General features: G+C 42.4%; 1 protein-coding gene across 1 annotated transcript; it reads right to left on the bottom strand.

Annotated features, from left to right (window-relative positions):
- Window positions 1-43,470: 43,470 nt before the first annotated feature.
- fbxo7 (F-box protein 7) lies at window positions 43,471-57,588 on the bottom strand. Its single transcript, XM_080022431.1, has 10 exons — window positions 57,483-57,588; window positions 53,535-53,660; window positions 53,140-53,350; window positions 52,497-52,733; window positions 51,248-51,392; window positions 49,403-49,486; window positions 49,191-49,286; window positions 46,931-47,107; window positions 46,122-46,162; window positions 43,471-45,502 (listed from the first exon to the last, which is right to left on the bottom strand). The coding sequence occupies exons 2-10, from the start codon at window positions 53,654-53,656 to the stop codon at window positions 45,218-45,220; spliced, it is 1,398 nt and encodes a 465-aa protein (XP_079878557.1). The 5' UTR covers window positions 53,657-53,660; window positions 57,483-57,588; the 3' UTR covers window positions 43,471-45,217.
- Between the last annotated feature and the right edge of the window lie 14,501 nt (window positions 57,589-72,089).

Raw genomic sequence — 72,089 nt, 5'->3', positions numbered from 1 at the left:
TTGGCAGACAAAGGACACAAGGCCTCTCAGAAGAAGCTGCAGTATTGTCAAGAAAAAGTAGTTTATTTGGGTCAAACAATAACCCATGGACACAGAAGCATCTCTGAGAGTCATTTGGAAGCCATTCGAACGACACCAAAGCCCAGAACAGTCAGAGGGATGATGACAATTCTTGGTATTGCGGGATATTCTTCAGCCTGGGTAGAAGATTATGCCTGCCTAATAGGGCCTTTGAGAGCCATGATAAAAGATACTGGGAATGCTGAACTCCATTGTAACCTAAACTGGATGCAGCAAGGTCTTATGGCATTTGAGACGATCAAACAGAGGTAAGAAGAAGCTCCAGCGCAAGCATTGCCAGACTATTCTCAGAACTTTTTGCTGTATGTGGCTATGTCCACTGGGGGTAAATATGCATGTGCAGTTCTTTGTCGGCCCACAGGTACAGGGACAAGTCCTCAACCTGTTTCGTATTATTCTACTGCCTATTCAGAAGTAGAATTGGGGCTACCACTGTGCTACAGAGCAATGGTGGGAGTTTATATAATGTATGATAAAGCATCATCAGTAACTATGGGTTACCCAGTGGCAATTTTTACCCATCATAGTCTCAGAAATCTTTTGAATTTTTGTAAATGTACATTGACTATGTCTAGGCTAAGAGACTATCATAGGCTCTTAGAGCAGGAAGATGTCACCTTAGTAAGGTGCGTCACGGTAAATCCAGCTGAGAATTTGCCAACTCCAGGAGGATGGGGAGCCACACGATTGTGCTCAGGAAGTAGAGAGATATGCAAAGCTCAGATCAGACTTGCAAACATTCCCACTGCATGTTTCAGATGTGGAGTATTGGATTGATGGGTCCTGCTATCGAATAGGAGATACATTGAGTGCTGGAATTGCAGTAGTCAAATCCCAGGGGAACTGAATTCTTTGTTGAGAAAGCAGAAGTAATACCACAACCTGCTTCTGCACAGCTTGCTGAGCTTGTGGGCCTGACAGAAGCTTGTCTATTGGTCGAAGGCAAGCGAGTGACAATATATACAGATTCTGCATATGCACATAATGTGTGTCATTTATTTGGATCAGTGTAAGAAAATCGAGGATTTAAGAAAACCGATGGTTCTCCGATACAGCATCATGCTCAGGTAATGAAATTGTTGCATGCAATGATGAAACCAAAGGAAATAGCTGTAGCTAAGTGTGCAGCACACAAAATGGACACGTCAAGGGTCACACAAGGTAACAAAGCGGCTGATAAGGCTGCAAAAGCAGTTACAGGAGAAAACAAAGCAGGCAAGGTTCTTCTGGTCACCCATGAAGTGGACTTGGAAGATAAAATCACGCTCAGATATTTGGTCTGGATGCAAGAAGCTGCGTCAGCCATAGATAAACAATTATGGTTGGACCGAGGGGCGACTAAAGATTTTACTGGTCTGTGGAGAAATCATGAAGGACTGATGGTACCACCCCCCAACCTACTAGGTGTGATGATTCAGGAAGCACATGGATTAGCCCATGTTGCAAGGGGGGGAGAAAGGAGGAAAATCACGAAAGAGTATGGTTTTTGGGCACCGTACTTGCTTGAGCAAATTCATTATGTCATAGGCAGATGTACAATCTGTCTTAAAAACAATGTTTGGAGGGGTGTGAAGGGTCTACCCGGTCACATTCTAACTCCGACAGGTCCTATGCGTGAGTTGGTTGTGGATTTTGTTGACATGATAAGACTAGTAGGAGGTAAAATACACATGTTCGTCATCGTGGATAGTGGCCTGAGGCATGTCCAACCAAGCGTAAAGATGCTCAGTTGCCAAGTTTTTGTGTCGTGAGGTCATAAGCAGGTGGGGACCTCCAGATCGCATAATGGGAAAGTGTTTGTGGATAGAACACTAAAATTAATTCTGCAAAAATTGGTAATTAAACGTTTGTTTGTTGTTAAAATTGTTAAAATCTGTCAGCACACGGGTCTGAATTGGGTAGAGGCGCTTCCGTTGGCATTAATGGTGAGTCGTTCAAGTGGGCTCCGTGATTTGCGCATGACACTCCATGAGTTGGCTACAGGTAGATGGATGCCAACACCTTGTTTGTGCACAAGTGGAAAGGGTCCAAGTTTTGCCCTTTTAGAAGATGAAATGCGAGTGTATGTTAACTATATGGCTTCACTGCATAAGAAAATACACAGATATGTCTCTGACAGGCAAAAACAAGAGGAGGTGCTAAAGAGACTTGATTAGCAAAAGAGGAACGCAGTTCAACCTGGAGACAATGTGTTCGTGAAGGTGTTTCGGAGGAAGTGGTTTAACGAACGCAGTGAAGGACCATTCAAAGTTGTTTGCAGTATAGGAACTGCGGTCCAGGTTAAAGGTTCTCCTACATGGTATCATTTATCACATTGTGTTAGGGCGCCAAAAGAAGAGGCGCCACGATCACAGAGCAGAGATGTTGAAAGCTCAAGAGAGCCAACAGAAGCTGCAGACACAGCGGAGGTTCATGAGGACCACAAAGGTCAAGATCCAGAAGAAGGGATTGATGATGATGTGGGTGTGCATTTACATTTACATTTAGTCATTTGGCAGACGCTTTTATCCAAAGCGACTTACAAGGGAGAATAACATTCAGCTACATTGCGACAGAGATTAGTGTAACAACAACATTGGTGTAACAATAAATACTGCAAGGTGGTGCAAAGTAATTGTAGATTAGGACAGGAGGTACTCACTGAAGAGCTGGGTCTTCAGGTGCTTCTTAAAGACAGAGAGGGAGGTCCCTGCTCTGGTCATTTTTGGCAGCTCGTTCCACCAACGTGGAACTACAAATGAGAATAGCCTGGATTGCCGTGGCTGTATGGCCGGCAGAGCCAGGCGACGCTCATTTGACGAGCGCAGCATCCGGGGGGCAACATGTGCTCTTACAAGAGCATTTAAGTAGGCGGGAGCATTCCCAACAATCACTCTGTAGGCCAGCATAAGAGACTTGAACTTGATGCGGGCGGCTACAGGTAACCAGTGGAGCTCGATGAGCAGCGGAGTGACATGTGCCCTCTTTGGCTGGTTGAACACCAGTCGCGCCGTCGCATTCTGTATCATCTGAAGTGGCTTCACCGCACAGGCCGGCAAGCCTGTTAAGAGGGCATTGCAGTAGTCGAGACGGGACATCACCAAGGTTTGTACCAGCAGTTGAGTTGCATATTGGGTCAGGTACGGCCTGACTTTTCGGATGTTGAGTAGTGCGAAGCGGCAGGACCGGGAGACTGCGGCAACATGGTCCGAGAATGTCAGTTGGTCATCAATAATGACACCAAGATTCCTTGCAGCCTTGGTAGGAACAAGAGATAGAGAGTCGATTTTAATATCAATGTTGTGATAAATACCTTGTTTGGCCGGGAATACCAGCAGTTCCGTTTTCGCCAGATTTAGTTGAAGATGATAATCCTTCATCCATGTGGATATGTCAGCGAGACAATCCGAGATCCGCGTCGAGATAGTAGGGTCGTCTGGCGGGAAGGACAGATAGAGTTGAGTATCATCCGCATAGCAGTGATATGAAAAGCCATGTGAGCGGATGATCGGGCCCAGTGAGGTGGTGTATATGGCAAAGAGGAGGGGTCCTAGCACCGAGCCTTGGGGCACCCCTGTGGTGAGGTTGTGAGGCACAGACAGCTGGCCTTGCCATGTCACACTGAACGAGCACCCAGTAAGGTAAGATTTGAACCAGGAAAGTGCACTGCCCGTAATGCCCATACTTGAGAGTATGGACAGGAGTATGCAATGATTGACAGTGTCAAAAGCAGCTGATAAGTCTAGCAGAATGAGGACCGAGGATTTGGCAGCAGCTCTAGCAGTTTTTAAGGCCTCTGTCACAGACAACAGGGCTGTTTCAGTGGAGTGACCACTTTTGAAGCCAGATTGAAGTGTATCAAGAAGGTTGTTTCTTGACAGGTACTCTGTAACCTGTCTAGAGACCGCCCTCTCTAAGGTTTTGGAAAGGAATGGGAGGAGAGAGACCGGCCGATAGTTTCCTACTTGATTGGGATCGAGTGCATGATGATGTTGAGCACACTTTTGATGATCCCAGGGATGAATTGTCAGTCCCTAAGCAAGAAAGACACTTTGGTGACATTGATTTACAACATGTCCCAGAAACAACAGAATCTAATTCCAGAGACTATGAGTCGTCAAAGACTCCAGAGGGCTGTGATACCTCTCCAGGAAAATACACAGACCCAGTTGGACCAAGGAGTCCAAGGCCAACCCGAAAAAGGGTTAGACCAAAGCGATACGAGGACTAGGGTTGAAGTGACTTTGGGAAAGTCAGTTCAGCTGCCATGTCAGTGTACAAAAGAAAATTATGAAAAAGGGGAATTCCGAGTCCAGTGGAAAGATAACCATGGTAAGGTAATTGACTTGTCGGGAAAATCATCACTAAGTATGTGCTGCTAAATGATCGAAGAAGGCTGAAGATTGAGGATGACTGTAGTCTTTATCTACGTAGATCCCAGGTTGAAGATAAAGCTGACTACAAGTGTTCTTATTATGATCCAAAATGAGTGAATGTGAGAGAGTATTGAGTGCAAACAAGGCCAGACTACGGATACAAAATTTTGACTCTTGTGGTACTAAATGAAAGTAAAATTGTAGAGCCCGCGGTTGTTAAAGAAGTAGGAAAATTGACAACTGAAGTATCAACTCTCCCACCAACTGAAAAAATCAAGCAGAGATCCACCTCTTTAGTTCTGAAAGTCACTAATGTTGCAGAGGTATTGCGGTTAACTACAGCTGCGCCTCAGATGATTTCTACAACTCCAAATTCTGCGAACACTGTGATTAGAACTAAATTAGGAAATGCAGCTTACCTTCCATGTAAATGTAGTAAATGGAATACTGGTGGAAATATTTCCCGTAAAATGGAAAAATGCGCGTGGTGAAGACATAGTGCTTACAGGACCTGATGTTAGCAGTGTGCCTCGCGATCAACGAAAGTATATGTTGTCTAATGACAGGAGATGGTTTAAAGTTCAAGATGACTTTTCGCTTGTCGTAGGTAATGTCATATGGGAAGATCAAGGAGAATATACAGTACATGCACATATTTGGATCCAGAGTTTAAACATATCTCAAATCAAAATTATTGGGAAGCGGTATAGAACTCAAAAGATAATGCTTGTAGTAAAATGTCTGGTTACTAACGAAATAAGTACAATTGCTCAAGAAATTCAACACCAACTAGTCAAACCAAGGGTGACTGTTGGACCGCTGACATCTATTACCTTAGCTCGGGGAATAACTAGTAGTATTAACATATCATCGTCAGTTACTACTCTAGCTACAACATTGGCAGAAAAGGATGCTACAACAACGATGATGACAATTACTACTTCTGTACCTCCTGGTAATCATATAAGTGAGGTTGTGAGGAGGAGATCCACTACCAATAAAACAATGACGACTTTTTCGGTGTCTACAAAGTCTGTAGATAAGACGCTGACACCTATCACTACATCCCCATCATTTAAGAAGTTAGTAAATATAACTCAGAAGCCTATGGTGAAGTTGGAAATTAATTTGAACAATAGCAAGGAGAGCTCTGTTATTAGAGAGCCAATTGCTGAGGAGATCGATAGGGATTCAGGTGAAATAGTTATGATGACTATGTCAGATGTGGTCAATGATTTTCTTGATACTGAGCGGACATCAGAAGACATGACTGAACATCTTTATGCATTACAGAAGCGAGAAACCCAGTGGGCAGCGTATGGGTTTGATTTCTCGGTGCTGCAAATAGCAGACCCGTGGGCAAATAGAGATCTGTGGTTCCAACAGATAACTCACTCTGTTAGAATGGCTACTAATTTGAATTGTCCGTGTGTGGTGAGAGTTCCAACTCCATCCACATGGCCTTCAATTCTAGAGACGGTACCGGAACCTTTGACATCTGAATGTCAAAATTGTGCGTTATCGTGGCTGCTATTCAAACAACAAGCAGCGAATGATCCATGGATGGCTGTGTCGGTCCATCTATTTAGACCTCTACGTAATTGTTCCTGGTTGATAGAATTATCATATGTATATCTTCTTGATAAGTATGAAGATATAAGAACAGCAATACCTGATGCTATGGAAGTGACACCTGCGAAAGTTAGATCTTGTTTTTGTTCAAATGATACTCATGGTGGAGATGGTATGTTTATAGGGATATCAGAATGTGATAGCTACATGATGGAATTTGGACAAAGTGAACAAAGGATAGTTGATGACACATATACAGTGACCTTTCATGCACTACATCGTCGGCAAAGTAAAACTTTAAGCGTAAAGAATATAACTTACTGGGTAATGTGACCATAGGAACATTTAAAGATATTTGGTGGGTATGTAGTGATAAAGCATACTTATTTCTGCCTTATGGGTGGATTGGATGTTGCTATATGTCACAGTTGAAACTTCCTTATGATGTTTTTGTTATCTGGAAGGGACAAGAGCCAGATGAGGGTAACTCGAAGAAAAGAGACTTGGACAGTTTCTTATCATTGGAGGATATCTTTAGGAGAAAAATTGGGTATAGGATTGTTTCCATGGTATGGGGTCACATTCTTAGCTGATCATATTGATAATATCACATATACCCTACAAGGTTTTGCAAATGAGACCATAAGAGGTTTTGAATATTTGTCAAACACCCAGAGGAGTCATCAACTGACATTGCTGAAACACAACATGGCTATTAATTATATTTTGGCCAAACAAGGTAGCCTCTGCGAGGCTTTAAATCTAACCGGAGATGCCTGTTATACGTTGATCCCTGATGTCGCCGATTACAATTTTGGTGTCATACATGCCTTGAAACTTATAAGGGATGTGTTTAGGCCATCAGAAGGAGCTGGGTGGTTAGTTAATGCTTGGTTGCAAGATAAATTAGGACCACTAGGAGCTATAGTAGTTCAGGTTCTGGGGGCTACTCTTCTTTCACTGTGTGTGATGTTTTGTTTTTGTACGATGTTGTTGACCTTTGCAAAGGCCATGATATTGAGATGAGTAGGAGTTGTAATGCCGGGAGGAAATGAAAACGTTAATCATATATTGAAATAATGTTAAATAATAATAATAATGTGTAAAGTATAATGCAAAAGTGAAATGATTATACTGAATTTTATGTTTTTTCAAGATACTGGCTGGTGATTTTTTCTTTCAGGACCAGTCTGAGGGTGGCTGTGTCCAGAGATTCTAACAGCCTAATGGACTTGAACACTCAAACACTCAAAACTGGAGGATGAAAATGGATGGCAGATCCTGAATGAGGTCATCATGATCAGGGGTGTCGAGTGAAATGTCATTAAAAGTTGATGGTGTTAAAAAGCAACAGTTCAATACATACATATGTGTCCTGCATGTTTTTATAATATTGGAGTTTGTTTATTACAATGTACGATGCACCTCTTAATTTAAGCACTTTTCTGCTGTTTAACACCTGAGATTGTCTGACAAAATGTTTTGACAAGAGAATATCAACCAACCAACTTATCAATGAAATTCAACCCAAATTTATACATTTGTCACTTACTTTTATCCCACATACAGCGTGAGAGATTCTTCTCATGTTAATGAGGAATTTTAACAGGAATTACACTCTCTAAAAGTAAGCCAATGTTTTAACCACTACAGTTGTGTTCACTTAATTGAGGAAAATAAAGAGTCTTTCTCAGATAATAAAGGTGATACCTGTGAGTATGTCTGTAGCAATGAAATAAAAGCAGCAGGTTTTGATTTTGTGATAAACTATTAGAAAGAGAGCACAAAAGCAGGAAGGTAAACTAAAATAACAAGACATTCATTTAGCATGTCAAATACCTGATTGTGTTTTATCGCTGTCTGAAGCCATGACCTCTCTTCTCTTAGCTCTTGGGAATCCTGATGAAATTGCGTCATTAAACAGTAAATCAACGTGCTGTAAGGCTAAACTAAGACAGGTAACTAACAATTAACAAGCATGTTTTTGTAAAAAAGACCTATTTCAAGATCTTGACTGTCAGATTCAGTTTCTTTTCTTCTCTTTGGTGTTGAAGATTTTGCTAATAAAATATAAATAATCAACTCCTTGAAAAAATATTCGATAAACCAGGAAAGACTGGATAAGGTAACATGGGCTTTGTTGGTGGCATTCCAATTTGTGCAGTGACACCACTAAACTCATCGCTTGTCACCATCATTCTTTAAGAGGAACCTTTAGAAAAAAACGTAATAAATTGGACATGGCAGATCTAAATTGTCATTCAACCTTCATGATAGGCAAGCATACTCTGCTGGAGGCTAAAAACAGACTTCTCACTTTGAGAGGTGTCTGATGTTTCATTGCCATCATTTTTAGGAGAAGCTTTTTTGTTTCTTTTGTTTCCACTGTGGCACCACGCCTCTTGGATCATCATCCTCAGAAGTTTCTTGCATCGATTCTTTAGATGAGCTCTATTCCTTATTGGTGCTTGCTATACAGCTAGTAGAGGTCTCAGAGACTTTGGAGGGTGATTCCAAATATTCTACAGCGAGCTGCAAATCAAGTATTTAGTTTTAACAAAAAATATCTACAAGAAACAAACACATTTAAATCCCAGAGTGACCTGAAAACCTATTAAAACAATGGAAGCCAAATCCGGCATTCAACATTTGTAGGTTGAATGTAGAAGTATAGTAGAACAGGAATGTAGTAGAAGTCTAATAGCAGCAGTACTACTACAGAAGTGTAATAGTAGAACTGTATTGTAGTGTAGTAGTTATGTAGTAATACCAGTAGTGGTTGTAGGACAGTAGTACTTTAGTAGGAGAATATTTACTAATAGACATAGTAGTAGTAGTATAGTACTGTAGAAGTAGTAACTGTAGTCGTGCGAGTTGTATAGTACTCTAGTGGTATAGTACTGTCAAAGTAGAAGCTGAAGTCATGGGAGTACTATAAAAGTGGAGTAGTAGTAGTATAGTAGTGTAGAAGTAGTAGCTGTAGTAGTGAGAGTAGAATCGTAGTGCAGTAGTATAGTACTTTTGAGGTGGTAGCTGTAATATTGACAGTAGTATAGTAGTAGTGTAGTAGTAGCTGCATTAGTGTAGTCACAGTAGTGTCATAGTGTGAGTAGTATAGTAGTGTAGTAGTAACTATAGTAGTATGAGTAGTAAAGCAGCACACTAACAAGGTTGCTATCTACTCTCGTCAGTGATGGCAGATCCAGATCGTTTACACTTTTTGGAGCGAGAATCTCTGTGTTGTCATGTCTGTGTAGATTCTCATTGGGGAGGATGCTGTCATCCTCCTCATCAACATGGCTTAATTCCTGTGAAGGAAAAATTATGTTAGACACAGAGTAGCTGCTTCAAAACATTGGATTATTAATTACAACATGATTTTTGTATCCTACAATGATTGCAGAACAGCCTGGAATCAAAAATATGTGTATATTGAAATAAAGGTAGATATTGACAACATGTTTGGTTAGTTGGTTTGCTGGGTGGTTAGGCCATTCGGCTGTGTGTTGGAAGACTTAATTGAGGGAAATAAAGTGTATTTCTCAGATAATAAAGGTGATACCTGTGAGTATGTCTGTAGCATTTAAATAAAAGCAACAGGTTTTGATTTTGTGATGAACTATTAGAAAGAGAGCGCAAAAGCAGGAAAGTAAACAAAAATAGCAAGACGTTCATTTAGCATGTCAAATACCTGATTGTGTTTCATCGCTGTCTTAGCCGTGACCTCTCTTCTCTTAGCTATTGAGAATCCTGATCAAATTAAACACATCTTAACAGGAGAACCGATAAATACAGTCATAGAATATGGATTTGAACCACTGTTTGGACACTGATTTGAACGCAGACAATGTTGTTATCATCATTTTGAAAAAGTTCATTTGGTGAAAAAATTTGATTATCATCCCTCATATTCCAATTTAATTCAACATTTTTGTATTTAATAGCTATCTAAATCTGACACATCTTGAATGCTGTTTTTCCTTCAGACCATGGGCAAAGCAACCTTGCTTGTATGATCCGAAAAAATCAATTTTACAAATTATGTACTAGTGTAAAAATGCTTCTCATTAAAATAAAGTTAATCAAAATCTGGCAATTTGTTGTCTGCACCTAGAGATTGTAAAAATATTACATATGATATTCTTGATTAATCCAGTATTTCATTAATTTCCATGTTTCTGCTCAGAATGCAGGTATTTATTAATTATTTTGGCAATGCAATTATTGCACTGATAATTTCACATACGACAGGCACTCATTTCTTTATCATCACTATACCCTATGTAAACTTACTATTACATTACATTTAGCAGACGCTTTTATCCAAAGCGACTTACAATTGTTCAATCACCGACGGATGCAGCCATCAGGAGCAATTAGGGGTTAAGTGTCTTACTCAAGGACACTATAGCATGCTAGCAGGAGGAGACTGGGATTGAACCAGCAACCTTTAGATCACTAGAGCACCAGCTCTACCGCCTGAGCTACCTAAAGCTAGCTAAAGTGAGGACTTCTTCAATAAAAGTTTCTCAAGTCAAAAAAGATGATCCATAGAAGTCAGGAGTCAAGTAAAATATTGAGGGGGTCTGTCATGCAGGAAAATAAGTCATCAATTCACTCAACACTCACCCCAGTCTTATTGGCTACAAGCGGCTTTCATAGGTTCTGGTGGTGGACGGGTATCCCTGCCTTGATGTGGTCCTCCTGAGGCCTCAATACCAGAGATATACATCTCATATAAACACATTTACAATGAATTTCTCAGAAACATTGGGTTAACAAACCCTGATCATCCAGAAACATCCAAATTCCACAAGTTCTCTCTTTACTATAAAAGTAGATCACAATGTGTCAAAGACCCCATTAGAAAGACAGCCATGTCTTTGTTAATAGAAAACCGTACTCTTCATCATTACCTGTGTTTGTTTTTTAGTGAATGCTGTGTGATTTGTTCAGCAATTATCATGATGTCGTCTCAGGTGCTGCATGCCTCAGTCGCCCACTCTGCCTCCAGGGGGTTTAACATAAAGCATGTCATATGTAGGTATCCATGGAGGTTTTACAATTTTTTGTAGCAGTCATTTTACAATACAGTGGTACCTCAACTTACGAGTGTAATTTGTTCTATAAGAAGGGTCGTATGTTAAAACAGTCGTATGTCGAAGCAATTTTTCCCATATACACCACGCTCATATTTCCCATATACACCATCTCATTACATTAATGCCCAATCATTCTTCTTTACAAAGAATAATCCACATATTCATAATAATAAATAATAATTGGGTTATCAAAATGTGTCATTATAGACGTATTTTTTTTATATCTTAATTGTATATATTGTACAATCACATTAGCATGATGTAATAATAATTTTGGGAATGCATTATTAAAATATAAAAAAATAATTTATTTGGATGGAGTAATTTTTTGGAGAAACTTCTGCAATGCATTGAATCAACGTCTGAGAGAAACACACTGCGGTTTACCTCTGCCCATCCCACTTGCCATGACTGTAACCCCAAAATTGAAACAGCAGAAGAAGAACGGGGGAAATACATGAAAATGTTTTAGAAAGTGAACTTTTCATTTGTTACACAATTTTGCTGTCAAATGCTCGCAGGTTTTGTGTTGTAACATGATATAACACGGAAAGGTCATGCATGTGTTGAAGATTTTGCTAATAAAATATAAATGATCAACTCCTTGAAAAAATATGAGCAGAAATATGGAAATTAATGAAATATTGGATTAATCAAGAATATTATATGTAATATTTTTACAATCTATAGGTGCAGACAACAAATTGTCAGATTTTGATTAACTTTATTTTATTGAGAAGCATTTTCATACTGTTCAATGATGATAACAACATTGTCTGGGTTCAAATCAGTGTCCAAACAGTGGCTTCAATCCAGATTCTATGACTGTATTTATCGGTTCTCCTTTTAGAGGAACCTGTCAGTGGTTGATCAGTATCTATGTCTAAAATGAACGTCACTATCTGCTTGTCTGCAGAGCTGTTGGTTTTTATAAATACAAGCTCAGTCAGAAAAAGTTAAGATGTGTTTAATTTGATCAGGATTCTCAATAGCTAAGAGAAGAGAGGTCACGGCTAAGACAGCGATGAAACACAATCCGGTATTTGACATGCTAAATGAACGTCTTGCTATTTTAGTTTACTTTCCTGCTTTTGTGCTCTCTCTCTAATAGTTTATCACAAAATCAAAACCTGCTGCTTTTATTTCAATGCTACAGACATACTCACAGGTATCACCTTTATTATCTGAGAAAGACTCTTTATTTTCCTCAATTAAGTGAACACAACTGTAGTGGTTAAAACATTGGCTTACTTTTAGAGAGTGTAATTCCTGTTAAAATACTCATTAACATGAGAAGAATCTCTCACGCTGTATGTGGGATAAAAGTAAGTGACAAATGTATAAATTTGGGTTGAATTTCATTGATAAGTTGGTTGGTTGATATTCTCTTGTCAAAACATTTTGTCAGACAATCTCAGGTGTTAAAAAGGAGAAAAGTGCTTAAATTAAGAGGTGCATTGATTGCAATTTTCTTGGCCAATTCTGAACATTTATTTTACAATGTCTGACCGGCTGATACAGATTTTGGCTGATTTCGTTTCTGGAATATTTTTAAATCATCATTGACAGCATACATACATACAGCAGGCTCATGGCCGACTTGTTTGTGGGAGAAGCCTTTTTATCAGTTGAACACTGGAGGACTCATGAGAATCAGGTTGAGGCATGGTTCAGCATTGTCTTTCACTTAGGTAATGGAGCATATACATGTCTTGCACATTCTCACCTCGTGAAAATCTGAATACCATTTATTTTAATTGTGATGTGGTGCCTTTGCCAAGTTTATTTTTTTCTGCATACTCAGTTGCAGTTCATGTGTGAGGGAGTCAGCTACAAATCTAGAGTTGTCATGCAGATTTTGCTAACCCTAACCCCTTTAGCTACTGATTGGTTGAAGAGTAGGACATATTTGATCAAATAATATATATAGAATAAACATTATTAAGATCTTCTTTGGTTTTCTACAACCCTAGATCCATTTAATTTCCTCAAAATGCATTCTTTCTATGTAAACACAATTACATTATTATCTGTGTATGTGTTAATGAAAGGATTGCAATGCAGCCTTCAATTTCATTTTCTTAACATGATAACCAGTCACCAGAGTGACACCCAAATTGGTATTTCATAGCAGGACAGTATAGTTAAAATATGTTGGGGATTTTTTTTTTTATATAAATTTTGCTTTGTTTCAAAAACAGCTTACTTTAATGTGTATTTGGTGTCTTTGACTGCTATTCTCAAGGATGCTACACCATCATTCTCCATACTAGAGATTTTAATAAATAGACACTTGCTACATAAAAATTAATTTGTGATACACTGTCAGTTAATTAGTCACTATATTCATTGATTCACTCAGAATTTATTATTTTAGAAGGATTTCATTTGCCAACGAGAAAACGCACCTATCAAGTCTGTTGCTCTGAAACAGGTATTTTACAAGATAATGTTGCTTTTTCTAAAGAAGTGGAAACAGAGCAAACTGTATTTGTTCATTGATACACTCATGATTGGTTATGTTTAAAGGACCTTCTGTGCCAAAGACAAATCGGAAAACTAACATGTTACAGCAATATGTCAGGGGTGCCTCCAAAACAGGTATTTCGCAAGATAATGATACTTAATTTTATCAACAGTAAATGGCTGCAGCTAATTACTTTCTTATGCAATGGCGGCTTGCTAGCTTAATAGCTAGCAAGCCGCCATTGCACTGTAACTCACTGTAATTATGAGTGGACAATATATTTACACAGCATCTAAGTGAATACATACTATGTATTCACTTAGATGCTGTGTAAATATATTGTCCACTCATAATTACAGTCTGTGTATCTTTAAGTTATTTGATCGTACAGCAACGTCATGGACCAGCATAAAATGAGTTATTGTTATTGGTCCAGATGTCACACATGACACTAGTTTTATGAATATCATCTTTTACTGTCAAAAATTCAAACAGTCATATTATGTTTTATTTTGTATTAAAATGTTAATTTAAATTATGAAAGAAATATGTGCTCTCTGTCATTTGGGTGGGCCGGCCTGCTGAAATATAATATTTTCTGCAATCATATCTGTTATCCTCGGGCAGTGCCTGACTTGAAGGATAAACAATAACAGATAACATTTATAAAGTCACGATCATGTGGGAGATCTGGAACACTCACAACATCCCATTTTGCTGGTTCATACACATCGTTGTATGGAGGTGATTTAGCATGAGAAATGTACCACTGCATTTTGGATTCCAAAATATTTGTAACTGGTTCTAATGTTGTGGCTGATCGGTTGTCTGTTGTTGTGATTTTATTTTTTCCTATTGAAATAAGAAAATGAAAGTCAAACCTGATTTTAAATTTCACTCATCCTTTGGTCATGAAATGGAAAAATAATTTTTCAATTTTGATTTTTGTATCTTAAAGCGCAAAATTTGTTAACCATTCATACTCCATTTTTTCAATATCAAATTCTGAATTGGAAATAGAGTAACCAAAAGATACAGAGATTGAAAGACCTGGTCTACACTTCTAATTGTATTTGTCCTTTTACATTTCTATTTCTATCTTAGAAATCTCTGAGAGGAGGAGGTGGTTACCTGAGGAGGTCCATGCAGTGGAAAAGACCCTGAAGGCTTTCATTGAAAGTGGTAAAGTGCCGGGAAGGACTGAGTGTGATGCCTGTATTAGAGCTTCACCTGAAGCTCTAAACCAGCGCAGCGGTGAAGTACTATGTAAAAAATCAGATCACTGCTATCTAATGTGAAAGTGCAAGAAGAATTTGTTAATAGAGTTGTTAAAGCATTTGCTCGTTGGTTCATCTTGCTCAAAAATGTTGGTTCATTTGATGCATCTTCATTTTTGGTGATGTTTGTGTTGTTCATTGGCATCCTGAGTACCCAGGTATACACTGGAGTTCAACTAGTAGTTGATTTTATCAGGCGAAAACACTGATAATTAGTAGTTAGGTGCAGGCAAAGGCCGTAAGTCAATTCATTTGCTGATAATAACTGACTACGGTGGCCAACTGGAAAATACACTCCAACTAAAGAAAATACATGTAAATAGACAAAACACAAGCAAATTCAGAAAATGTCATTAATTTGACAACACAGGCAACAACACAATGGAAAAGTTCAAGAAGGAACAACCTTAAAACAAAAACATCAAGAAATGTTTGTGTATCATATCTGATATATTCACACACTGTGTACATCCTGTACACAGTGTGTGAATATATCAGATATTACAACATTAGAACATTACGCACTGAAATACTACTTAAATCCTGTGGTATACCCGACACCCCCCTCCCCCACCGATCATTTTGCTTGCCGCAGAAAAGACACCTGTCCCCTCGAGAGCCGGATATTTAAAGGTATATTTCAAACGATTCGTGCTCCAGGAGAACATTGACAACCTATTTTGGACACACAAGTTTTTTTCAATGTCCCGTGATTTATGTACTCAACGCTCAACATTTTACGAGACACAAGGAGGGGGTATGCCACATGAAAACCCTACTATGCAACGTGGGGCGTACCTTCCTATTCCTGTCTATTATTTGTCCACGTTTTGTTGTTAATTGTTTATATTATTGTTATTTCTCTACATTCTGCTGGTACTTGTAGAGTTAATTGACTAACCGATATGATGCTGTATAGACCAATCAATAGAAACATTTGTTTCACCTTAACAGCCAGCAGTAAGGTTTTTGGATGCCCTAAATTGCAGTACACTTGTTCTAGAAAATGATCAGCTTCTAAGTTATGGAGCCATTTCAAAATGTTATTGTCAAATTAGTGTCTTGTGCCGTCCTTATTTATCTATTGTGCCTAAACACTTTTAGAAGCCTCATGGAAAGTCAAGAGTATTAATATTGGGTTTTTTTCTGTTAATAAACAGGCTGCAGTACAGGTGATCACCAGAAAGTGCGCCTGTAGCCAATTTCCACCGTGACTGGACAAAGCCACAAGCTGGTCATTACAGCAGAATCTCCAGATAAGAAGCTATTTTTGTTTGATTATTTATGAACAATACTTGTTCTGATGAATAAGTTGTGATTTTCGTAAAAAAAAAGACTGTTGTTTCTAGTTTGTACTTCTTGTTGATGACTACAGAGCATTGTGGATGGATTTATGAAGATGACAGGGGACTGAGGTACTGAATGTTTTTTGTCTTGGAGACCTGACCCAGTTTGTGTTGTAGCCCCTACAACGACTTGATGGCCAGCAGGACCATCGACGAGGCAGCAGTAGACTTTTGCAGCCTCCTCGTCAGTGTCTGCAGTCGCTGACCAAAGGTACGCTTCATGTCTATTACATTTTTGGTAGTATTGGTACTATTAATACTTTTGCTTTGTGAGCTCTGCAGAACATATTTTACATTTTGAAAACAAATGCACTGTAATAAACACCTTTTTTGTGTGTGTGTGTTTGTATAGGTGTTTGTCCTGGACTACTGACAGGAATACCATCATCAGGCGGCATGCGTGGGAAGCATATTTTAATTTAAGTACAGTTAAATGTATAATGGAGTATATATTTTTAGACAAACCAATTAAATAAATATTTTTCTTTTGAAAAAAGATGACATATATATATGCATATTTCTATTCGTCATAATCATTGTTTTTAGGCATCAAGTACTTTTCTGCAGCCAACCACTTCCCATTGAACCACCCAGAGCTGTGAAGCAGAGATGGTATAAGTACAATTGTACAATTTGTTGTCATGTCACGTGATGGGAATTTTATTAATAACTTGCTATGTTTTGTAACCATGGCCATGTGACATTGCTGTGAAATGTTGCTTATCGCCAACTGGAGACAACAGCACCGCCAACAGCACCAAAGTCAAAGGTTTCTCCCGGCAGGTCACTTCCAACAGTCTCTCCAAAAGTGGTTGTGAAGGGAGAGCTCATCGTGCCTCATCCTTCACCCAACCCTTTTGAGTGGAGACTGGTTGGAAGGCACAGAAAGATAATGGGTTGCATACTGTTATTGTTGGGGTAAGACCCTCTGGAAACCGTGATAGTCTCTGATATTCACTCAAAGCGAACCTTTTTTTTTTTTAACAATTTTGACATGTTTGTTATGTGTGTGGTTTGCCTTTTGTCAAGACATTGTGTTAAATCGTCATTTTGCTCTATGATTTCACAGTTTGACACAACACCAGTAGCGTCGCCGGAATGGTCCATCCCGCTATCTCATTTTGGATGGAATGGATCAACTTGTTCCTTTGCATCTTTCTAGCACTGTCCAGTGTCAAGATTTTTGTATTGTTTTTATATCAACAAGTTAATCTTGCTTTGCTTACATGGGAAAGCCACGGTGGGACATTGGCAGAAAGCTAATGCCTCCAAGAGGACACTGGGAACAGAGCAGGTTTGCTTTGTTCGTTTTTTTTCTTCTTTTTTTGTGCAATATTACACTTATTTGGAATTGTTTTTTGACAGTTTGAGTAGACGTGCAGCAAAGACATTTTTGATAGTAGTACTTCATTTTAGTTTTATTTTGTCCATGCATTTCATTCTATTGCTTTTTGTTTGGGGAAGGCAGCACCAACCGTTGTGGAGGTGTCTTCAAAGCCATCACCTGCCAGTGATGTGCCAGTTCTTGTGAAGGAGAAGCAGTGCTCTCAAACATTCGTCAAAGGTCAGAGTGATGCTACTCGTTATCATCCTGATATGGAGAGTGCTACAGTGTTTTCTGATGTTGCAGCAGAGCTTGAGGGTAGCAGTTCTGTCATGGGAACAAGTGATGTCAGTTCTATCAGCTGAACAGGTGATGTCAGTTCTGTCGGTGGAACAGGTGGTGCTTTTGAGTGTCCTAGTGCTACAGATGAGGTTGTCAAAGCTTTTTCTGTCAAAGTGGCAAAATAAAGTGTTAATCTGGAAAACATTCAAGTTGTAGCTGAGCCTGAGGAGTACTTAATTATCAGCGTTGTAAACAGTGTAAGGGGATCCTTTTATCAGGGGAAAGATATTTTTACATATGCAGGTGAACAGTGCATGGCAATAGGTTTGGCAAGCCTCGCAAAACATACGCTTCAAAGTGTTTTCTAGAAGATCTGGACACAGTTCTGTTGCCAGGTGACCAGTTTATCCGTATTTGCGAGATACTGGCAAGATCAGAAGGGGACAGGTTTTGTTGTGTGTCCCTGAATTACCTAAACAACACACATTTTATGGAGAGGACTTTGAGTTTGAGTTTGGTGATGAGTACATAAATGGCGATGTCAATGTGGTTCATGGAGAATCTTTCAAGGCTTTCAGGTACATCACTTTACAACACGGATTGGAAAATATTGTGGCAAAATATGATACATGTTTGTGACGTTAAATAGTAATACACGTGCAATCATTTGTCATTATGGACGGTAATGCAGTGGTTGACTCTCATTCGTGCTATGCTGCTGATCTGCCAGATGCATGTGGCCGAAGTGTTGTTGTATATTTAGTGTCCTCATCTACAGAATGTAGGATGATGATCCTATTGTTATTGCTCTGGTTATTAGGGTTTGTTGGAGAAATTCTCCTGCATGGTTGATGAGGTTAATCTGCCCGCTACAGGAAAACAACACTGAGAGTATTGAAGATATTTATTCAGCAGAATAAAGACAAGGATTCAGTCATGCTTCAAAGCTGTGTTCTGATCAGTCTACCTCTACTTTACTTGATGAGGCTTTCATAGTCATGAGAGGTTGTGTCCCATTCTGAGACTTGCCATGTGATTCGCTGTTGTCTTCAGTAACAGCTAAGAACATGGTTTAACAAAGAAAAACGTAGAACACTTTCGGTGCCGGGAAAGCATTCGTTGAGTGTTTACACAAATGGTCCTTTTACGCTCTAGAAAAAATGAGATAAAGACTAAAACATTTGTGACAGTGATATACAGAAATATATATATCTCCTGTGAAAGAGTTGGGGGTCACCAAACAAACATGTGCCTCAGCATTTAGACATCACTTGGTGGTAGAATTATATCATTCATTAACATTGATCATCATTTTTCTCTCTCACTCCCTCCTGTTGTTTCCAGTGGAACAATACAAAAGGAAAATGCAATAATGCTCAAGTATCATATAATTGAGACAAAGGGATCAGAAAATGATGTATAAATTGAGTAGAATACAATTATACAGAGATATTGTTTTATCGTAGTTCTTTTGATGGACGGGCGAAGGAAAATGATGACCATATAACAAGATGGGTAGTGGCCAGGTGTAATCAAATGTGGCGCAGAAGTCCAGCGGTGGAGCGGACTGTGGGGAGCCAATGTTGGTGTAGAAAGCCCCTTCGATAACTGCTTCCAAAACACACATTTCTTCGGCTGTGGTAAGGGGAATGGCAGTAACCCAAGTAGCCTATGTAGGTATGGTTGAAGTGGTTCCATCCCAGTTGCAGGGTGAGCAGCGTTCGGCGTACACTCACGTTGTCTCCTCAACGAGTACCTAGAGGGGAGTAGGAACTTTCTTGCGATGAGATGCGTGTACCCATATTGGTTGTTCTACCACCTTAACTGCTGCTGCAGTGGTGCGGGTCCCTAACCCTACTGCAAAGGTCACAGGAATCTGGCAGAGTTCCAGCTTGTCCTCTGTAAGTCGCGATCACCACCCATTCACCTGGTCAGCGGCCATGTAGAGGTCCTTCAAGTGGGACGGGTAGGGCTGCTTTGACCTGGGCACATATACTTAAACACTTGGGTGAGAGACACACATCTTGACAACATTGTTTGGTATAGGTCCAAGATTGTTAAATGGGCTACGTGGAATGATTCTGTGATTTCCCAAACAGTATGTTGAATAGCCGACTACAGGCTCAGTACAAAAATGAATGGATGCACACTCGTTTAACAACAGAATAATATTATCACAATGTCTAATATGTAGGAGATAATAGGCGGCCATTTTGACACGCCCATGCATGGGACCACTAGAATATCAAATGACACACTGTGACTGACGAGTGTGCAAAGTTTTGTGATTTCCAAGTATCTATTGGAACTTTAAATTGTACGTGTTGCCACGCCCACACCGTGTGCCAAAAAAAATATATATTTTAATACGTTTTAACTGTGAAGGTGTCTTGTAGACACTCGTCAAGTTTGAAGTCGATCCAATAAATCGCCAAGGAGGAGTTTCGTGAAAGTACAAAGCCTAAATATGACTACAAGGTCAGGAAAATCAGAAATGGCCGACTTCCTGTTGGGTTTCCATCATGGCGGAAATATATATTTTTTTCAAAGTCTAGTGAGGTTACAAATGTGTACCGAATTTTGGGAGTTTACGTGGAAAAAACTGAATAGGTAAGAAAATTATTATTTTATTTTCTAGGGGGGCGTGGCAACACGTAAAATTTCATGGACCAAAAGAACCTTGGAAATTCACAAAACTTTGCACACTTGTCAGTCCCAGTGTGTCATTTGATATTCTATGGGTCCCATGCATGGGCGTTTCAAAATGGCCACCTATGCCCCCCTAGAAAATAAAATAATAATTTTCTTACCTATTCAAATTTTTTCCACAAAAACTCCCAAAATTCGGTACACATATGTAACCTCATGCAACTTTAAAAAAAATATATTTCCGCCATGACGGATGGACTTCAAACTTGAGGAGTGTCCACAAGACACCTTCACAGTTAAAAGTTATTAAAATATATATATTTTTTTGGCACACGGTGTGGGCGTGGCAACATGTAAGATTTCATGTTCCAAAAGATACTTGAAAATTCACGAAGGTTTGCGCACTCGTCAGTCCCAGTGTGGCAATTGATATTCTATGGGTTCCGTGCAGGGGCATGGCAAAATGGCCCGACACACCCTGTTGAAAATTTCAAAACATCAAACCTATTCACTTTTTACCATGAAATTCACAAAATTCGGGACACTTTTGTAACATCTTGGATTAAATGTGTAATTTTAGTCACTTTCAGATCATTTTCATGCTTTGTACTTTCGCAAACTCCTCTGAGGCCATTTATCCGGCTTCAAACTTGGCAAGTGTCTACAAGACACCTTCACGATTAAAGATATTAAAAATAATAATAATTGTCACACGATGTGGCCGTGGCAAAGCGTTGGATTTCATGTTCCAAAAAAGCTGTGTTTTCGTAATATTTTAGCCACTTTTTATGCTTTGTACTTTCGTGAACTTCTCCTGGGGGATTTTTTGGATTGAGACTCATTGAGGATTAAAAGTTATTAAAACATTTTTTTTTTCGTCACGATGCGGGTGTGGCAACGCGTTGAATTTTATGTTAAAAAAAACAGTTTACGTGACCTTTGGGGCCTTAAGAAACTCAAAAATATTGCAAAACTTTGCACACTCGTCAGCCCCAGTGTGGCATTTAATATTCTATGGGTCCCATACATGGGCATGTCAAAATGGTCAACTAGATGCAGTCATCGTGGATGAAGATGTCGGGGTCCTGATGCTGGGGAAAGGGGGCCCATACCTACAGCAACATAGGTGTCGCCACCTTCTTCCGGTCTCAATGCCATGTATGCTTGTATTTCTGGTTTTCCCAACGCAGTCATGATGAATTTTTCACTAGTGTACAAATGCATGGTATACAACAACATCCATATACAATTAACAGAGCAGCAATGATAGCAACGTTGATTAAGCATGATAAAATGAGGCCTTTTCATTTGGAAAACATAGTCGAACCAACCAGTGATGTGATCATCTATTCCTGCATTTTCTTTTAGTTCTACACTCAGTGAGTGGAGCAGCAATTCCTCCTACTGGTTCCTGTTTTTATAAGCACATCACTCCATGCCCCACAATCAATATGGGTACCTTTAACCTCGTCCAGCCACTCGTTAGTCTGGGGTTGGTGGACCACACATATTTGTCATTCCACTGGTACTGCTCCTACCCTGTGGAATCACACTTTATTATGGAACAGAAATCAACTTTGAATGCCAGGATTTGTCCTTCATAGGCCTAAATGACGAGAACTGTTTCTTTCATTCAGCCCCACTCTGCGACCTTTGTCATATACTGGTCATACGATAATTGGGGTCCCACTTGGTAAGAATATGTATACTGTGTAGGGTCCAGGACTTCTACTAGGGTAAAAAGAAAAATATTATTATTATTTTTTTTACATGGTTAATTACAGAATGCTTACGTCTTTCAGCTGGATCCTTGTTTCTGTGAGAGTTCTTGTGAGTGTGGTGGCAGGGGTGCAGTGGGAGAGGTGGTGCCAGAGAGCACCAGTTTTATTTTTGACCTTTACTGCATGTGAGGTGGCCAACACTACCTTCCAAGGTCCAGTCCACCCTGGCTCAGGCCACTTCCGTTTGCTGACCTTGATGTGGACCCAGTCTCCGGGGCTGACCACCATGGGTGTGGGGCAGTCTGGGGCAGTGTTCGTGACCTGTGAATACAAGACTCGAGATACTGCGGTTAGTGCTTTGACATATTCAGAAAAACCTTCCTGGAAATCATCAAAAGCGGGTGATTTAGCTGGTAGGTTGTGAGGACCTGGCATGGGGCGGCCTGTTAATATCTTGTGTGAGCTAAGATGAGTTTGACTATGGGGAGAGGCTTGCATGGACATTAATCCTTTGGCCATCCTTTGCATCCTTGATGAGGTAGACCAGGAGTGCGGCTGGTTCTACTGGACGCCCATCGTGGCTTCTCCATAGGCCGCTGGTGCATGTGGCTCCTTTCTTCTGCCACTGCGAGTGTTCGTTCCCTTTCGCTTCTTTCTGCACTTCTTTCAGATGTTCCTCTGACAAATTGAGGGCGTTGTCTTCAGTTAATACAATCATCATTGCTGCGCTTTCTTTTAGGTACCCTCCTGCTTCTTTTGCTGCTGTGTCGGCTGCGTTGTTGCCAGCAGTGACGTTTGAATTTCCTTTGGAGTGTCCTTTGCATTTGATGATCTGGATTTTTCGGGGGAGATGTATAGCTTCCAGGAGGGTGAGTAGGAGGTCTTTGTGTTTTACCGGGGCTCCTGCTGACGTTTGGAGTCCTCTTTTCATCCATATGGCTGTATCCACGTGAGCTGCAGCGTGTGCGTATCCTGAGTCGGTGAATATGTTTGCATTTTTGTTTTTTGCGATTTTTAATGCTTCCACCAAGGCGTGGAGTTCTGCTTTTTGTGATGATGCTGGTTGTTCTATCATGCCACTTCTTATGGTGACGTAGTGTCCATTCATTTGTTGAACGACTGCGTATGATGCTCTATTTCCCTCTTCTCCTTTGAAACAACAACCATCTATAAACAGGACAATTTCTGCATTGGGGTCAGGTGTTCCATCCAAGTCTGTGCGGCACTTTGCTTCCAGTTTCATGAGCTGTACACACTCATGGGTGCCATCTACATACTGTAGTCCGTCTGTCATGTTGATTCCATCGGCTGTGTATGAGACATTGTTCCAGGGTGTCATGCAAGCGCATCTCACATTTTGGTGTGGTTAAGTGGCGGGTGGTCCATAGCGTCCTTGCGCCATGATCCACTTTTTTCAGAGTTGGTAGGTTTAAAAAATGCCACCAGCCGGTGACTTTGTGGGCAAAAACCTAGCCCAGCAGACGAGTGTGGGGTCGGGGGTGGTTTCAGGAGTTCCACCTAAGAAGAGTATACGTTCGAGGTGAATTAGCTCTTCTTTTGGCTCAGAGAAATGAACTTCCAGACCGTTGAGGTTACATATCACAGATGCTCCTGTTCTTCGGAGAAGGTCCCTTCCCGTTAGGTTGGTGGGGCAGTTTGGTGAGTAGAGGTATTGGTGTCTGACTTCGTGAGGACCTATCTTGGTAGGGAGAGGTGCGGTGAAGGGTTAGACTTGTGTCATCCCAGAGAATCCAACAGTCCGTAGTTTCCGAGTGGTAGTGGGGGTATGTTGCCGGCCAGGTTCTTCGAGCAAGACATGGCAGCGCCAGTATCTACCAATAGCTTGACAGTGATTCATTGGATTGTACATGGCACTACTGGTTCGGCATTTAATTTTATCTTTACCACCACTTCCATGTCCCCTGGGCGCCTCTATGCTCCGTGCCATTCCTCCATTCCGTAGATGGGGAACTGGCCCTCGGGGGGCGGGGCGTCCATGCGGGGTCCTCCTCCCCCTCTCGAGGAAGCTCCTCTTCCTCTCTGAGGGGGGCGGTAGGATCCTCTGTATAATTGCTGGGGTTGTTGGTTCTGGGGGCATTCCCTCGCCCAGTGTTCACTTTGGCCACAGATGAAACATCCTGTAGTTTTTTTGGGTCCTCCCCATCCTCTAGAGGATTGGAATTGTCCTCTCCCTCTCGGTTGCTGCCATTGGGGTGGGCCTTCAGATTATGAGGGTGCAGGGGCCCCTGGATACTGCCGCTGGGGATATTCATAGGGAGTCCAGGCCTGCTGCCATTGGGGTAGGTGCTGGGCTGGTGGGTAGGCATGGGTTACAGTTAGGGGCTGTGGTCCTGTCCATTGTAGTGGTGCGGTTTGGGGCGGGGCCTGTGCTTCAGGGGTGGTTACTACTGCTTGCACAATTGCTTTCTTCTTTTTGTCCATATTGACTTTGTCTTCCAGTTTTTTCACCTGCATTTTTAGTAGTCTGGTTTGTATGGAATCTTCCTCCAGGAATTCGTCTTCTTGCTTTTTGATGTCTTTCCAGGTGATTGATGAGATAGCTCTCCCACTGTCTCTCCGTCATGTCTGACAGTCCAACTGTGTCTGCGAGCTTCAGCCTGACATCTCCTGGGAGGCCATTTTGGGCTATCTGCATGTACATGGGGAGACCCACTAGGCAGGCATCATGACGTTCTCCAGTGCTATCCCTCCAGAGCTCCTTTGCTTGTGTGCGGTAGGCGTGCGGTTCTTCCCCATTTTTTAATCTCAGGCCCGCCAGGGCCACTGTGTTGCGTCTGGTCGGCCAGGTTTCTCTCATGGCTGTCCATATGTCATTCCGCATGGGGTCAAATGGGTGCACGTCTGCCATGGTGAGGGTTTTAACTTCTCTTTCCAGGGAGGTCAGGGCGATGTTTCCTGCTGTGGCGCGGAGAATGGCTCGCACATCTCCTAGGGCTAGTTTTTCAGCCGCTGTGTGGTTTTCGAAGATGCGGATCCATGCTGCAGCTCCTTTGTCCAACGCTGGTAGGTTGCCTTTGAGGGCCTGCATGTCGCGGTGGCACCAGGGAACAAATGTTTCTCTTCCGGCTAGGCCTGCCATTAGGGGGAACATTGCTGCGGGTTCTTCATTGCTGGCATCGTCACTGGACCAGTCAGCGTCCGGGTCGTAAAATCGGGTCTACTCTCTTGGTGGCGGACTGCTGTTGTTCCTGTCTAATCTGAGCTGTCCCTGTATGTACTCATTCTTTATCCTGTCCATCCTTGTCACTCCCAATGAAAATCTCAACATCCTCAACTCTGCACCCTCCCGTTCACCACCTGCCTTTTTTGTCAGTGCCACCGCCTCTAATCCGTACAACATAGTTGGTCTCACTACCGTCCTGTGGACCTTCCCCTTCACTCCTGCTGGAACCCATCTGTCACAGATCACTCCAGACACTCTTCTCCACCCACTCCCCCCTGCCTGTACTCTCTTCTTCACCTCTCTCCCACACTCTCCTTTGCTTTGGATACAATCCATTAATAAAGTAAAATCTAAAAATGATGAATTCTAAACTGATCACTACTGGTTTACATGATGTAATTCAAATGTGGCTTTTTTCGACAGAAGACAGACCTAACCGCATTGGTCTCCCGGTCAGCGCATCATGCTGGGACAGTCCTGTCACACCTTGTGATCATCCTTGCATTCCCGTCATCACTAATGGCAGGAATGAAACTCAGTTGAGCTTACCTTAACTGGGATTCCATTAAGAAAAACATGTAAATTATCACCAAACAATATTTCAACCATGAAAAAGTCTATCATGAGGTTCCTGCATTGTTCTAAGAACAATCATTACGTTTACATATTTCTCTAACTATCCCTCCTTTTTGACAAATGATACTTACCATATGTCAAACAAGCAAAACAATGAAAAAACCAGTGGAAGAGATATGGCTGAGCACATACAGTACCAAGTGGCTCTGCCACTACAATAATTCAGTGCAGGATGCCTTTGAGTAGAGGAAAAACAAGGTTAGTGAGGAATCCTGTGCCCTCATCTGTGGAGGAGACGACCATCATTATTAGACAAGAGCACTATTGGGTACGCCAGCTTTGTTGGCTCCAGTATCTCCAACATTTCCTCTAGAGATGGGGTCAAGTACATTAATGTAAACAACACAAATAGGAAGATCAAAATGGGGCGGTTACGACACCAAAACATTAAACAGATGTTCTGTATGTCTCATCAATCAGCTACACCACACCATATCACACTTGTCTATACATATTCATGCAACCAAATAAAACAAAAGACAGTTTACCACAACTTGAAACACAAACACAACCAGTTGTACAAAGATAGACAAACACTGATTTATACAAAAAACAGATGACGGACAGACAAACCAAACAAAAACCCTCCTTGTTGTTGAACTCATGAGTTCTAATCATCGTAGTTGAACTTTTCAAGAACTTCAATAGCAAGATCTGGGCGGGGCGAAGCCACAACGGCTATCACTGTCAAGCAATCATATTAATCTCCATAAGAGGGAAGAAAATAAGTTGGAGTAAGCAAAGTGAAAGTGGCATATGTTAATGATGGAGAGGTGTTGCCTGAGAGAAAATGAGCCGGTTTGCTTTGAGCAAGACAAAGGCTACAGCATGTAATCAACCCAATAACCCCAGTACCAAGTTACCGAGCATAGTATGCAACAAAATGTATGTAATCCCATAAGATTGCAACTGCTGCTCGCTGATCCCCACCTCTCCTCTTAACCTAGCATCAGCTACCCTATCCCCTAGCTTAATGCTGTGGATGATCAACTTTATTCCCCTGTAGTTACTACAGCTCTGTACGTCTCCCTTATTCTAAAAGATGGGTACCAGTACACTTCTTCTCCACTCCTCTGGCATCCTCTCTCTTTCCAGGCTGGAGTTACGCAATCTCGTTAGGAACGCCACTGCCATCTCACCTCAACATTTCCATGCTTCCCAAGTGCCAACTGCCTTTCCACTTTTCATCTTCTTTAATGCTGTTTTCACCTCATCCTTGCTAATTTGCTGGACTTCTTGATCCACTTTCCACACATCATCCACTCTTCTCTCCCTCTCATTTTCTTCATTCATCAATTCCTCAAAGTACTCCTTCCACCTTCTCAACACACTCTACTCACTAGTTATCACCCTAACCTGCTGTACATCCTTCCCAGCTTGATCCCTTTGTCTTGCCATTCGGTAAAAGTCTTTTTCTCCTTCCTTACTATCCAACCTCTCTCACAACTCATCGTATGCCTTTTCCTTTGCCTTTGCCACTTGTGTCTTCGCCTTGCGCCGCATCAGCTTGTGCTCCTGTCTACTTTCTTCATCTCTCTGACTATCCCATTTCTTCGTCGCCAACCACTTTTTGCTCTATGCTCTCCTGTACTTCCTCATTCCACCACCAAGAGTCCTCGTCTTCCTTCCTCTTCCCACATGATACACCAAGTATCTTCTTGGCCGGCTCCCTCACCACCTCTGCAGTTGTTTCCCAGTCATCTGGTAACCGTTCATTCCCACCAAATGCCTGCATTACCTCTTCCCTAAAGTGCATGCGACACTCCTTTTTCAACTTCCACTATTTTATCTTTGGCTCCCTTTTCACTCTCTTCCTCTTCTTGACGTCCAGAGTCATCCTACAGACCGCCATCAGATGCTGCCTAGCAACACACTCCCCTACCACCACTTTGCAGTCACTAATCTCTTCCTCCACTCACCTTCCTGCACCTTCCTCCACTCTTGAATGTCACCCTGTGTTCTTCCCTCTTCTTAAAATATGTATTCACAACAGCCAATTCCATCCTTTTGGCGAAATCCACCGCCATCTGTCCTTCAACACTCCTCTCCTTGACACCATACGTACCCATCACCTTCTCTCTCACCTATGTCTCTGATCGCTTCACCAACATGCCCATTGAGATATGCTACAACGACCACTCTCTCTCTCTCTCTCTCTCTCTCTCTCTCTCTCTCTCTCTCTCTCTCTCTCTCTCTCTCTCTCTCTCTCTCTCTCTCTCTATCGAGGGGACGATCTCCACCACTACATCCAACTCATTAAAGAATTCTTCTTTCTCTTCCATCCCACACCCAACTTGGGGAGTATATGCACTGACTACATTCATTATCACCCCATCAATTTCCAGCTTCATGCTCATCACTCTGTCTGAGCACTCTTGTCACCTCCAAAACACTCTTGACATCTTCTTCCTTCAAGACTATCCCTACCCCATTTCTCCTGCCTCCATGGTAGAGTAGTTTGTACCCAGCTCCTATACTCCTAGCCTTACTCCACTTTCACCTGGTCTTGTATACATAGTACATCTACCTTCCTTCTCTCCATCATGTCAGCCAGCTCTCTCTCTCTTTACCCTTCATCGTGCCAACGTTCAAAGTTCATACTCTCAACTATACTCTTCTACCCTTCTTACTCTCCTGCTGTCTCAGGACATGCCTTCCCCCTCTTCTTCTTCTTCAACCGACTGTAGCACAATTTCCACTGCCACCCTGTTGCCTAACGGCCCGGTATGGAAATCAGATTTGTTGTCCACATGTTTGATTTGGCATGGTTTTACGCTGGATGCACTTCCTGACGCAACCCTCTCTATTCATCTGGGCTTGAGACGGGCACTGATGATACACTGGCTTGTGCACCCCCAGTAGCTAGATTTATGATTATTTATAATAATAATAATTATTATCGTTGGATTTTATTTATTTTTTAAAAGATATTCATATATCTTTTTCTAAATCACATGATAGTGTAGTCTTCATTTCCAAATCTGTGTCCCAATACACCACACTACCAACAGGAATGGACGCCAACCTGTGTCCCAATACACCGCACGACCAACAGGTGGCTTTATTTAGTATTATCAGTTTTACTTTAGTTATTAATTTATTTTATTTCATTTTTACCAGAAGTTCCTCACCTACCCTAAACGCCTCTGCGAGGAGGAAAAAAAGAGAGAGTACTATTCTGATTTCTTGACCTCAACTCTTTTGCAAGGAGGGGTCAAATGTAACTTACTTAATTTAATGTAATTTTGACAATACCAGAAGTTCCTCACCCTCATTTGCTAGGAGGAAAAAAGGGAGTACTATTCTCTCCTTGCCCTCAGCGCATTTGCTAGGAGGAAAAAAGGGAGTACTTTTCTTCTTGCTCTCAACGCTTTTGCTTGGAGGGATCAAGAATAATCTATAATAATTATGTATTCAATAATGTCGACTTATTATTAAATAACAAAAAAAATCAATAAATGAAAATAAACAAACAAAAACTGCAATTCTCTTGATCGATGCAATAATGGCCAGTTCGACGGTCTTTCAGACCGATATATCCACTGCCCTTCCGAGTCTGCGCCGCACGCAGCTGGCGACACATCTGCGGGGGGGGGGGGTTTCTGAGTTTAGCAAAGCCTCTTCAACGATCCTCTAGATCCGTACAATCTTTAAGCTTACTCAGAGCTATTTCCTTCCCAATAGCTATTTCCTTAGATCTTCCCTGATTGGTACAGTATCTAAGCTTACTCAAAGCTTTTCCTAATCGGTATAATATCTCAGTAAGTCCTCACCTTAATTTGTTCAGAATCTCGTGTTGTCTCTTCTGTGTACACAACCTGGGCATGAAGAGGTCCAACAGAGTCAAGCAGAGAGTCTCTTCCTCGTCACTAGAATGTTGGAGAAATTCTCCTGCATGGTCGGTGAGGTTAATCTGCCCGCTACAAGAAACAACAAAACTGCGAATATTAAAGATATTTATTCTGCAGAATAAAGAGAAAGATTCAGAGCTGCTCCAAAGCAGTGTTCTGATCAGTCTACCCCTACTACTGACCAAGACAGTTGTATACCAAAGAGAGGTTGTGTGCCATTGGTCAGATATCATTTACAAGACTGTGCCCCTTATTTGTCTCCCCGGATGTTACCCTCAAACCGTGATTTCACAGGTACAATCAAAACTCCAGTCACTGATGCAATCCTACGATCCCTTACAATGCTCTTTCAAGCTCCCCTGGGGTTATCCTTATCTCCATACAAGGTTGAATGAGGATGAAATGTGATCTGGTTCTTCAATATTACAATTGACATTGTAGAGAAAGAACAGTCCCATTTCATTAACTCTGGGGGCTCCTTAAAAACCCAGAGGCAATGTTTTAAACCCACAAAACATACCAAAGGATTTTATCCTCATTCAAATAGTTGATCATATGCATTTTTCTTTCACAGTAATAAGTGCAATAGTTAAGCATCAAAGAAAAACAAGATATATCACAGCAATAATTAAATTGAACTTTTAAAGCATACACAGTCAGGCCGAACCATTCTCATCACATGCAGTGACCTAAAATCTGATATCTGGTGTTTTATGTTTTCATCTAACGGCACCAAATGAAATAATCATAAATCTGACTCACTGAGACAGTGAGTCTTGATAAGTCTTGATGAGTCTTTTTTTTTTTTTTTTTTTTTTTTTGGTTATAGAGAACCACCACCTCTTTGGAGAACTATTGAATACTGCTCTTATTTTGGTTTTGCTCAAACCCAATAAGGACCCAACCCTCACCTCTAGTTAAAGACCCATAAGCCTTATTAATTGCAACCTTAAGATTATAAGTAAAACACTAACCATGTTAGGCTCACTGACTCAGACAGAGGAGAACCCAAGAGCACGACGCAGGAGAGCAGGTGAAAGTTCACAAAGCAGGGGTTTATTAGAACAACAGACCAGGGTCAGGAAAGCCAGGAAATCTGTCAGCGAGGGCAAACAAGTCAGGCAAGGAACAGGCAGAGAATCAGAATCTGTAAGACAGGCAGAGGATCAAAGACCAGGAAATCAACAAGGTATTAAAGGGATAACTAGACAGTACGCTGGAGAGCTCAGCCTAAGCAAAAACAATCTGGCACAGAACAGAGGCGGTGGACCAATATAAATACTGCAATGCTGCAACCCAGAAACTTCCTTCAACCGTCACAACAGGCAATATTAGATACCTTGGTATTGATATTTACACCAATCTGTCAGATTTATTTACCCTTAACTTCACTCCATTGTTCAAATCAATTGAAGAAGACCTAATTTGATGGAACAACCTACTCATCTCACTATTTGGTAGGATAGCAGCAGTGAAAATGAATATGCTGACAACCAGTTCAACGAACAGTACATTGATTTAATACTCTAGACTCAATAGTCAATACATTTTATTGGAAATCCAAGAAACCGAAAATTAAACTAGCAACACTACAGAAAAACAAAGACTGTGGAGGCCTAGCAGCCCCAAACTTTAGATACTACTATCTAGCAAACCATCTTCAATTTATAATTAAATGGTTACAACTAGAGCAACAATTGGCCCATGGATGGCGAGACACTGAACAAACAGAATGTCAGGAGTTATCATTATCTGATCTAGTTAACAATACACCTACTGATGCACAAAACTTGGACACATCCTCAGTGTTGTTTCCTGGATTCACTGGGTGTTTCGGGTCTTACAACAGACACCCTCCTCCAGGCGACCCGACCGGAGTGATCAAATCCCGGCCTGTGTACAAGTGGCATGCTACAACCACTGCACCCACTGCTCTCCCCTTTTCAACCAGAGCCATCTGGAGGCTTTTTCTGCTGCCTCCACGTTGTTGCCTCTAGCCTTTCTCCGGTTGAGACCTGTTATGCCTAGTGTGCTGTAGGCTTTGCTCAGGGAGTGGCTTGCGAATCCCCGACTGCCCACCTCCACTGGCATGCACCTGGTCTTCCAGCCGTTCCTCCGACAGTCCTCCACCAGCTCCTGGTACTTCTCCCTCTTTCTTCTTGAGCCTCCTCCATCCTCTCCTCCCAGGGAACCGTCAGCTCCAGCAAGAAAAGTTGTTTTGTGGCCTCTGAGACCAAGATGATGTGAGGTCTCAATCTGGACTGGGTGATGTGCGGTGGAATTTTCAGCTGCCTCTCCAGGTCAACTGTCATCACCAAGTCTCGGGCCGTGGAGAGCAAACCAGCAGAGCAGTTCTTTGGTGTCTTTTCAGGCCTTTGTCCTTCCTTGACAAAGTTAATGGCCTTGGCTCTGGCTTGGGTGTATCGGCTGCCCTTGATCCCCTTGCTGATTTCTTCAGCGATGGATTTGAGGACCTGGTCGTGCCTCCATCGATACCGACCCTCACCTTGCGCCTTGGAGCAGCTGCTCAGGATGTGTTCCACTGTCCCTGTTTTGGAACACAGGGGACATACAGGTGTTTCTATTTTGCCCCACATGCACAGGTTGGATGGGCTTGGCTCCCTTCCGCTGGCACAGTCATATCGGGTTGCTGTAAGGCTCCCAAGTCCAGCTCTGCCTTGCGCCACTGTTCCTAGGATAGCCTTGTGCTTCAGTCGTGTTTCTGCTTGCTGTACCTCCACTTCCTCCCTGTCCTCACAACAATCCCTGCTCCAGACACTTTGGCATCTCTGGATGCCAAAGTGGGAGCCTGAGCTTATTGGTGATCCCATACAGCCCAATGTTGCTCAGGCTGCGTGGCAATCCCAGCCATCTACCTAGATAACTGCTCACCTTTTGCTCAAAGCCTTCCACCACAGTCATGGGGACCTCGTAGATGAGCAAAGGCCAGAGGATTCTTTGGAGTATTCCATGCTGGTAAACCCAGGCCTTGAATCTTCCAGGGAGTCCAGACTTGTCCACTGTTCTTAACCAGCCCTCCAGGTCAGCACTGGTTGCCTTGATGGAATCTGTGTCGTTCAGGCTACAGTTGAAGACCTTTCCAAGGCTCTTCACCGGCTTCTCAGTGACTGATGGAATTGGATGTACTCCCAGCCTGGAGCGGAATTTGTCTATGACGTTCCCCTTGTTTAGAACCAAGGACCTTAACTTTGCAGGTTTGAAGCTCATATGTGCCCACGCCATGATGGGCTCCAACCCCTGGAGGATCCACCTGGCTCCTGGTACAGCTGTTGTTGTCACTGTGAGGTCATCCAGGTCATCCAGGTCATCCAGCCATAGCACAGTGGCACGGTGGCGCAGTGCATTGCACTGCTGCCTCACAGCAAGAAGGTCCTGGGTTCGATTCCCGCCTGGGGCGCTGTTGGCACCGTGCTCCGGCGGGTTATCTTCCAAAAAACAGGAGCCTTTCTGTGTGGAGTTTGCATGTTCTCCCCGTGTTCACATGGGGTTTCCTCCACCTCACGTCAGTAAGGACCCCCACCAAAAACATGCACCCATCATCGTCTGACCAGCGATGGACACTTATCACCTGGTCCCCGGGCGCGTCCACGTATGCTGCCCACTGCTCCTGGCTGTGCCCCCGGAGGAAGGACAAGCCAGGACGGGTCAAAAGCAGAGGAGCCATTTCACCGGCCACCATCAAGCATGTGTGTGTGCAAGCATGTGTTGTGGAGTGTCGTGTGATGATTAAAGACTCTTTCTTTCTTCTTCTTCTTCTTAAATCCATGAAGGCTCTGATGGGAGGTTGCCTTACTCCAGACTTGCTGAGGGGGCCGCTGCATTCTGGTTCCGCTGCCTTGACCAGCATGTTCATTGCCAGTGCGAAGAGGGTCACTGTCAGATGTTGTGTGGCCAGAGGAGACTCTCAAACTGAACCTGCTGTAGTAGTCCAGGATGAGGTGTTTCACCTTCTGGGGAACATGGTGTTTCTCCAGTGCAACCTCCACCAGCTTGTGGGGTATCGAGCCATAGGCGTTGGTGAGATCCAGCCATAGCACGGCCAGGTCCCCCCCACCTTCTCTTGCCTCCCTGATGAGCTGGGTTACCACGCCTGTGTGTTCCAGGCAGCCAGGAACTCCTGGTATTCCTCCCTTCTGCACTGATGTGTCGATGTACCTGTTGCTCAACAGGAAGTTGGAGAGTCTCTTGGCTACGATGCTGAAGAAGATTTTGCTCTCCACACTGAGCAAGGAGATGACACGAAACTGGTCAATGTTCTCAGACTTCACACTTTCGGTATGTACACTCCCTCAGCTTACCTCCATGACTGGGCAATCTTCCCTGTCCTCCAGATCACCTTCAGGACCCTCCAAAGCCGATGCCATAGCTTCGGGCAGTTCATATACACCTTATACGGCACTCCGCTTGGGCCTGGTGCTGAGCTTGATCTTGCTCTCCGCACCACTTCCTCCACTTCACTTAGGCAGGGATCCTTCAGGTTGAAGTCCACTGAAGGCTCTGGTGGTGTTGTCAGTGCTTCGCATGGACCTAGCGGTTGTTCTCTGATCGGGTCACTGTACATGGCCTTGAGGTGGTTGTTAATGATATCCTTGGAGCAGGTGAGGCGGCCAGTCCTCTTTTGACCAAGATGCTGCCTGGTCAACTTGAAGGGATTGGCCAGGAAAGCAGCCCGCTTCCTGGCTCTCTCTTTCCGCCTGTTCCTATGGAACTCTGCCCTCCGCAGGGTCAAGAGTTGCTTCCTTAGAACTGCTCTCAGGTCCGCTAGGCCAGCTCTCTCAATGTCCCCTGCTGTCTTGTACTGCCTCTTTAGCAGCTTGAGCTCTTCCCTGAGGCTCTGAATTTTCCTCGCTCTGTGGTTCGGAGCATAGGCCGATCCGTCCTGTTGGGGTGCTCAACACCCCCCCCCCTCGGGCACCTTTGGGGATGTTTTTCCTTTGTCATGTCTGTAGCTTGCTTTGGGTTCTTCCTCTCGGAAGAAGTGGCTTGGGCTGCCAACCCTCCCCACCCCGGTTTGCCGTCTCTCTGTCACAACCCTCCCCACCCCGGTTTGCCGTCTCTCTGTCACCACCCTTTTCGTGGTCGTCACCCAGTCTATTCCTGGTTGTCACTGGTACCCCAGAGGTTTCAGTAAACAATACACCTACTGATCTAGCATTCCTTACTGAATCAATAAGGAAACATAATTGCATTAAAAACCCATTCATCACAAAAACTCTGTCAGCCTGGGGGAAATTTCCCAAACTCAGTGGTCACACTCTATCTCCAAACAAATTCACGCCAATCTGGCACAACCCAGATTTTCTAGTTAAAAACAAACCAATAATCTTTAGGTCTTGGAAAAGACAAGGAATTACTCATCTGGAACACATTTTTGAAAACAACTCGCTTATATCTTTCCCAACCTTAACCCAAAGGTATATCGGTGGCCACGGCTTCCTCCAATTCCTTCAATTCGTGGCACGGTGGCGCAGTGCATTGCACTGCTGCCTCACAGCAAGAAGGTCCTGGGTTCGATTCCCGCCTGGGGCGCTGTTGGCACCGTGCTCCGGCGGGTTATCTCACAAATAGGAGCCTTTCTGTGTGGAGTTTGCATGTTCTCCCCGTGCTCACATGGGGTTTCCTCCACCTCACGTCAGTAAGGACTCCCACCAAAAACATGCACCCATCATCGTCTGACCAGCAATGGACACTTATCACCTGGTCCCCGGGCGCGTCCACGTATGCTGCCCACTGCTCCTGGCTGTGCCCCCGGAGGAAGGACAAGCCAGGATGGGTCAAAAGCAGAGGATCCATTTCACCGGCCACCATCAAAGCATGTGCATGTGTGTGTGTGTGCAAGCATGTGTTGTAGTGTGGTGTGTTGCGTGACGAATAAAGACTGTTTCTTCTTTCTTCTTCTTCTCTCCAATTACAGCAGTCTCTAAAAGTTAAAATCAAATTGACAAACAACATCCTACAACCACCTCCAATGATTGAACATCTCACTCAAATCGGTCACTTGAAAAATCCCTTTTCCAGAAGATACAAACTTTTATTAAAAACAGATGAAACGAAAGAGACTTTGGGAAGGAGACCTTGCTGTTCCCACCGATATCAACCTGTTGAAGCTTATTTGCACCTTTTCTATGACCCGCAACTCCAAAATGCAACTCATCCAATATAAGATTCTGCACAGAGCCCATATCACGGAACATAAAATCTTCAAAATGGGTTTTGTGGATGAAGACATTTGCTCCCGCTGTTCCCTTAATACCAGAGATGACTACTTTCATGCCTTCTGGCTCTGCCCGCCTATCCTAGCATTCTGGATCAACATCACCAAGTTATCAACCCTTCTGGGTCGCAGCATTCCAGTCTCCCCGTATATATGTATTCTTGGTGACCTCTCCTCAGTCAAACCACCACTTAAACACCACCAAACCATTTTGATCGCCATAACACTTACCAAGAAAACAATAATACTCAATTGGAAAAAGAGAGATAATCTCACCACATCCCAATGGTTGCAGTTATTAATAAATTACATCTCAATTGGCCCGTCGTGCCAGGGCTGGTTAGGCGTTCCGTCTGGTCTTGTCAACCGAGGTCCTGATCCTGGCTGGCTGTGCTCGGCGCGGGGCTCACCATGTGGCCTCCTTCGGTGGGGGGTGGTCTCCTGTCGTCACACTGGGCTTACCTGTCTTCTGGCGCTCTCGGCGCGCGGTGCGTGTGGTTCGTAAACAGTCGTGGTGTTTCATTTTCTGTGACGTCGGTGTGGGCGACTAATGTGGCTGGGTTGAGTGGGGAACAGTGTTGGATTGTTATGTTTGGCATGTCAAGCTTTAGCAAATGGTAACGCAAAAATCTTTGTGGGGTCTTTTGTGCTGGTTCACCAGTTTGTAGGATCAGTTCCACAGCATGTGGCACCATCAGCATGCACTGCGAGTAGCCCACATACCTTCAGCTGTTATTGCCTTTTCCGCTGCGGCCGCCGCACATAAGCACACCGGGAGTCCAGCTGCTACTGGGTCTAACTTAGAATTGCCATCGGGTGTAGTTTTGCCGATGGGGGACTCTTTTGGTGTCGTTTGGCTCCTTCCGACGACATGATGAACTTCAGCAGGGAAACTACTGGAGTACAGTGTTGGCGGTTCGAGAGACACGAACAGCAGTTTCTTTTGGATGTCCCTTCGTCCCACCTAGCGGGGTAAGCTTTCAAGGCAGCTGTTGCAACTGTGTCTTGGCAGCGGATCACAGTCAGTGACGTGCAGGTCCCCTGGGTGTGTGGCAACTGGGCGTCGGAAGTGAAAGCCTTATAGTCCCTGTAAAGCGAATTCAGTGATTTGTTTCTAAACACATTATACACATAAGAAAGTTATTTCTGAAAACATGTGAAACACAACACCGGGGCCATGCAACGTCGGTGACAGTCGACCAGGTCAGACTGTCAGAAACGGAGCATCAGTAGTGAAATAAGCTAAGCTAACAACGCTGTTTTGGGAATTAACACCTAGAGTAGAAGCCATCTTCAGGGAGACCGTGAACTCATGCCAAGCCGATCCCGTGGGTGCCTCCCCACCCCACTGGCAGATGTTGCACCCCACCCCAAACCAATGCTCACAAGCAGAAACGGTTGCAGTGGGCCCAGAAATAGATGAAAACTAATTTTCAGTCTTGTTTACTGATGAGTGCCGTGCAACCCTGGATGCTCCAGATGGATGGAGTCGTGGATGGTTGGTGGATGGCCACCATGTCCCAACAAGGCTGCAACGTCAGCAAAGAGGTGGGGAAGTCATGTTTTGGGCCGGCATCATGGGGAGAGAGCTGGTAGGCCCCTTTAGGGTCCCTGAAGGTGTGAAAATGACCGTGGCAAAGTATAGAGAGTTTTTGACTGACCACTTTCTTCCATGGTACAAAAAGAAGAACCGTGCCTTCTGTAGCAAAATCATCTTCATGCATGACAATGCATCATCTCATGCTGCAAAGAATACCTCTGTCATTGGCTGCTATGGGCATAAAAGGAGAGAAACTCATGGTGTTGCCCCTGACCTCCACCCTATTGAGAACCTTTGGAGCATCCTCAAGCAAAAGATCTATGAGGGTGGGAGGCAGTTTGCATCAAAACAGAAGCTCTGGGAGGCTATTCTGACATCCTGCAAAGAAATTCAAGCAGAAACTCTCCAAAAACTCACAAGTTCGGATGCAAGAATTGTGAAGGTGATATCAAAGAAGGGGTCCTATGTAAACATGTAGCTTGGCCTGTTAAGATCTTTTTGATTGAAATTGCTTTTGATTTCAGTAAATATGACCTCCTAATGCTGCAAATTCAACAAATGACCATTTTCAGTTCTTTACAACCTATAATATGTTTTGAAACTCTGTTGTGCTTGGAACCATGCATTTTGAGTTTTTTACTTTTGAAAAAAATACTGTTATCATTGGGAGGTTTATTCAATAATGTATTATACCTGTATAATAACGTATTATTAGAATTATACCCTAATGATTGATGACTTGAAAATTATACTGACTGTCATTTGCATTAACTTATTTAGGAAAATCAGGGAAAAATATAATTTGCATAATTATTTGGAATGCGGTGTGTGTGTGTGTGTATATACATATATATACGTATACAGTGTATTTAAAAAAAACTCTGCGCAAAACCAAAGTGGAGGACCTTGAGGATTATATTGATTATTATTATAATAATAAGTATGTGAAGTAAGAGGACCAGGACCAGAACAATCCAGCGAAAAGGAAAAAGTCAGACTCAGCAACAGACACAGATGATTAAGTCCCCAGCACTGTAGAGGTTAGTGTCTTGGAAGAGATTAACAAGAAGCTGGACATGCTTGGTCCGCTTCTCCAAGACATCACCGAGATTAAAGCCAGCCTTGATTACAGAATCAGAATCAGAATCAGAAATACTTTAATAATCCCAGGGGGAAATTACTTCAACGTAACAGGCAGCAAGCAGCTTTCGCGCATGCGCACTAATGATTACCTGCACTGCACGGTTGGGGAGATGCAAAAAGACAGTATGGATCTCAAATCCTCCGCAGAGACACTATCCTGGATGTAAAATCCAGAAGTATGCGGGACAACCTTATATTTTCTGGGATTCCAGAGAACAACACCGAGACACCAGAAAACATGGTGTGCGACTTCCTCCACACAGCCCTGAAATTCCCCACAGACACCGTGAAGCAGTTCACCAACTGGGACACCGCGTGGGGAACTGTCTACGCTCCATCATTGCTAAGTTTAAACACTTCAAGCACAAGGATCTGGTTAAAAGCAAAGGACGGGAACTGAAAGGAACTAACCCATCCTGAAGGAGAACCGGCCGAAGGATTGATTAATTAATGGTTAAAGGAATTTGAGGGAACATCAAATTAACCATAGCTAATATTTATGGTCCCAATGAGGGCCACCCAAATTTCTTTCACAATATATTTTCAAAACTCGTAGAATTCTCTGACTCAAGACTTCACACAGTACTGGATCCAGTACTGACACAATAAAACAATATATGAGTGATCTTGCTCTTGGCAATTGTTGGCGATCAAATAATCCACATAATAGAGAATAAACATATTATTCATCACCCCACCAAAGCTTCTCTCAAATCGACTTTTTCTTGTAACTCTGTAATGTCCAAAAGCTTGAATCTTGAATCACTAATCCTGAAATCCACCAGGAACCCTCCCGACAGGTGGCAGTTTAACACCTCACTTTTGACAGATAAAGAATTTAACCATTTATTTCCAGAGAATGAACTTCCTTTATTCCTGAATGACTCTCCAGAAATATCACCATCCTTACTCTGGGATAAGGCAGTTCTAAGAGTTAGTAGTATTTCATTCTCCACTCACAAGACAAAGAAAGGACAAGAATGCCAAAATAAACTCGAACAACAATTAAAAGACTTTGCCTCCCAACAAGTCCACTCACCCACTGAGCAAATCCGAAATGAGATCCGGACAATTACATCTCAACTTGATAATATCATCCATCAAAAGACAATTCCTCATGCAATGAACAGGAGGAAATTATTTTGAATTCAATGACAATTCAGGTAAATTTCTTGCCAATAAATTGAAACGCGACAGAGAAAAAACACTTATTACAGCCATCAAAGATCCACAGGGTAGGATAACAACCAAGACAAGACATCAATAACATATTTAGCTATATCACTCAGATAATGAATCAAATATATCAAACGTTAACTCATTTCTTGATGATTTCTGACCTCCCTAAACTGTCCACAGAGCAGGCTACCACATTGGATCAATCACTTACTCTCAAAGAACTCAGGAAATCTCTCTTCTCTCTGTCCAACAATAAATCCCCCAGATCAGATGGCTACCCAGTGGAATTCTATTAACACTTCTGGCCACTTACAGTATATCCCCATTATTCATCAGAATGGGTACAGAGATTAAGTCAACCTACACCGTGCCTCCACACATGAATACTGCTCTCATTTTGGTTTTGCTCAAACCACTGGTTATTAATGGGGCTTCTGTCAACAGGGTGAGCAGCTTCAAGTACCTGGGAGTCCACATAATGGAGGATTTAACATGGACTACACACATAGACACTCTGGTGAGAAAGGCAAGGCAGCGTCAACCCTTCTGGGTCACAGCATTCCAGTCTCCTCAATTGTATGTCTCCTTGGTGACCTCTCCTCAGTTGACCCACCACTTAAACACCACCAACCCATTTTGATCGCCTTAACAATTGCCAAGAAAATAATATTACTCAATTGGAAAAACAGAGATAATCTCATCACATCCCAAGGGTTACATTTATTAATAGAATACATCTCAATGGAAAAACTATTGGCAATATACTTGAGTCTTCCTAAGTCGGGGTAATGTTATGGCGTTCTGGGCATGGTTTGGGGCATGTGGGGTGGTCTCGTCGGGCCGTGCAGTTGGGTGGGTCCCTGGCGGGGACGTCCGTGGCGCTTAGTCCTGTGGTTGTGGGGGGGGGGGCGGTCCCAGGGCCCCACGGGCGTGTTGTGGGGGCCAGGTGGTGGGGGCCGACTCTTTTTCTTGGGTTGAGCTGGCTTGTCTCCGGGATCGGGGGTTTAAGGTGTGCTGCTGCGATCTGACAAGGCTGTGGAGAGCCTTCCGGGGCCCCTAGGGAGCTGCTTGCTGTTGTGGGTGTGGGTTGGGGTGCAGGGGGTGGCTGTTGGCCTTTTCTCCTGCTGCGCAGCTTCTCTGTGGCAGGTGCTTCGGGTGCCAGGGGTGGTGGAGGGCCCAAATATCTGGCGGCCTGCTGGCGTCAGCAGGGGGACTACAATCTGGGTGCCCCGCACTGAGCACACTTTGCTACGTGGATGGTTGCTCGGGGCTCATGGCTGGGCGGGGCGTGGGTGGGCATGGGGGTCCCGCCGCCTCCTCTGGGTTATGCTCCTCGGGGTCGGGCATCAGGGTTGCTCCGCGGGCTTTCAGCTTCTCTGGGGACCCCGGGGTCTTCTGTGGCTGCTCGGGGCTTTCCTGCAGCAGTGGGGTGTATATGCGGCTGCGAGGTCGGGGGGGCTTCGGGGCGCTTGGAGGCGCCACGACATAATACCAACCTTATACACCAGAACCGATTGGGATAAGTCCTGTACACTCACCGGTGAACACCTAAGACACACACACACACAAAAAAAATAATCCAGCTGGGCGTTTCGGTGTGGACTCTTTTCCACTCTATTATACTGCCTGCCTACTAGCGTAGTGGTAGTAGTGTCGTAGTAGTAGTGTAGTTACTGATGTAATAGTAGTGTGGTTGCGTCGTAGTAGTGTAGTTAGTAATGTAATAGTAGTGTGGTCATGTTGTAGTAGTGGTGTAGTTTGTAAAAACAATATAACAGATATAACAAATATAATATCTATGTTAAACCCTGATGACCAATCTCTTAATCTCTCAACAAAAATTAAATAGAATCCCTCCATAAAATTCATTAGTGAGGGTGAGTTTATATAGCCTCTTTTGCAAAACAAAACTATACATATGTGTCTCTAACAAATATATCTTTCCATACTTTATTGTGTCTTCTTTCAATGTTACAGTGTTTGTTTACAATGTTTACTATAAACAGTCGAACATTTCATTACTGAGACACCTTTTTTTTATAATTTAACACAAAAGCTGATACAAATGTTACAATCAATCATAGGAAAGAGAACAGACACCGACAACAAACAAATAAACAAAATCAAAAATTAGTCCAAAAATAAAATAATTTGGCTTCAGCCCATCCGCAATTCCTTCACCACCCTCTAAGGAGGAGGAAACAGGTTTGCTTGTCAGCGTCTGCATTGAGGGTTTTAGAAGGGTGGGGTTGATTTAATATCCATCTCACAACAAAGATTTTGAAATATCACTTCATAAAAGTTAGTTCATTCGTGAGTTGGAGTTTATTTAACCAATTTTGCAAATTAAATTGTAAGACATAGACAAACAAATAAACAACAACAAAAATCAATCCAATAAACACTTCATAATTCCCGCAGGAATTGTCTAGTTTAACATTGGAATTGCATATTGTCAGAGTTGCTGGAAGAAATAGACCAGAGATTTCACACATACAACTATCTGCTCTTTATTGACCTGCTCCAAACACACTGCCACAAAATCTGTTGACAGAGAAACCTCACATCCCCTGTCCGCTGACGTGACGCAAGTCCCATTTGGAGCAGTGTACAGTCTGCAGCCAGTTTAACGTAACCCGCCAGTCCGTGTTGGATACAACACTACACAACAGGTTGTGGTGAATTTGTCCATGTGTATGTGTAGGGACTGCTACAGACGTCCCCCCCAGAATTCACCAGAACTGGTAATGCTGACGTGGCTGGGCTCGGATAACCCGACTGGAAGCACTGGGGCGCGGCCAGGGGTTTCGCTGGAGAGTCTTAAAGGGCTTTGGAGTAGCGTGGGGGGAAGGTAGGAGGATGGCCCCACCACGGGGGCTGGGCCAGTCCCACGGGTGGGTGCGCTGGCATGAGGCGGTTCACGGAAATGTGCTCCGACTTACCTCCAACGTCTACCACAAAGGTTTTGTCCCCGGTCTCCAGGACGCGAAATGGGCCGTCATAGGGAGATTAATGCCACCCCCTATGGGCGGCCTGGCGGATGAACCCGTACCCCAGGAGTGTGGCTAGCTGTTGGGTTACGGACCAAGAGGCTGTGGCCTTGGGGACAAAATCCCGGGGGACTCACAGTGGTTTGCCGTAAACCAGCTCAATGGACAAGGACTAGAGGTCCTCCTTGGGGGCGGTCCTGAGACTGAGCATGACCCACAGGGGCCTTTTGACCCAACTGCTGTCCTTCAGGCTGACCTGGCCTTCATTGAGCAATAGAACCGCTCGCACAACCCTTGCCTTTGAGAGCCCTGGATAGGGGCCGCATGAGCTGAGCAGCTTGGGGGATAAAGTGATATGATGTGGCAAGTGCTATATTCTATGCGGTGGTGTGCTGAACAAGCTTACCGTATAAAGAAAGCTGGTTCTGTCATTGGTGTCACACTAGACTGTGGGAGCCGCTGTGCAATTTACAGGCATTAATAAAGCATCGATCTAAAAATATACAAGAAGCAAATAATATAAGAAAACCATAAAGCAATGGGCAAAAATATTTTATTTAAGTTACCAATAATCCAAGGTGCCTTTTTACCTATGTCAGGAGGTGAGGGGACTAAGGGTATGTCTTGATTCAAATTTAAAAATTAGTATTTTCACAGTCGCCTTTGAGTCAATGTACTCTTATTTTTCCATCATTGTTACTTTTAGCGCTCTAAAAGTAATCTACCTTAGTGTCAAATCTACCTTAGTGCCCTCCCTGCACGCGTGAGCTTTATATTATTAGAAACAGCAATATATTTTAGTTAACAGCTCAAAAAAAAAAACCATCTTCATAGTCCAAAGCACCTTTCATTAGCAAAAAGCAAACAAGCACCATCCTGAGCAGAGTACAAGTTAAGGATATTTGGCTTTCAGGTGAAATTTCAGGATGAACCTAAAATGCACTATAACCTTTACAGGTAAACTTTATTTGACCTTCTCTAAACTTTTGAATGCACATCCAACTGTTCAATGTTTCAGTACTTTTTGCACAACTTGCTGTTCTCTCACAAGGAGCTGAACGGCAAAATTCACAACAGGTGTTTGATCCATGAATCGACCAATACATTTCCTGGTTCAATTAGAATTGGTATTTAAACAGTCCTCTTCATCATGCTGTTCACATTTTGACATCAGGAGACCAAGACGACACCTAACAACTGATCAACAGTACCTCACCATTGCAAGGCTTCAAAGAGGATGTTCTCAGAGGGAAGTGGCCACTGAGCTTAGAGTGTCACAGAGTGTCATCAGCAGGTTGCAACAGAGGACCTCAGTGTTGTTCTCTGATGAAAGTCGATTCACGTTGAGCAGAAATGATGGCCGCCAACGATGTTGCACACGTCAAGGAGAGCGCTATGCATCAGCCACTGTTGTCACCAGACGAGCCTTTGGTGGTGGTGGTGTTACAGTGTGGGCAGGTGTGTCTAGTCAATACAGAACTGCCCTACACTTTGTGAATCGTAGTGTCAAGCCCATACTACCTGAATAACATCATTAATCCAGTCATTGTGGCCCTGCATAAACAACACAGGCCTAATTTCATCTTCATGGACGACAAGGCTCCAGCTCATCGAGGTCGCATCATTAGGGAACGGCTGCTGGAGACTGGGGCACCTCAAATGGAGTGGCCTGCACTTTCTCCAGACCTGAATCCCATAGAAAACCTATGGGATCAGCTGAGTCGCCGTGTAGAGGCTCGTAACTCTGTACGCCAGAACCTCAATGACCTGAGGGCCGCCCTTCAAGAAGAGTGGGGGTCCATGCCTCAGCAGACAATAAGTCGACTTGTGAACAGCATGAGACGTCCTTGTCAAGCTGTAATTGATCCTCAAGGGCACATGACAAGATATTGAGACATTGACATTTTTTGTTGTGGTAAACCCACCACTGTTGTTGGCTTTTGTTTCAATAAATTGTTTGAGATGAGGAAATCACCATTGCATGCTTCTACTTAAATGCCCTACTTTCATGATATAATATCACTGTAGCGTGAACTTTTTACATTTTCCATAAATTTCACCAGAAGGCCAAATATCCCTAACTTTTTGTGAGTAGTGTAGGACAATTAAGACACATTTGGCAGAGGAAGTTAACAGCAGTAATCTTTACCAATCAGTCCATAAACAGGAAACATTTATCTCATTCACATCTCAGTTTTATTGCATACCAACATCTTCTGGCAACAAGGTTGGATCAACAAGTCCTAAGATATAAAAAGTAAAACAAAGTTGGAAGTTTTATTTTCAGATAAAACCACGTCTGATGTCTGTGGCTCGCTCGTCAGATCCCCGGCGTCCGATGAGCCTCCGCACTGTAGGTTCCTGGATCTGAAAAGGACCAATAGGATCGTGGCGCGGACGAGGCACCATGCCGAAAGGGTTTGGCCTTTGGTCGTACTCTCCACCGATAATGCCCGGGAGGAGTGGCGGAAAGGGCAGAGGGTGGAAGTGGTGAGGCGGGATGCTGAGGGGGACGCGTGGGCGTGACTGTTGAACTTGCTTACGGTACTTGTACTTCCTTTTGTAAAACTCCAGAAAGACAGATTCATTGTTAGAACACTATTTTTTACTGAAGGGCCAACAACAGCAAGGAAACCAAGCTATAAAACATTTTAAAAGGATATTTTCACCATTTCTCAATCTGGCCCTTAAAACATTGGCTCCCCTCATTTATAGCTGTTCATAGCATATCATTGAATGCTTTATTGGGAAAATGACCGCTATGCTTTTCAGTGTGATTAAATGCAATCGATTGGAGCAAATGTTGAAGAATTAAATAAATAAATGTTAAATCTCCTTTGCAAAAATGCAGCTAACAATATAGAAAAACCTATTTTGGGTACATGTGCAAACATAAGAGACTAGAAACAGGAAGTTGCAGCAATTCATTGCAGCCAATCATGTTAAATGAAATGCACGTGTGACCGTTTCCAAAAAGGAGATTTAACATTTTTTTTAAGGCTTAAATGTTTGCCCCATTGGACGGTATTAAGCACAGTGAGAATCTGCAGCAGAGCGGTACATTTCTCACTATTAAAGCATTGGTTGTGCTGTACAGTCAAATGCTGGGAACAATTTCAAACACGACACATTTTGCGCCATTTTAAATAGATCTTAGTGAGAGAATTGAGTAATATTTGTTACTTACTTCCTTCCAGTCTACGTTTGGGAATCCGACAGGATCTGGACCTGGAGGACAGTGGAGTGTCTTAGGGTTAGCCCACTTCGGCTGAAACCAAACTCCATAAAGCATTCGTCCCAAAGTCAGTAGAATTCCTGAAACTGGTGTTAGTGCCGGTCAAATTCAATGCGTAAATACACTTAACTATTTTAGGAAGATATGTAAATATATTGCATTACTTTTGAATTCAATCATTTCGATGAGTACAAATTTCCTAAAACTCAATGAAGATAATGAAGAAATCCAAATCGATTTGACGACTGTGATGCCCCTTTTTCTGGCCTTCCTAAAAAGACCAATAAAAAAGACAATACTGAATAAGTTAAAAAGAAGCTTCAACATATCCAGAAGTCCATAGCTATACTTTAAAACTACCATCACTATGGTTTTAGCTACATTGCTTTGGCTCCCAGTATGAGCTTTTTAAGTCCTTACTCATGCAAAGTGCTTCATACCTTAGGACCAGGCTACACTACGGAACTCCTGCTCTTCTATATTGAGGGCCACTCAAAAGAAGATCAGAGATGCAGCTTTTTTAGTTTAAAAAAATAATAATCCATTTTTTTTTTAAACTGCGCTCTTATACTGTGGAAGAACATAAGTAAAATAAAATATATTATTAAATTATATATAAACAAATATTGGAGGTTCTAAAAATATTGTCAAAACCGTTCTAAATATTGTTACGGGAAACACAAAATCCGAACCCAGATCTGGCCACAGCACAGTGAGAAGGCCTGGGATGAAAAATTATATATAAAATGATCTTGTCTTACCCCCAAAGTCACAGCGGTACAGGTGTTTCCAAAGTGTAGAGTCTGCTGTGGCGGCGTGGAAATAACTGTTGACCATGGACAAGGCCACCAACGAGCCTACATCTAGCAGCCTCAGGACCCTCAGAAGCAACTCGGGTGGCAGGATGCTGAGGCCGAAGGGAGCCGGCAGGCCCTTGGCTGGAGAAAAGAGAAAGCAGAGAGAAAGCAGGAGTTGCGTTTCTCGTAAATCAATTCTTCCGTCAATGTTGCGTATCTGAAATCTCAAATTTACGACTATTCACCGGGGGGGCCGGGGGGGTCGGGCGGGCTCTTCCTATTGGCACCCTCCTGGGGGGAGGGCGCGGAGAGGGAGCGATTGGGGTGCCAATTGCACACCTCTCTCCCTCTCCAACGGTACTGATGGGGGGGGGGGCTCTTCCTATAGGCGAGATAGGCGGCCACCTGTGGTCCCATCCTGGGGGGGGGGGGGGGGGGGGAGTGATCGGGGCACCAATTGAGCACCTGTCTCCATCCCCGACGGTACTGACAATGCATGCTAGCAACGGGATGCTCATGATCAGTGCGCCAAAACAGTGTTTTTATTTTAGATGCAAGTTATTTTATTTTATGTCTGTTAATGGAACGAAACAAGTACATATGGAGCGGTATGGAACGAAACTGTGCGTAATGGGGACACTTTCTCCATGACTCCACTCTCAATCACCGCATCACCATGGGTTATGCACAGAAAATAATCTTGTGCTGAAAATAATCTTAACGAGTGTACAAATCGTGTCCCGTTCCTCCGAGTCCTGTCCCCACCCTGTTTTTAGCTGTTTCATTTGAAGGAATGGGGCACGGCGATCGGGGCCTAGTGTTTGCATCCCCATCCCGATGCGGACAATTCGCATATAAAATACATTTGTGATTTCCCTTATTTATAATTCCCCATTGAAATGTTATCCCTGTGCATTTGTGTAAGCTATCTGTTTATCCTGTTATTGTAATGCACATTGACTGACAAAAAAAAATAAAAGACCACTGCTCGACTTGAAGAACGCGGAAACCGGAGTTCTTCAAGTCGACGGGTTTCCGACTGATGATTCAACGACTCGCCCTACAAGATAACGCAGATTTTGGCCCCGATTCCCCTGTTCCGATAAAGTCATGTGTGATTGTGTGAGACTTACGGTTTTGAGAGGTGGAATTCTGGTAATCTCATGTAGCCACACCTCTGTGTCAAATCTTTGGTGAATGGAATCTGTTATACCCCTTTCCCACTGCACCAAAAACACAGTAACACCTGCTAACATCTGGCATTTGTCATTAGTGGGAAAGGTTACACCTGGGTTTTAGTCCCGGGACAAACAATCCTGCAATAGTCACAGGTCTTTATTAGCTCCAGCCTCCGATGTAAACATGACACCTGGGTAGATACGCTCATTTTCGGCCCGATGCGACGACCGTTGAAGTTCCGGACATTGACGCATAAATAGACAGGAATGTATAATTTGATCGTTTCATATCCGATTTAGAATCCAAAATAAAAATTAGAAGTTATTGACATTTTTCCCACGTGGGGGACCATAAAATGTTTTGAGTGTGGGGATCACTCCGTGGAGACCACAGCAGAGAACCCCCACACACTTCAGCATTGCCCCAAGCCAGTCTCCGAACAGGAGGAGAGTCTCGCCTCCTGCCAAAGGACCGACATTGGCCGCTACAGGTGCGGGTGCGGGCATGGATACTTCCATGCTGCTTCTACAGTTTTTTCCGACAATCAGACTGGATGCATGACACGCCCCTTTTCCGGCACGTTCGTGACATCAAATGTGACACACCAGGAAAAAAAAGAAAGCCATACTCGTCTACTGAAAATGGGGAGGGTGTCAATCCCCTGTTTTAAGTGGGTTTACCCATGATTAAAAAACCCGGGTATACCCGCTAATTTTGGTGTACAAACAATATTAGTGTGTAGTGTGCTAAAATGTATCATCATATGTCATTATGTATGGGGTCTCTCACATTTTCAAAATCTGTTAAGATTTGAAAAATCTTGTAGTGTGAATCAGGCTGAAGGCATCCACTGCCTTAGTTGCCGCAGCACAAATCTGTTCCTTATATGGAACTACCAAAATGAAATCAGTCTTCCTAAATTGGATTAAATTTACCACATGTATGGCTTGCACATAGAAATGCCTTCATGTACCAATGTCAAGTTTAGGAGGAGACTATTTATGACTTGCTATCAGTATTAGCAGAAGTTCACTCCATACTGTACCATCTTTGGCTGCAGCTATCAAAGCATAGGCCAGCTGATCTTTGAAAATCCTTGAGAACTTGCACAGATCTTTGAAAACCGGCGCTGCGCTTCTTCCTGGAGTGGATAAAAGCCGACAAAATAAGTTTTGGGTAATTTTTCCCTAATCGTTTTCTTTTTTTGAATTAAGCCCGGCCTACAAACCGGTCTCATGTAACTTTTTCATTGCTAACCTTCCCACTCATCGGTCACATAGCTGGATGGATTTAGAGACATTTTTCGCTCCGCTTCCACCATCTCATCCAGTTTCATGGTAGCTAGATTGAAAAAAAACAAAAAAACACAAGTACATAAAAATGGTTGACAAGTACATTAAGAACTAACAGCAATAGAACAGCCCAGTTGATCCAACGTATTCAGAAATAAAACGTGTATTTCACATTTGGATCTCAGAACTCATACCTGGACACTCAAATTTTGGTATTATTTGTACATAAGATGGTTACTTAAATTGTGATTGGTAAGGAGTTCCGTGGACTCAAGCCCACTGTACCCACTGTGAATGACGCATTCTGCATCTGTTATTTTACTGGTAAATGCACAACCAAGTAGGAAAACACCAGAATTTACGGATAGTTTAATGAGAGAAATGCCTGTGTGGTGTGGCCCTTCTGACAGAAGGGCTGTCCGAAGACACACTGGAACAGGCATTTCAGGTCAACAGGCGGCCAGATCAGCCCTCTCCCGACCTGTCACCTGTCAATGAGCAACAGGTAAAACCCCCATCCACACACACACACACACACACACACACACACACACACACACACACACACACACACACACACACACACACACACACACACACACACACACACACACACACACACACACACACACACACACACACACACACACACGAGAGGAGAAGAGCCCTTGCACCAGCAAATTGACTCTCATACTGTTTAGCTTTGACTTTGCATTATATAGAAGTACAAGATCCTACGATTTGCCATGTTATATACTATCTGTAGGAGCCATGAATTGGTTTGCTATTAATTGATTTATTATTATCAGGTTTATTGTATATGAATTTATTACGAATTATTATGATTATGTTTTGGGTTATATTTGGTCAATGAATGAATTTACTATCACGGGCGTGGGATGAATGATTGACAGGCATATGGGCATCACTTTAAAAGGCACCAGCTGATCTCCTGCTGATAATCTGAGTGAGAGGGGGTATTTGGGGAACCCACACTTTCATTGACTGCTTTAGTTTGATTTTGTTTATTTGTTTTGATCGCTGTATTATGAGTTAAAGGCACCCTTTATTCAAGTTTCTTTATGTTGATTTAATAAACACCCTTAAACGCATTCGTTGGATTCAGCTCATCAACATTTGTTTGTTTAGAAGCGCGTCGGACAATAGGCCCCTTATCATCGCCTCTCAGCAGCTTATTTAGTTTGTTTTGGAGTCGCATACACTATCATTGTTGCCCACTCGGTTTCCATTGCAGCCTGGTCATCCTGTAAGGGGGATTCCTCCTTCTGTGGCCATCTCAAGGTTTCTTCCTTTTTTCCCCCCTAAGGGTTTTCTGGGAGTTTTTCCTTGCCTGGATGAGGGTTCAGACCAGGGGATGTTGTTGATTTATATGTGAAATGTGGGTTTGTGAAGCCCTTTGAGACTGTATTGTGATTAAGGGCTATACAAATAAACTTGACTTGACCCTTGTCATGACATGTTTTCCATCTTCTCCGGGCTTGCTCCACCTTGCCCACTCTCTACAATAAAACTGGTGTTTTCAACCCCATTGCCTGTGTCTCTGGGTCAGAGGGCCCTGAAAATGCCACTTGGTTGGCTTGTGGCAGACAAAACTGCTATAGCCTTTATGGCTGCAAGCCAAACTTTTTGAGTAATTCTTTTGTTTTTTTTAATATTTCAAATCTTGGAACATTTGATAGATCTTTTATCGAGTAGTTACACTTTTTTATTGAATTTGCCTGGCTTCTGAACCTTTAACAGGTTTATAAAAAAATAACAAACAAAAAAAACCCTGGTGATCCCAACTCACCGTTAATGACCAGCACATGTCCCATGGGCACAGCTGTGACCATGGTGAGGCTTCCCTCGCACAGAGGATGGGTGTACTTCAGCTTGTAGACACTGCCCGCCGCCCGCCACCCATCGGGCATCTCACCAGACTTGGTTTCACAATCCTGATTAAAAAAAGGAGAAAAAAAAAAGAGGAAAAAAAAAAAACACTTAATAGAAACCCTCGCAACCCTAACTGTTCTTGGAGCAGCGCTTCAAGTTCAAAGTTCTCTGCTTTTATTTTTAAGATTTGCTTGAATAACTCCACTTTTAAGATGGTGGCGTATTTAGTGTATATTGTTAAATGTGTCGCAAAACCCGAGAGCTTGGATATGAGACCCTGTAAAACAAAAATGTGAACTTGTATATTAAGATTTTCAGGCAGTAAATCATGACCAATGACAAAACAGGATATTTTTTTTGCACTGATCAAAGCCCGGACACGGCTAGAGATAGAATGATGTTGGTTGATTTGGGTTGGGGAGTAAATATACGTCTGAAATCTACAGGGGAGAGCTGCTGATTGCTTCCCCGGAATGAGGTGCTGCTTCACGGACAGCGGCAGCGCTGAAAGTCAGTGTCAGTGGTGTATTAGGGGCCGGCTACAAATTACATGACTCCATTTTCAAAGGTCAATAGCATTTTTAGTCATGTGAATAACAGCACTCAGACGAGGTCTATATAATACTCGGACATAAACTCCAGCCTTTTGAATCGAAAAGCTATGCAACATGTAGACTAGGTTGTCTCTCTTGGACTGCTCATAGCGAACAAATATTTTAAATAATTCAGGAGTAAGAAACACACCAGCAAAGGATTGCTGGCGAGGAAGCTAATCTTCGACTCACAAAAATAATTTATTCGGAATTCATTCACCGGAAGTCCTGCTTTGCTCACCTTGTATTAACCCTCACAAAAGAGCCAAACCTTTTATCGAGTGGGACTCCCGCATTGTCTCTTAAAATAGCCAGAGAAGACACCATAGATGCGGAGGAAGCGCAGTTTGTCCAAAGTAAATGTTTTATTTACCTTTTACAAATAAAATTAAAATAAAAAACACACATATATATATATATATATATATATATATATATATATATATATATATATATATATATATATATATATATATATATATATATATATATATTTATTATACACACTGTATAAGGGGTTTCTCTTCTTTAACTCTGCATACATTCTGTTCTTGGAAATCCTCTCAACTTTACCTGAGGCATAAAACCTGTCTCCAGCATCAGCAGGTGCACCACCACTATGAGGGAGTCGCTGGGACCCTTGCTCTGGGCTCCGCAGTACAGGACCTCCAGGGACAGAGGCACCTTACCATCCTCTGCCTCGCCACACAGCATGGGGTCCCATGTGTAGTGCCTGACACAAGCGTCCAGTATTGCAAACGGTTCACTTGAGTGATCAGTGATCGTTGGTTCGGCATTACTGGCACTGGGCTGTTTAAAGGAAAGGAGGATTAGTGTAGAAAAGGCCCCCCTGATGAGTGTCAGGTCGTAGGTGTTATGTGACACTTTTGTAAATAGGAGGCTATATGGTAGAATGGGGCCCAGCGAGGAGATCCTGTCATGGAAACACGTGTAAACATTGGGGAATGCCCCACATACCTCCCCCCTTTAGACTTTCAATTATTGATATGTTCTATTCACCATATAATCGGTGTGTGTGTGTGTGTGTATATGTGGCTGAAAGGGGTCATCAAAGCTACAAAAAAATAAGCGCAATCATCAACAGAGGACATTCAATCCATTGCTGCTGCTGCTCCACCCAGAATCAATGTTGTTTAAAAGACACAGATTCTAAAATAGACACGAGAGACACAGCGACAAGCTAAATCTCACTCGCCTCATTTAAAAACAGGGCGGTTCTCTGTTCTGAACTTAACTGCCGTGGGCTCCGGTTCAACGTTGACGGTGTGGGTGCTGCTACGGCTGAAGACTCGGGCAGCATCATGCAAATCAAATCCCCGGAAACTATGCCACCCGAGGAGAGAGTCTGGCCTACATCCGTTAATGGCTCTTTGCCATTAAGGGACAAGCTGAATTCTGAGTCTGGGCTACAGGAGATGAAAAAAATAAACATTAGAAATAAAATATAAACATAGATAACAACCGTGATAATATGGCTCAGTAAGTCATTGGATTTTGGATTGGTGGATTTTAAGACCTATTTTAAATGTCTGCACTGTAAAATAAATAATTTATTTTTAAATCAACATTGGATGGTTCTCAGTTTCTGACCTGAGTCCATGGGAGGGAAGAAGGATCTCCCTGATCTGAAGAAGGAGCTCTGTGAAAGAGGGCTCCTCTCCCTGCAGCTCCACCAGACTGGTCTGTTTGTTGATGCGGACCCGCAGCTTCATGGCGCTGATGACAAAGATGTAAGCTTTAACTGTCTATGGATGGGATTGTGTCAAGATTCTCACACACACACACACACACACACACACACACACACACACACACACCCACACACACCAGACACACACACACACACACACACACACACACACACACACACACACACACACACACACACACACACACACACACACACACACACACACACACACACACGCCACCTTTTTAGGTGTACCTGTTCAATTGCTTGTTAACACAAAAAGCTCATCAGCCAATCACATGGCAGCAACTCATTGCATTTGGGCATGTACACATGGTGAGGATGACTTGCTGAAGTTCAAACCGAGCATCAGAATGGGGAAGAAAGGGGATTTAAGTGACTTTGAACATGGCTTGGTTGTTGGTGCCAGACGGGCTGGTCTGAATATTTCAGAAACTGCTGACCTACTGGGATTTTCACGCATAACCATCTCTAGGGTTTACAGAGAATGGTCCGAAAAAGAGAAAATATCCAGAGAGTGGCAGTTGTGTGGACGAAAATGCCTTGTTGATGTCAGAGGTCAGAGGAGAATGGGCAGACTGGTTCGAGACGATAGGAAGGCAAAAGCAACTCAAATAACAACTCGTTACAACCAAGGTATGCAGAATACCATCTCTGAACGCACAACACGTCGAACCTTGAAGCAGCAGAATATTGGTTTCTTGAACATGACAGTAAGTTCACTGTACTCCAATGGCCTCCACAGTCAACAGATCTCAATCCAATAGAGCACCTTTGGGATGTGGTGGAACGGGAGATTCGTATCATGGATGTGCAGCCGACAAATCTTCAGCAGCTGCATGATGCCATCATGTCAATATGGACCAAAATCTCTGAGGAATGTTTCCAACACCTTGTTGAATCTATGCCACGAAGAATTAAGGCAGTTCTGAAGGCAAAAGGGGATCCAACCCAGTACTAGCAAGGTGTACCTAATAAAGTGGCCGGTGAGTGTATACACACATATATATATATATATATACGCGCGCAGGAGAGAGAGAGAGCGAGATCGGTCGTCGACTGGTTGCTCGTCTCATGGAGCAGCCACTATGCATTCTATACAGCAACCATCTGAATGTGAACGAGCACCCAGAGACAGAAACCGAACTTACATAATATCGGTTCATGTCACACAGTGCCTTGTTTCACAAACTAATCAAGGTACGCCAAAATTTGTCAACTTCTATTTTCAATGGTTTTACACTAATTCCTGCTACATATGTAGATCGATGTGGATAAAATTTATGAAACGCCCTGGTTCTAACGAGACCTCAACCATGTCTGTGGGTTCAGCGATTGTCGTGTTCCAGATACTTTTAACCCCAAAAAAAACAAAGATTAAAAATAAAAAAATCCCAGCAAATTTTCTGAGTTTCGTAAAATACAGCATGAGTTTCAGTTTTAAACGCAGAATTGGCTTAAGTTGTCTGTCTGCCTGTCGCAAATGCCTGGATGCGAATGAGTTCCGAGAGATGAAAGTTGGACTTATACAACTTTGGATGATGTCAGAAAGCAGCCCTCTCCTAAAACTAATCAAATCGTCCTACTTCCGGCAAAATGATGACAGTTGTTCACAAATTTCTGCTCCAAATTTCTGCTCCTCATCGATATTGATCCAACTCGAATGACAAGACGTCTGAAACGTCCCGGTTCTAATCAGCCCTCAACCATGTGTACTGCAATTGTCATGTTCCAGATACTTTTAGCCCAAAAAACATAGAGAAGATTAAAAATAAAAAATAAAAAAACCTGCATTTTGTTCTACGACATAAAATACGTCAGTAAATACCCCACATGTGAATTTTCAAGCTTTTACGTGTCTTAAAAAATGCGGTTGCTAACAAGTGGCTAAATGAGACAACAGAGGCCGTTGGGGACATTAAACGCCATCCCGCTGAACATGGAAAATCATCTACTCACTATTCTGCCTTTACAGCCTCTAGTTGTTTATACTTGCACTCTTGCAAACTATTCTAACTCAAACTTCCCAGGCTTAAGTGGAAGAGGTAATTGCGTGAAATCAAATTACAAGCTGGAAGCTTAGTGGTGGTGATGTTGAAGTCATGCGACCGCGGTGTAGTTTGTTCATAGCCCAACGTTAGCCTTTTACTCCTGCCGATTGTATTTACACTTCACAAATCATAAAAGTGGTGTTCATTTGTTAAGATTATCTTGCTGAACAAAACGTGTAAGTATCATAAGCTTTTGTCTGCCACAGAGCTTATTATCTGCATTAATCCAAAATCCAATGAAAAATTGGATTTTGAGAGGCTAACCCTTATGACTTTACGCCTGAGGCTCCTGTTCTGTGAGTCAATGGGGTTTGAGCACAAGTTCTGGGTTCTTTGAGCGAATGGCGTTTGAGCATGGCTTCAGGGTTTCGTTGAATTTACTCCATAAACTACTGATTTCACCTTAGAAATAAGCAATCCAGTTGCAGAATCTTCACTCATATTAGATATACCAGGCCTAATTTAAAAGTTTGTTACGATTTTCGTGGCCGTGCTTCAAGCTTATGGGGGATAGCGAAGCAAAGCAGCAAAGCCCCAAATGACTACACATGTAAGTAACAAAGTAATACTACTTTGTGTAATCAAATATTACAATAACATTGATAATGTATCCATATTTGTATTCAGAATAAACGCTTTGTTTTTGAAAATGCATTTATGGATCCGACTGCTAGCATTAGCTTACAACTAACATTTCCCACCAAATAGCAATGTTTTCATAGCTATTATGGAATTACTGTTAATGACTCCATTATTCAATAATTTAAAAGATTAGCGATCAAGCTTTTTAACAGCCAATGAAACAATGTGGGCAATTTATTTTGGTCACCCTGTTATTCACTTTTTTAAGTTGTATAACCTCATAAAAATGTCTAATTTTTTTACCAGTTTGGTGTAAAGAAACAACACCAATAGGTCTGTGAGAAACAATGCAAATCACTTGAGCAAACTGTGTAATCCACTGTATACAGCCACTGTATTTTAAAATGCTCTTTCTTTTGTAGAAATGAGAATGTGCAAGTGCCACCAAGGCTGCAGGACAGACGGTCATTTCCATTACCCTGGCTGTCATGTGCCAATAATAAGGAAGGATGATATGTGCAGAAATTTGCAATCATGCAATGGGGCAGCACCTCTACCTGTCAACGACTGCGTACTTACGTATGGAATGTTTCGGCCATAGAGGGCGATAATAACAGTATAGGATACAAGCAGAAATACCATTTCAAGAAGAAAAATTGCAAGGGATTAAAAAAAAAAAAGCTAATCTCTAATCACATATAAATGATGCATAAAACTATATATTACATTACATTACATTACATTTAGCAGACGCTTTTATCCAAAGCGACTTACAATTGTTCAAACACCGATGGACGCAGCCATCAGGAGCAATGAGGGGTTAAGTGTCTTGCTCAAGGACACTACAGCATGCTAGCAGGAGGAGCCTGGGATCCAACCAGATATATATTTTAACATGGTTTACACCACACAATTAATGGCTTATTTATTTGTGAATGGATAAATATATAAGTTGTTGTTAACGTATTTTGCCATTTGGAGTTGTATTTGTTTCATCATATGAATTGTTAAAAATAATTCCCTTCATGTATGTTATAACAGAAATACAGACTGTAGCTGTAGAAACCCAACGCAACGCGGAACTTTCGTTTCTACTTAAATGAAAGTATTCTAAATCAAGTTGTCGAGTTCACCACAAAATCCAAAGTCAAAATAAAACCTGATTATTTAGATTGGTTGTTAAGTAGTACTTACTTTTGGATGTCCCGGCCGCTTTATATCATTTAACACCACGATGTAAACAAAACGACGAACGTTTCCTACCAAGCCGCTGAGTTGACGCAGCACGGCGATGACGGCGATGACGGCATTGACTCAGTGACGAGAGACTCACGAACGATTAGTTCGTAGCGAACGAATCTCTTAAACGACCCCGGACAAGCGAATTAATCTTCGCCTCTAATAAGCAAGTTTCTTTTAAGCAAAAAAACTGAAATCAATTACGTATTTGGAATTAAAGGTCCAAGGTATTGGGCATGGTTCATATGAACGTTACTTATATGTAATATGTGATTTCTACTTTCTGACACGCAAAATAAATTAGACGGATTCGCACTTTACTTTTATCTGGCAAAATAGATATTTTTGAGACAACTTGGCTAAAATATTTTCTGGGATCCACTTTGCATTCAACCACCAAAATTAATAATTTTGACAGAATTAAATTATAAGAATTCCATTCCCAACTCAAACCGACACGTTTGACTCGTTCATCGTTCACCGGTAGTCTCTCGCTCGCTTGTGCGTTACACAAACTGAATCAAAAAACCGTTTTTACTGAGTGACTTGTCAAGAACCGAATCGGGAAAAAGAGTCGAACTTTTCACCGAAGTTTGACAACGCGGGACTGTGAGTGGACAGTAGATGGCCGAGGAGAGTGACACACCCGGAAGTTAGTATGAAAGCTGCGTTCGATTGAAATAAGAACTCGGAAAAATCCCAATTCCTGCCGAAAAAGTGGCAAGTCACGGTCATTCAGTCGGAATTCCAAGTTGGTATTAACAGTCCATAAAGTTACTTTTGCGAGGATTATTATTTGAAAACACGTGTACTAACTTGGATCTAAAAACATAAAAAAAAAAAAATAACAATTCTAACGAGTCACAGATTCCTTATAGCGATCTTACACTTGTATCTGGTTGAATTTAGAAGCAGGAGCTCATGCAGTTAAGTTCGAGGTTGCTCCAATGGTCGATGTATGCTTTGATTGATTCTACCCTAACCGTAATTTATGGAAACAGCCGTTATCATGGAGAAATATGAATTACAATACTATTGTGGTAGCTGAAGTATATTAGCATTACCTTAAAGTCAATGCAAAGCGTGATGCAATATTTGATGTATATATGATTGATTAATGTGGCATTTTCTGTTGTTGATTCTTTTACCAATTGAGAATATCTGCAATGCAGCAGAACATTGTGAACAGAACATGTATTGAAGAGATTTTTATTGAAATCTCCCACGATTACTTTGCCTCCAGAAAATGTATCCACATAGTCTACCAAAGACATCAACTTTTGATGGAAAGCATCAAGTTTGTATGAGGGTGGTTTATACAGGACTGCCACAGTTGCTTTCAGAGGTGCTACACTGAATTGGAATTACATTGCATTTAGCAGACGCTTTTATCCAAAGCGACTTACAATTGTCAAACACCGATGGACGCAGCCATCATCGGTTAAGTGTCTTGCTCAATGACACTACAGCATGCTAGCAGGAGCAGCTTGGGATTTAACCAGCAACCTTTGGATTACTAGACGACCAGCTCTAACTTTTTCTCTTTTTCAGTTCAGCAAACATAGGCTCACTGTCATGATATGAAACGCATCTTGCTTTGCTGTGAAAGGAGAACCAAAGCAGATTAATGTGTTCTGGGTAATGCTGTGCTGTTATCCATGTTTTTTAAACTAAGTATATCTCATTCCATAAACCGTGGATCATATTTAATGTTTTCTGTGTAGTGAGTCCACTCCTTGAACATTGGGAAAAATGATTTTGTATGAGGAGTTAATTGGCTCTTTCAGTGGTTCACTAAATGGAAGCATCTGTCGTAGTGAATTTTCAATCATGTCTTTCAACTTGATTGGCTGATGGCGGTCATTTTGTTTATTTGGAACACATTTGTAGGAGTGACGGAAATTGGACTAAATTCAAAATGGTGGAAAAATCATGATGCAAATAAAATCTGAATGAGATATCACCATTGAAAGTTATACTGTACGATTGCCATAGTGCTACCTATTGACCAAAGTACACCAGATTTTACAGTCCCTCAGAGTCATATCCTGCACATATCGACTTAATTGGATGATGAGAGCACAATGTCTTGATGAGTTATGGCAGATTATGCAAAATAAGCCTCGCCCAGACATCTTTGAAAAAGATTGTCGCCAAACTATGAGTCGTAGAAAATGCCCATTGAGAAAATTGTATTTGGGGCAGTCCAGACATGCTGTTCTCCAAGCTTGGTGAACATTGGATCAAATTTGTAGGAGTGAGGAAAATAATGTTTTGGACGGAATTCAAAATGGGGGGGAAATCCATCCCGATGAAAATGGGCGACCGAAGGATTCCATGGATGCAAGTATTTTGTGCATTTTCCTTCATTATGTATGTGACAAGTATTTAATTTGAGTGGGGAGTGTGATTGTGCAATGAGAGAAATAAACATTTAATCATCATCAGTGTTTGAAATAAATGTGAAATTTGGCCAAGACAAAGGAACAGTGTGTCATAGGGGGCTCTAGGAAATGCACTTGTGCAACAGGTCAAAAGGGGTTGTACAATTTTATTTATTCAATTTAGAGTGCCTTGTGGGGTGGGCAGTGGTCCAATAGAACCCATCACCCCATGGTGCCCTTTTAATCAGCCGTGTTTTGGTATCGCGGTGCACGATGTGCGCACAGCGGAGTGCAGACTTCCGGAGTGCTCGCCACCGCAGGCGCCCGTGGTCTGTGCTTGGCTGTGCCACTCAGTTTCCTTATGGAACAAAACAAAACACTGTGCGTAATGGGAACACTTCCTCACATACATTTTTATGCTGAGCTTTCCGTGGGTGCATGTTGGCAAGCCTGATGAAAGATTCAATTTTTTTCTTTATTTGGCTGTTGACAAAGTCACTCAGTCAAAAGAGTCATTCGCTTTTCCGATTCATTTGGTATAAGGCCCCATCAGCCATCAGTTTCTGGGACTCTCCTCGCAAACACCAACGAACCCATGCAGCACCAAGACAGAAAACCCATTGGACTAAACCGAATTATGAGAAAACAAAGACAATTATTTGATACATTAGAAAGAGTCAACGGTCACGGAATATCTGACCACAGTGACTGATCCAAGACTAAGAAAATCCTTGACTATGTGCAGACTCTCAGTTAGCACAGCCTTGCTGTGGAAGGGCTGACATCACCAGACCTGGCTTCCCAAAGAAGACCAGACTTTGTACTCAGAAGAGTTGTAAACTGACCTTGACTTCACCTCATCACATTTATATCAGGACATCAGAAACATTTCGGCTAGGCTTCGGCCAGGGAGAATCCCTGGCCTCAGTCTGGTGTTGGGTTATGTGGTGTGGGGATGGTGTGGTTTGAGCAGCCACACCTGTACTTGGTCTTGGTAATTGTGGCCCAGGATCAGAGTGGCTGCATACCCGTTGCTTGTTGGTTGGTCTAATGAGCAACAGGTAAAACCCCCATCCCCACACACACTCAGGATAGGAGCCCTTGTCATGACACATGTCCACCTGCTCCTGGGCTTATTCCACCTAGCCCACCCTCTGCAATAAACTGTGTCTGAAACCCACGTTGTCTGTGTCTCTGTGCCGGAAGGCCCTTAAAACGCTACTTGGGTGGTGTGTGGTAGGCGAAACTGCCATGCATTTATTTTCCACATTCCAAATAAGGAAAAAAAACCTATATCTTCTGGGAGAAATTCAACAATGTGCAAGCATAGCAGCAAGATTTGTAGGATGGGTGAAAATGGGCATCCTCTGGAACACTGTAAACACAATCTGTGTTGCATCGACAAGCTATCTACATCGGTCGCATAACTCTTTACTTGCCTGTTGTAATGGGCCGAGTGCTTCAAAGATGACAAGAAAAAGGTCCCTCTTTATGCAAGCATTTTTTCCTATTGTATACACTTCTAGGTTGAGAGAAAGGGGAACAGGAGCAATAATGCCAAGTGATATTGCCCGCACCCGAGCTGTGCCCTGGTCGTTAGGAGGAGACCCAGCTAGTGTTTCCGTTCCACCATTTGAGAGTGACTTGTATCTTCTTTGGAGCTGAGTGCCCTGCCTCTAGTGCCACCCAGCCATGCTTTGTGTGATGTCATTCATTGTTACATTATTTACCATATAAGGAGATGCAAACGCGAAAAACGTGGAAGGCCCTCTTTTGAGCCATTGTTGGTTTTTTTGTTCTGGTGCGGAAGAAATTCTTCTGAAATAATCGGTGAGGTTAATCTGCCCGCTACAAGAAAACAAAAACTGAGTATATTCAAGTTATTTATTCCGCAGAATAAAGAAAAAGATTCAGTACTGCTCCAAAGCAGTGTTCTGACCAGTCTGCTCCTGCTTCTGACGAAGAAGGCTTTATACCAGTGAGAGGTTGTGTACCTTTGGCCAGGTGTCATTTACAAGACAATGCCCCCTCAAGTATCCATTGATCAAATCAAATCAATCATTAGAGCTCATACAATGGGATAACAGCCAAACTCATGTCACAGGTATGCTCTGACATCATGCAGACAATGCTCTGTCAAGTTACCCTTATTCCACACAAGGTTGATTGAGGATGAAATGTGATCTCGTCTTTATACTACAATAGACATTGTTAGAAAGAGCAGTCTCTTCATATAAACTCTGAGAGACTCATTTAAAAACCCAGAGGCAATGTGTTTTAAAAGCTAGGTAACATAAGCAAAAGGCAATTGTCCTTTGTAAACCAGGTAAGACATCATTCAAATAGTTGATCATATGCATTTTTCTCTCACACTGGGCAACTGTATCAGAAACATAGCGATGCAACATGGTGGTGATGGTTAATTTTAATGTAGAACTGGACGGCTGGACTTAGGAGACAATTTACTTAGACTTAGGAGAGTATTTATTAAGTGCTGGTACAATGTTTTAAGAGTAGGCACCAGGGGTCTGTTCCGGAAAAGAGAGAAAGACGAGAGAAAAATAAAGGTGTCTTTTCTGGAAGAGAGTGAGAAGGAGAGAGAGAGAGAGAGTGATGAGGAGAGGGGAGCAATGGAGGAGAGATAAAGAGAGAGAGAGAAAGAAAGTGGAGAGCGAGAAATAAAGAGATCTCTGGGGGCTGGCTGATAATACAGTAGGAGCCACTTGAAAAGGGCCTCTTCCAGCCAGTTTCCAGCCAACCACCATGTGCTTCCCAGCCAGTTGCCATTCGTCTGGAATCCCCCCTCCTTCTCATGTGTCCTGACTGGCCATGTTTAATTTCAACTGTAAACACGCCCATTCTTCCAATTGCAGTATGTCACCATGAGATGGCGCTAACTTCACAAAAAACAAAATCACATTCCACAGAGAAATTTCAGATTTTCACCCCTAACCCTGACTTGTTACCTGAGATATTGTCCTTTGAACCCTGACCAGAGGTCATCTTTCAAAGAGCAATTGCTTTTCATCATATGAATGAGAACAGGTCGGAATTATTTATTTGAATCTTCATGTTGCACAGCTGTTTAATTTCAAAATGGGAGCTGTTTTTTATTTACATTTTTTTAATTACAAAGGTCAATAGCTTTGTAATGAGAGCACTCAAACGAGGTCTATGTATTTATAGTTTTAAGTTTATTGTCAAATACTTGATCCCAATGCAATCATTACCAGTAATGAGATTCTTAGTTTCAGACTCTCAGCCTCAACCAACTCAAATTTACATAATACGTAAAATAAGGGTAAGTAGTGATTACAATAGAACATTATTTAAAAACTGAATTGAAAGAGTATATAAACTGTTAATTTTTGATCAAAAATGTTAAATCTAAAATTGAAAGAAGTAGTGTAGTATAAGTCATATAAAGGTATTTACCTAAAAGAAAGACAAAATAAAAATGCAGACAATAATGACAGTGAGTCAACATGATAGTGGACATCTACAATATCTGTGGGCCACAACAATGTAGTGTCATACTTATTGGTGAGATAGACAGTGTTGTAAGACAAGAACTTGATAAATTAAATTGGCTAGTTTTGTAGTTTTACTCGCCTCTTTTTAAAGAGGCCAAGTGTGTGAATTTATACTTTCTAGTCTTCTGCCTTTTTATTTCAAAATGAGGGTTTTTGAAATATCTAAATTTTATTTTACTTAAAATAATTGTGAAATATTATAACAAATTTCTGCATTTTAGCCTCTGTCCGAGAAATGGTCCCCCATCACCCCCCCCTCCCAACCCCCCCATCTAATAGATTGATTTTCTGAATTCCAATAAAACAACAATGGCAAAATAAAATATTAAAAATCAATCAATAAAAGTCGATTGAATAAAATCAACACCAGGGATATAATAATAATTTGTACAAATGTTAAAGAGACTAAACAGATGGGTATGGGTATGGGTCCTTCTGAACACTCAAGATTGTTTTGCTATTCATAGAGTTTCAACTGCATGGTTTACTTCACGGATTATTTGCCAACTATTAAATAAATCGCCATATGATAGTAAACTGGATATTTGAATCCCCCTCTACAGAGAGGAATTTTCACCTCTCAGTGAGAAAAGGGGTGGATTGCTTCATTGAGATGGAGAGATTTTGGTCAATGGGTCTGCATTTGCATATGTATGGGTTAGGTGTTAGAGCTTAAAGACGTATTGGGTGACAGACAATGATCGGCCATTAAGTGTAAACAAAGAGATGGCTCAAGGCCTTGTCTGCGGCCTGCTTCATAGTCACTCAAAAATGTGTACTGCAGCAATTAGAGACAAGTATTGTATCCTTGTGTAAAAGTTGTAGGCTGGAAGGCTATGATACAAATGATTATTAAAAAAAAGAAAAAAGTAGGAAGTAATATGTAAAACATGTGATAACCAATAAAGGGTGATGCAGCAATACAGATAAAAATTACCCCTTACAATCAATAGTCTTAATGCACAGATGGTCAATTACACTTGTGTGTGTGTGTGTGTGTCCATTAGTTGTCGTTATGAAAAGCAATGAAGATAGATAGATACTAATAATGTACTTCAAATAAGTATTTCCATAGGGTAGTGGTAATAAGTAATAACTTATAAGGTGTGCGCACACAGCACACTATAGGACAAAAAAACCCGCTCCAATTCTCAGAGTTAGGTTTACCTCTGACATAATGAGTTGAAGACAAAGTGTTAAAGATAGCATGATTGTATTCATACATGTATCGATTTACAGTAAAGCAGCAGAAATGTACATTATGCTAAACCGGCATACTGTACACATGCTGTGTAACAGGCACCGGTATTTCATCCTTGGATTTTCCCCTAACCCTGGTCTTAATCTCAGGTATGGTTTAAGCCTTTTTGTTTGTTTTGATCACACCATTGGCATTTATTAGAGGCCCGTATTTTATTTGAGTAACCGTTAAAATTTGAGGAAATATGGTAACTCAAATATATGAATTCTTATCTTCCAAACCTTACACTGCTATTATGTACATTATCATCTCAATGCTAACCCTGCTATTTGTTGTCATTATGTCTTTCATTCTCTCAAGCTCACTCAATTGTCAAAGAGAACACAGAGGAAAGTTTTTCTGAAAGTTTTGTGTTTATTTTTGTTACGACCGGAGCTAGGAGAGACCCAAACGCATAAAACAGAGATGTGAGGCAAACAGGGGGTTAGATGAAGGATGTTTATGAGACAACACCTTGGAGGTGGCCGGAAGGATCTGGTCGGGTAGGGATGGAGCAGGGCAAGGCAGGGATGATGATGACCGGGCAGGAGGGGTCCGGGGTCCAGGATCAGGGTGAAGAGATGGGGAAACGGGCTGGATGGAGAGGGACAGACAGGCTTGGTCGAGGAGAGGAGACAAACAGGTTAGGGCAAGACGAAACAAGGAGACATGAGCTAGGAGCAGTACAACTTGGGTGAGCTAGTTGATGGTATATATATATATATATATGAGCCAGGGAAGGGAGACAAAGGAAAAGGGAATTAAAAAGAAGAAGATCAGAGGCCCCACCCCATAGTTCCCCCTGATTCAACTGACCCATGTGATAAAAACCTGTTTAGAATAGGACAGTACCTACATAGTCTTAGCCAAGACAAAAAACGAGAAGTGACCAGCAAGTTACAGGGAGACTTTACCCTAACACTAAGGGAGGGACAGACAGACCAAAGAAGAAAATACAAGAAAGGTAACGGAAGACAACTCCCCCTGGAGCACAATACAGATGCTCCCAATTCAACCCAAACCTACACGACAGCTACCAACCAAATGACGTGTGCTGGGGATGTGGGCTAACCAGCCACCTAAGAAGGGATTGCCCTGAGCAGGGGTAATTCTAAATTGAAGGATATGATAAATGAGTTAACAGTATCGATAAGACACTATACATTCTTCTTCTTCTCCTTTCAGCTGCTCCCGTTAGGGTCGCCACAGCGGATCACCTGCCTCCAATACCTTCTGTTCTGCGCATCTTCCTCCCTTACACCAACTGCCTGCATGTCCTCCCTCACCACATCCATAAACCTTCTCTTTGGCTTCCTCTTTTCCTCTTACCTGGCAGCTCCATCCTCAGCATCCTTCTTCCAATGTAACTCTCATCTCTCCTACACACGTGTCCAAACCATCTCAATCTTGCCTCTCTCACTTTTCCACCAAACTGTCCAACCTGAGCTCTCCCTCTAATGTACTCATTCTTAATCCTGTCCATCTTGTCACTCCCGATGAAAATCTCAACATCCTTAACTCTGCCACCTCCAGTTCAGCCACCTGCCTTTTTGTCAGTGCCACCGCCTCTAAACCGTACATCATAGCTGGTCTCACTACTGTCCTGTAGACATTTCCCTTCACTCTTGCTGGAACCCTTCTGTCACAGATCACTCCGGACACTCTTCTCCACCCACTCCACCCTGCCTGTACTCTCTTCTTCATCTCTCCCGCACTCTCCGCTGCTTTGGATGGTCGAACCCAAGTAATTGAACTCATCCACCTTCTACTCCTCCACTCCTTGCATTCTCAGCTTTTTGCCGCCCTCCCTTCCATTCAGGCACATGTATTCTGTCTTCCTCCTGTTGACTTTCATTCCTCTTCTCTCTAATGCATGCCTCCACTTCTCCAGGCTCTCCTCAACCTGCTCCCTACTCTCGCTACAGATCACAATGTCATCCGTAAACATCATAGTCCACGCAGACTCCTGCCTGATTTCATCTGTTAACCTGTCCATCACCATTGCAAACAAGAAAGGGCTCAGAGCTAATCCTTGATGCAATCCCACTTCCACTTTGAGTGCCTTTGTCATGCCTACTGCACACCTTACTACTGTCTGACTGCCCGCATACATATCCTGTCCCACTCTTAAGTTCTTCTCTGCCACCCTCGACTTCCTCATGCAATCCTCGGCTATCGCTGCCAAGTAGTCATGAGAATCTCCATAAGAGGGAGAAAAGTTAGCTGGAGTAGGAGCGGTGCACCACTCAAAGTGACATGAGCAAAGTGAAAGTTGCACATGTTGATGATGGAGAGGTATAATGAGACAATTTGTTCTGTAGCAAGATAAAGGCTTTAGCATGTAAGCAACCCAATAGCCAGCACCAAGTTTCTGATCATTGTATGCAACAAGATGTAATTCATCTCCATTAAGATTGCAAAAACACGGCCAACATACTGTAAACCCATCTCCCTCATCCACAGTTAATGCAATCCAGCAAACCCAACATGGAGCAGGTGCAAAAGCTTGTTTGAAAGCAACAAAAACATTCTCCCTAATGGCTGGTCAAACGTAGCCTCATTCCACGATCTAAAAAAAACAATAACCACAACAGCCCAGAAAGGCCATGCCAAGGGTGCCACCCTAAGGAGAAAATAAATAATAAAACAAATGTCATGACTCAAATAGTGAATGTTCTTTTGTGCCAGCTAGAGTTATAAGGAAAAAGGAAACTATGTGACCTGTGATCCAGTTTTTAGGAAGTCCTGTGTATCCATGACACAAGCAGATCAATAAACTATCAACATTCAAATTAATATGCTGCCATGAATAAATTCAAAATCAGCCAAATACAATTTTCGGAATGTGGCAGAAAAAACGTTGCCCGAGGCGCCACATAACTTCAACAATACGTTAAGCAACTAGAGACTGTAAGGAAAAATACTGTTGTTCACAGTCTAAAACATTTAAAAATTCAATTGTATATTCCTAATTTATTTATATTATTTTTACCATACCCTTAAAGGTACAATTAATAACTGCAAACAATAAACTTGAGATCCCAGCAGTTGTGTTGATCAATAACATTTGATCAACTATCCATTATCTCAGGGTAGGTTATTTGGCATTTCCAACAAGTTAACACCTTTACTTAAAGATATATATATGACAGTAACATGGCCAGCATTCAAATTGGGACCATCTAAAACTTTAGAAGGGCTATTATTAACATAGTAAACACAATCAATGAAGTAATCACTTTTGTCTATAATCTGTGCCTAATCCTGTTTCGACTTAATGATTTAATTTACTAACTATTCAAATCATTTCCTAAAATTTTGAAAATTATTTAATTACAATTTGCCAGTACATATTACAATGTAGTTTTTTTCGAGAAAATTTAATAATCTGTGTACTCTCTGGACAGACAGATTGATAAAACAATGGCTGCAAACACACACAAAAGCAACCTCCGGGGATCACAAAGATATCATTTCCAGCAGGATTTGAGGCGATAAACCCTCCCACAGCTCCCCGTTGGAGCAGAAAAACATTCAGATTGCAGTCATTCAGCTTGATGTTTTGTCTGATGCAGTGACATCACCGAAAGCAGGTCCAGAGGAGCATAGTTGGTTAGGGTTGGTTGTGCGTTTGCGGAACTCGGAGGCCAAATACTTCATGTTTGTTGGTGGAGAGGAGCAGCAGCAAATGTCAATGCTTGCATTTAATTTCACATATCAGAACTTTGTTCGTTGTTCAGAAAATGTCCCAAGTTATTCAACCTGATGTTGACCAAAATGGATCTCTGTACACAAGGTCTTCACTGACCTTCTCAGCAATGCAGGAGTAGAGTGTCTCCCAGGTCTTCCTTCAAGCCTTAGTGAAACCCCGGGGCTCCTTAAAGTGCACGCTGCAGACATTGTTAGAAGATGAAAGAAGAGGTCTACCACAGTAACAGTCATTGTCATTATTCTCTGACAACAATGTCTCTAGGTGATCACAGTTCTCATTAACTCAACTTCTATATAATAAATAATTAAAAATATTGCTTCAACAACAAAGTCAATTTAGGAGAATGTCACATTTAAGAGCTAATGATGAAAATGATTCTGGTTCTATAGAGCGCTCTGTAATGACAATCATCTTAACACTGGAGCTCAATATGTAGGAAAATAGCTAAAAATAGCTAAATTCCTTCTTCCGGAGGAAGGACAAGCCAGGTAGGGTCAAATGCAGAGGCCACATTTCACCGGCCACCATCTATGTGCATGTGCATGTATGTGTTGTAGTATAGTGTGGTGTGTCATCTGATCAGTAAAGATTGTTCTTCTCATAGTTATGGGAGGAAAGGAGAGGAATGCAACCAGGTGTGTGTGTGTGTGTGTGTGTGTGTGTGTGTGTGTGATGTCCACCAGTGAGTGTACATGACTTATCCCCATTGGTACTGGTGTACCGGCCCCACGGCGACAGACCGACACCCTACCCGAGCCGCCCGCCCCATGGGTGAGCCGGCAGAACTCACATGCCCCTTGCAAGGGGGGTCATACACCTAGCAGCATGGGCCCAGCATGGGGCACCTCGATTATCCCCCCCACCGCCGATGCCAGCAGGCCGCCAGATATACAGGCCCCCCAGCACGCATTGGTTAAATCACTCACACTGTTGACTCAAATAACACCAGGAGTCCCTTCACTCCTGCGTTGGTTGTTCAAATTATCTCTGTGTGTTTTTTCCTGACCCTCCAGGTGGTTCATGTATAATATTCTAGCTAAATTACAGACACAACTTATTTTACAGTTATAGTAACAATTTTTACAAGCACTTGTTTACACTTCCTTGGCCAAGTGACGCCGCCCTAAAGGCTCTCTAGGCTCTCTATTTTAAACTCCATGACCGTACAGTCCTCTCCTTCACTTGGGACATCGCAGCATATGGTTGTGATGACACAGGACGAAGAGTGGTATCCACAGTAGTTATTCCGGCTTTAAGTTCCTCTTGAACTTTATAAACGTAATTGACTCTGTGCCTGTTCAGTCCTCTCCTTCTTTTGGGACGTCACAGCATACGGCTTGGACAACACAGGGTAAAGAGTGGTATTCACAGTAGTCGGGTCGACTTAGTTCCTCTTGAACTTAATATAACAAACCTCTGTATTCTACTATAATTTCTTCTTGAACTTTTGTGTTCTACCTATCAGGAACTTTTTATCTTCTATCTAGCTTGCGTTCTTTCTAGATATACTTCCTCAACATAAGAAAGCTGTATGAAATTACTTTGTGACAGCCCTCGGGACGAGCTGTACATTTACCCACATCTGGGCTCTGCTCAGTCTCAGAGTAATTAAAACATACATGCTGCGCTGGTGTCTCTTACTGGACCTAGGAATACTACTCTATTTTCAATAACCACACACAACTTTTTTTCCTCTCAGTGCTGTAACTGCGACTAAACGTCCTACGGACTTGCTATTTTTACACATTTTCCCTATGGTTGTTCTGTGCGTTTGGCGGCAGTTACAAACCAATCCTCCAGCATACACAAGACGAACCACACACCTATCGATTATAGCAACATTCAATAAAGGATCACTCATTCTTTTCACACCATGGTCTTTTATAAATGTAAATGCACAAAGATTATTCGCATCAGTCTCTGAGTTCCTTTTTCTGATTACATTTATAAATTACAGTAATTTTTTAACTAGGTCAATATTTTAGGTTTGTCAGAGAAGAGACTTTTCCGATACCTGCAACCTGGGTGGAGTCCTGCACTCCAACACGCAAACCTAATTTGCAGGAATAAAAGTCTCTGCTTACCTTCAAATTTAGTGGCCAGGAGTGTCTCTGAAGTGCAGACTGGTCCTTCACAGATTTTCGGTCTCGGTCATTGTTCTCTCCTAGTTCGGCTCGCCAATTGTCGTTATCAAAAAAGGTCCAGACCTTGGTAAGTTGAAAAGTCTGGATCTCTGGACAACATTTCTATCTGATCTGGCCTCAAACACCTCAAAGAAAAAACACTGGAACTGGACAGTGCCTGATGCGAAAAAGCTGTGTCATCCTATTTCCCTCACAATTCAATATCTCTGTCATCGTTATCCCCTGTCATCGTTGTTTCTGTTGCTGCTGCTGCTGTTGTTGTTGTTTCTGTTGTGAGATTACAGTGATAGGATCATAAGGGTGTGTTTTCAGAGAGAGTGAGAGAGAGTCAAAAGGATCTCCCTCCCGATGTTTGAATGAAAACTTGACCCGTAATTTACAGACTTTAATTAAAGCCCTCCGACTGGATTGAGATGAGATGGTGCACACTGTTGACTCAATACAGATGAGAAGATTTCCAGTTCCGGTGAGAGCTACCACTTCCGGTTCCGGTGGCGTCTTTGTGTGTGCGTTACTTCAGTGAATCGTCTCCTAACGCTACCTGATTTTGTAATAGGAATTTCGGATTGTTCGCATTGTGATATCCTTACTTTTACCTGACTTTGACGCTTGCTTGAACTGTTTTTTTTTTTTGGTTATTGGAATGTGGACTTTGGCTTGGCTAGTGCTAGTTGTTGCTGCTGTTGTTGCTGCTGTTGTTATAGTTGTTTTTACTGTTTCTTTTTGTTGTTGCTGCTGGTGTTGTTGTGGTTTCTGATGCTGCTAGTATTGTTGTTTCTGTTGCTGCTGCTGTTGCTGTTTCTGTTGTTGTCTCGTTGGCTGCTGCTGTTGCTTTTACTACTGTTTCTGTTGTTATTGCTGTAGTTGTTTCTCCTGTTTATGTTGTTTTTGTTTCTGTTGTCGTTTCTGTTACTGCTGTTGCTGCTGTTTCTGTTGTTGCTGTTGTTTCTGTTGTTTCTGCTTTTTCTGTTGTTGTTTCTGTTGTTTCTGTGCTTCTGCTGTTTCAGTTGTTGTTTTTGTTTTTGCTGCTGCTATTGTTGCTGCTATTGTTGCTGCTGCTGCTGTTGTTGCTGCTGCTGTTGTTGCTGCTGATGTTGTCGTTGCTGCTGGTGTTGTTGTTGCTGCTGGTGTTGTTGTTGTTTTTCCTGTTGCTGCTGCTGTTGCTTCTGTTGTTGCTACTGTAGTTATTTTTGCTGTTGTTGTTGTTGTTGTTGCTGCTGCTGGTGGTGATGTTGCTGTTGTTTCTTCTGTGGCTGCTGCTGCTGCTGCTGTTGTTGCTGTTGTTGCTGTTGTTTTCTGTTGCTTCTGCTATTGCTGTTGTTGCTACTCTGGTTGTAGTTGCTTTTGTTGCTATTTTTGTTGTTGTTTTTGTTGTTTTTGTTGTTTTTTCTGCTGCTTTTGTTGTTGCTGTTGTTTCAGGGGCATTCTTTTGAAATGATGAGCTGACAACTATGTTCTTTTTTTTCTGTATTTCTTTGTAAAGTGCATTGTGTTGCCCTGGTATGTAATGCACTTTATAAATCACTGTGAGTTGACCTGACTTGACTGT

The sequence above is a fragment of the Zeus faber genome, assembly GCF_960531495.2.
Source record: "Zeus faber genome assembly, chromosome: 21".
In the NCBI taxonomy this organism is placed as follows: domain Eukaryota; kingdom Metazoa; phylum Chordata; class Actinopteri; order Zeiformes; family Zeidae; genus Zeus; species Zeus faber.
The sequence above is the reverse complement of the archived record's forward strand: the minus strand, read 5'-3'. Positions and strand labels throughout refer to the sequence as shown.

Bases quoted from the DNA above. Each gene is read 5' to 3' on its own strand.
- fbxo7 (XM_080022431.1), bottom strand. From the start codon at position 53,656: ATGAAGCTGCGGGTCCGCATCAACAAACAGACCAGTCTGGTGGAGCTG. The intron at 53,351-53,534 runs GTCAGAAACTGA...CATCTCCTGTAG, and splicing joins CTTCCCTCCCATGGACTCAG to CCCAGACTCAGAATTCAGCT. The intron at 49,287-49,402 runs GTTAGCAATGAA...TATCCACTCCAG, and splicing joins TGTGACCGATGAGTGGGAAG to GAAGAAGCGCAGCGCCGGTT.